Genomic DNA, 72,089 nt, shown 5'->3' on the forward strand with positions numbered 1-72,089 from the left:
GTAAGAGCACAGAAAACTGAGTTGTCACAAGAAGCTGCTGAAGTTACCAGGGGCCAGAACTGGGTGCAGGTATTTCTTGCTAAGGAACAGTGCCAGGAGTAGCAAGGCTGCTGCATCCTCCAGCCTGCCTGCAGAAATCAAGTCGAAATATCTTGAGAGCGGAAAATTAAGAAATCCGCCCTAACACGGATTGACCACCATGGGGACTGTCCACAACCTGCTGCCATCACCCAGCTCAGAGGAGCTGCATTTTTCCTGCTTGTGCGAGATTTTGGCACTTGCTTTCATCCCAAAGATCAGATCCCAAAGGTCTCTCTCTCGTCTTACTGCAAAGATGATATTTCCAGGCACAAGCAAGGCTTACATTCTTCTAAACAGATTATTAAAACCTTGGGTGTATCAGGAAATATTTTGAAGCAAATGAGTCCAGCTTAATGTAATGATCATAGTCTGTCTGACTGACACACTGGGAACAGAGGTACAAGGGCAATTCCAATCTATTTGCACATACGTGGAAAGACAGTAAAAGGTAAAATGGAGAAGTGAATAATTTCCTCTTCCAGTAAACCGGACAAGAGACAATACTGATCTCCACACCTTCATTGTTTTTCTCGGTCCCAGAAAGATCCATGATTCTCAAATTCCTCTCACACATTGTACTATGGAAGCTTGTACTCGCTCTAACAACCACTGCAAGCTGGCTTTTAATCTTCATTTCCTCCATGACAGTATTCATTTCACATATGCTGTATTTCACATCCTTGCTCCTTCAGATCTTATATGGTTAATGTGAATACTGAATTGATTATGAGACCTAAGTGCAGCAGCCTTTTTTCCCCCAAGACTCAGCCCTAAGTGCTGCAGTAAATTCCTATAAACTACCAAAGAAAATACAGACCATGTCACCATCCGGGTCACACTGTGTTTCAAAACCAAGTTTGCAATTTAACGGAAAACAAATGTTTTTGTTTTCTTGCTGCCATAGAATTCCACCCATTGTGGTAGGTCAAATGCAGCGCTTCACTACTCCTGCACTTAACAGAGCCAGTTTCCATCTTGTGGTTAAGTTTCTCAACACATTTAAACAATCAGTATCTTGGATCAACACACTGCTTATCTCCAAGTCCCAGTAGAGAAGTCCTATGACGGTTATTATGTCTGAGCATGGCTAACTACTAGAATACCCAGCTGTCCTCCCCTGCAAATTTTAGTTTGGCAGGGAACATCAGTCTTCATCTTCTGCATTTTCTAGCAGCAGCTTCACCAAAACTAAACCTCTGAAGTATTTCCTTTCTTACTTGAATATGGGTAAGTGTTGGAAAGAGGCAGACACAATCTTTGTCATGCAGAATCATTGAAGAAACACAACATCCTTCTGAAAAAGGCATCAACAACTACTTAGAGTAACTACTTTTATTACTTTATTTTTATAAATACTGAGTAAATTAAACACATGGAATCTTAAGTACTTCTACAGTTTATTTTTTTTCTGTCTGTTCTGCTGTTATCTGAATCAAGCTGCCCATGTGATTCAGACTTTTCCCTGCTGAAATTACTGGAATTATGCTTTTCCTGTCTGTGCTCAATGAGTTATTACAACAATAATACGCATTGAATAACACAGAGATAAACCGCAGAAGTTCCTCTGCAGAATCGTTCCTGCTTTCATTCCTCTCACTCTTCTGCAGAATAATGTATTGTAACTTTCCCTTCCCCTTCCAATACAGACACCTAAGACCATTCAGTTTTCTAATTTTCCCAAGGCTTTACAAACTCTCAGCATTTATTTTATTCTCACAAAAAATGTCTTTTCATTTGCTTTGTGTCTTCCTATACCATCTTTTCATAGACTGTAAAGATGAACTGATTTCCAAGTGGAAGTACACAGATCCTTTCCACCCAAATTGACAAATTGACTGCCATGGTTTATAGAGGGATAAAAGAGGAGGAATATTTTAAAGACTCAGTAAAGGAACAGTGAGCAATATTGCAATATCATGGTAGTGACTGTGAAAGCCAACTGATGCATTAATGTTACTAAACTACGGATGGCCTTTGGCGCTGGACACCATAACTGAAAATGTAACTGCACAAAGATTTCTCTGCATCCTCCTGCTGCAGCTTGGCCATGCTTGCCCACTGCCCTGCACACTGATCTGGCTTGCAAATCCTCACAGCTGGTGCTTTTTTACATTAGCCAGTGCTGTTTTTAGCCATGAGTCCACTGCAGCCTTCCAGGGAGCTGGAAGATGCAGAAAGCAGGCAGATGCAGAGGCAAAGAGGTGGTCAAGCCACTGAGCTGGCTGCTGCCCAAAAGAGAAAGGTGGCCAAAACAGAAACTCAAGTGTGTGCTAACAAAAGGGCTGCTTGATCATGGTAGTTGAAAGGTGGGAATGAGAGCTGCCGGCAGCCAGTTACACTACACAGGGAAAGGAGCCACCACAGTTGGCCAAGTGCCCATCACATCTGCTGGGCCCTCAGGTCTTCTTCTCACCCTCCCCAGCATGTTCACAGTCAGACCAGCATCACTGAGGGCTTCCACAAGCTGGAGAGAAAATGCAACTGCATTTTGGAGTTGGCAATGGGAGTCACTGAAGCACAAGTCACCAGGGAGGAAAGCAAGCCAGAAGAAATACAGGAGAGAAAAGAGGCCTGGAGAGGAACAGAAAAGGAGAAGGATTTCATAATGGAGAAGAAGAGACAAAGTAAACTCACTAATAAATGAAAAGGGAGATGAGAAGAATGTTTGTGCATCAGAAATCCCAAAGTGATTTAGTGGTTGTGTCCTTGCCTTCCCTGAGTAGAAAGGGAAAAAGGACTGTGGAAATAATCCTGGATAAGGTACATATAAAAGAAAGTATGAAAAACTGAACATCAACCACCCCAGCCTATAAAACAGCTCAATTAACAAGTATTCATAATCATTTGGAATTATTTTGAAATCATGTGAAAAAAATAGTGGAGAAAACTGTATGTGTTGACAGTCTCCAAGGGCAATCCGAGTCATTACTTAACTCTTGTTACTTAGTGCCCACAAGGCTATCTTCTATCCCACTGGCACATTAACATAAGCAATAAAATAAATCACTGTAAGCCAGAACCTTTCCTGCTGACTGTGAGCAATTACCAGTATTTATATGCTCAGAGATATCAATGGGGTAGCTTGTTGGAGTAGCATGGAGGTCCACAACACCATTTAAACATGGATTCTTAGAGTGGATAACTCACAAATAAGCCACAAAGGGATAATTAAGCTTTTTCAGACTTTACTAATTTCTAACTTTTAGACAAAAATACATAAACCTTTTCCTGTCCTGGTTTTCAAGGTGACAATGAGGAAACATGGAAAAAAAAGAAGCACCGGCTCCTGGCACAGCCAAGTGTTCCAGGGCAGCCAAGATGTGCTGGGCAGCAATGGCTGGTGCACCTCACAACAGTCTTGCAGGCAAACTGCAGGCAGAGCATTCCTACTTCTCCTAAGCAACCACAGAGAAAATTCACGGGTATGTGTGTGCCTCTCTCCAGAAAAAAGCTCTCTCTCGCTTTGTAAAAAGGTTTTATACTCATGAGTTTTGGTGTTACAGATATAAAACGTATTTTCCCTAGAGGAATAGTGAGCCTGATCCACATATTTGAGGGATCTTAAGATTATCACTCTGTGCCAAAACATACTAGTGATGCTGTAGGCTTTTCTGATCACACTCAACTAAACTATTTTAAGACACAAGGATCTCCTAAAAACTGCAAAGTCGTAAACAAGGTTCTGGCCTTGAGCTAGAAACTTCACTTCCTGAAAATATATATTTTTTTAATGGAGGTATGATGCAATTTTCCAGGAACCAGATAGGAAGGAAAAGAGAGCATTTTTTCTGGACAAAAGATTGATGGTGATACTCATATTTGAAGGGAGGAATTTGCCTTGACTCATAGGAAATTATCTTTGTTCTTGGGGATTTAAAAACAGCCTTTGTGGAACAAAATAGACAGCCTGAACTATGCCTCTGTTTTGAGGAAGGATCACTTTGCCCATTGAAAAGAATAACAAGGTGAAGAATGTTAATGGAATGTGAGGCCGTTTTCATTTTTCTTTATAGTTGGCTGCACCAAAAGCAGATGACAGGGGTGAATTATTTGAAAGATCATAACAACAGAGAAATTGCAAGAAGTTTAGTTTGAATAATTAATTTGGATGATGTTGCTGTTGTGAAATTGTTCACTTATCTGGAAGTCAGAAAAATGGATAAATTCTTTGCTTTGAAGAGATTGATAGCCTCAGCCACGGTGATCTCATGTGATATTGGTACTAGCTGTCACACATTTGCCTTCACGTTTTTTAAACCAACCACAAAGTTAACAAAGATTGAGGCACAAACAGAAAGAGAGCTGCAAATCTCCTCCAAAGTCCAGTGAAGGTCTTTACTTTTCATCTAACCAAATTTTCTACACAGAAGAATGTCTGGAAATTATTGAAACCATCTTCAAACCTGACAGTCAAACCTGATTATTATTAACATCCTAAGGTGCTTTTATTGTGGGAACATAAGCAGCTGTACTCCAAGCCAAATGATGCTACTGGAGGAGAGGAGCAACACTTGCCCCAGCCTCGCCTGAACTTAAAGGCAATTTGGTCTTCCCTGCACAGGGCTTGAGGCAGTGGGGACCCAAATTAAGTACCCAAATTAAGTTGGAATGGTCTCACTAACTAATCCTTATTTTAAAGTAGTTTTGGACTCAAGCCCAAAACGAGCTATTTTTTTTCTCAAGACCTCCTATAATTCCTATTAATTTGGAAATGGAAGAAAGAAACTAGAGCTCAAATTTTGCACTGAAACAAGCAAGTAACTGGGACGTGTGCTGAGAAAGGTGACAGGGAGAATCGCTGCAGCATGAGAAGAGTTACCCCAGCTCCCAGGCCTTCTGTGGATACCTAATCCTATTACAAACTCTGCTGAATCCTTACCAAAACTGTTCTCATTATATTTTCCAGGCTGAAATACCTGCGTGTGTTTCACAGCATCAGGCATGGCCCCCAGAAAAGCAGGCATTGCGTCAGCACGGCCAGGAAGGCCAAGCATGGCAAAAACAAACTACACCACTGGGATGCATTTTCCAGACATTTGCCCTTTGAACACACCGTTTTGTTCAGCCTAATGGGCTCTTACAAACATTCCCAAACATCCCTTCAGCTGCACCAGTCAAGGAATTTCTCACAGATGTCCCTTCACAGTTTCAAGGGACTTCTCAGCTAATGGACCTGAAGGTGTTTCAGGGAAGCCATGGCCACTTTTGGATGGAGACTTCTCAGCAGGAGAGTTAGGCAGACAAGGACAGCCGACTCAAGGCTGCTGCTGTGTGCATGCTGCATTGCTGCTCTATGCATGCCGTGCTGCTACCCTGCGCATGCTGCGTTGCTGCCCTGTGCATGCTGTGCTCAAGGGCGGGCTCCCCCCGGCCCCGTGTGCTCACAGGGCAGCTGTGCAGCCCGAGGGGGAAGCTGCGATGCTGCGGATGCCGGAGCCTCCCCTGGCCCCCCCAGCAAAGCCGCTGCCATCCGCTGGGTGAAGTCATAGGGCAGCACACAGAACAATGTCGCTGTTTCCTTCCCACTGACTAGTCAGTGACCGACACTTCGGAGAAAATCAGTAAAATTCCTGCCAGCTGCTGCTAAGTAGCAAAGTTATCAAAAAGCAACTATTTCCTTTAAATTCATTTCTCATTTCTCATTCTCTCCTTGTTACAATTTTTTTTTTTTTCATTCTGATGCAATACAGCAGCTTTTAACATTATTTTCCGTCTCTTAAGTTTCCTGCATAGGAAACATCATCCTGATGTATTGTATTCATCCTTAAAGAGGATCAAATGAAAAGAAAAAATTTAAAAAAAAATACTCTGATTTGGAGGTTATTAGGATCCTCTTGAGGATTTTTTTTTGTTTTCCTTTTCCTGACAATTCCATTGTCAGAATTTGATTTTGTGAATGAAGCTGACATATGCAAACTCTGATCACATTTTGCTATTAGTTTCATATTTAGATTTATGAGCTTGATTCAGTTTTAGCTTGGGATTATCAGAATTTCAGCTGTTAATTTCTTTAACACAGAAAACTGTTCTGCAAGGAAAGCATATCTGACGTAGCAACGTGATAGATCAATAAGAGCGTTATATGTCATAACATATTTCTATCAAAGATAAATCATTTCCCACCTGTCTGAAAGGTGCATACCTATCTCCTGGAACAGCAGGAGAGAGACAAATCTGTATACCCAAAACCAAATACAGGGGAAACAGAAATAAACTGAAGACTGTTCAATTTAGATGTCAATGAAGTAACATTGAAATCTTTCTGTACATTGTAAACAGGACTGTACAAAAACTGCAGTGTACCAGAGGAACATATATTCTCTGAGGAGTCCATTTTAAAATCACAGGAATCACAATTCAATTTTGTTGCTTCCCTTTATAAACTTTCTCACAAGAACGTATTGTCTCCTTTGTATGATGTAATATGAAAGATGAGAATATGCTGTCATATATATCAAAATAAGTTTTATTCAACACATATTTGTATCAAAAGATGTAGCATCATTATAGCCAAAAGGTATAAGAAGACAGGTTTTGTAAATAGGGATTGCATATTTTACTGAATGAATTGGTGTAATTTAAAAAAATTAGAAATATAAAAAGCTTGTATGAACACAAGCTCTTGTATAGATGTGAAATAGAAGCAGCAAACCAAAGTTTGCTATGAAATTAAGTTTCACTGCACATCGCTGACTGCTCCTTTCCCTTTCTCACGTCAGGCAGGTGACACATTACCCCTCCCTACACTTCAAGGGATAAACTTATCAAATCTCTCCACTTTGCTGAGCAAGTACCAGACACCTTTTCTGCTGGATGGCCAAACTTACACACACCCAATTTGGCTTAGAGCAGCTTCCCTCTACTTCTGCCAAGCTTTGAAATTTGCTTCTACGTCTTACCCAGAGATGGCCACGTGTGCTCAGAAGTTTGCCTTACTCAGTGTGCAAACCTCTTCTTGCCAGAGTGTGCTAGTGCACCCCTTCTCCATGAATTGTGTCCTGGTTTGTTGCCATCTCTCCTGATGTGCTAACACAGAATAATCCAGATGAGCAGAAAAACAAGGGCAAGTTTTACTGCAACAGCATGACAATGATAGAAACACTTCAAGCACTAGTGTCAATGTCGTAGGAGAAAATAAACACTTCCACAGCAAGAAATAAATTCTTAGAGAAAATTATAGACTCACAAATGAAATATGAGTGAATTCTGTATGACACAGTATTTTTAGACTGGATAAATGCAGGGGGATGGCAGTCACTTTTGTTAGTAGACGAATATTTTCCAAGAGTAGTTTAACAATAGATGTTATTTATAAATACTTATATATTACACATATATATATATTTGTTTATTTATTTATTAAAATTTCATTTCATTCTCCAGATGTGCAATGTAGACTCCAAAACTGTAAGAAAGCACACAAAAATTATCCATACTCAAACAGCCCCACAGAGACCACCTAGATTTTGCATATTATCACAAAAATGAGGGAAGACATAGGGTGCACTTACTGACCGTGTGACCATGGGGCATGCTGGGATGAGGGGGATCAGCATATGGGGCAATGCAGGTGAGCTGGCAGTGTGGTCTTTTAATTAGCAAAGAGATATGGATTGAAGGTACTGAAAAGGGAAAGTTTTGTCCCTTATTAATAACATTGGTGCTCCAACTTTCTCATTATGTAATGTGACATAATATTATTTATGGTGCAAGTTAGCCTAAATAAGGGGTAAGGAAAAGGGCAGGGGGAAAAACATAAATTTCAATCAAAAAATTTTCCAAGCATGAGATTAAAATGATGAGAAAAAAATCCCTCCATTTTTAGAAGTCCCAACACAGCACTGTTGTGTGCAAAAGGCCTGAAGAAGGTGGCCCTTGGTTGTGTTACCCTCATTTTCACATTACACAGGTCATCAACTCTGTTGTCACAACATTTTCAGGCAATTGATTACCTGGTTAAGAAGCACAACTTAATGAGTCATGAGAAGCAGAGTGTTTGTTGTGAGTGGCACGTGTTTGTTTAATCCACATGAGAAATTAAATGAAAAGCACAAGTAGCCATTTCAAACTAGATGAACGTCAGAGAAAAGCAAATAATTTTATATTTGTAACACTACACGTTGGCCCCAAACCCTTCTGCCAGAAAACCAAAAGGCAAACAAGGAACCAGTGAGTGCTGGTGCCCATAGAGCCCGCGTGTGTCGCCAGCAACAGCTAGCCGTGAAATTGAAAGCAAATATTTGCTCTGCTTAAAAAATGCTCAGACTGTAATAACTGCATAGTGCTGTAAGCTTCAAGAGCTTCTTGATCATTCATGGACACTGCCTCTCTGCTTGCAGAATATTTACTGAGCACAGGGTGAGGTTCTCAGCAATTGATAATCAGTCACTCCCTTGGTTAAACCCAAAACATTTTCAAACAGAATTATGCACGTGAATCAAGTTCTCATATACCACATTTTTGGTTTCCTGGTTCCCTGTAATACAGGCTGCTGCTTTTGTTTGTGGCAATGGGCATGCCTCAAAGTCCAATCCCTCTTTCATTCAAGGTCCTGGTTTGGGTTTCTTAAAATCATAATCAAAATCTTGGCACTTCCTATGCCAGGGATGCTCCAAGCTTTAGATGGCTTGGGAGAGAGTTGTGGGACTGGATTTTCCTGTCTCAACCAAGAAGAGAAGAGATGAGTTTGTGACTGAGCTTGGCAAACTTTTTCTGTCACAAATCTGCTACTTGGCATCCAGATTTTCCCAACTCTCAACTTTGCACTAAGCACGGACTTAAGTGCAAAAAACAAAAAGTGCAAAACCCAAGGAAAACTGCAGAACAGTGTCATTTACCTGGAATGCAGGAATAAACATAGGAGCTGTGCAGCTCCTGCAGGGCTGTGGTTGCTGCTGCAAGGAGCTGGAATGAGCTACCATGCTCCTTCTAGGTGAGCATATAGAGCATCCTGTCTGAGTCTTACCCAAGGTTAGCATCACCAGCCCAGTCCCCCGTGTTACGAGGCAGTCCTCACCAGGTCTGACAGCACTGACAGCACTGACCCTTGAGCACGCAGCCTGGAAAGGGGACATAAGGAGGTTGGATTAAAAATCTCTGGTCCAAACTCTTCAAGTGGGAAGTCAGGTCCCAGACAAGTTGTTGTAGACAGCTCTCATGAGTTAAAAATGCTAGCTCAGGCTTCAGGAAAGCAAAACTGCCTGTGTACCACCTGCCCATTTCTGCCTTTGCAATGGCCCTTCTGTGAGCAGATCTGAGCTCAAGGCTTGGGATGATGTTGCTCCCAACCAGGATGTGTGCCCCAGCCTGGCTGGGAGGAAATGAGATGGCTCTGCAACCACAGCCTAGTAGGGAGACATGCTCCTGCACGATCTGCTCCTTGTCCCTGGGCCCTTGTAACTTAGGAGAAGTTATTTACACCATTATGTCCTGGACTCCCCATAATGGACCAAATTTCAGAAAGTGCTTCAGCACAGCATTTACTTTATCTCCCTGATTTATCTCCCTGATTTCATTGTCTTCAGGAAGCTTCTGGCCAGCTCTAACACCGACTGAGATTGCCTAAGAGGCCACTTCTCACAGCCCTCTACACATGCATAGCGGGATGATGGACTCTGCAAAACTGGCACCACCACTCTTTCTGAAAACAGTTTTGGACTACAATCTTCTAGAAAAGTATGCATAACCTGAACTGGGTAGCATTTGTGGTGAACATAAATATTTCAGAACACATTTGCAAAATGCAATTACGCCTTCCTTTTACATCTGCATTAAGCCATGATGGTAATGTTACAAACACATTGGGCTTTGTACACTAGTCCATAACAATATTTCCAATGTGACTTCAGTACCTGAATGCACAAAATTTGCAGGATCAGGCTATGGCTTTCTGCCAAGGCAAGGCATTAGGAAGACAGCATTTTCAAATGACCATTTTGGACTAGGTATATTCAGCAAAATACAGCCAAGCTCCTGCATGAAATACAAGTTCTAAACCTATTCTCAGATTTTTTTTTAAATTTATTTATTGTAAAAGCTATAGCAGCATCAGCTAATATAGATTATACATTACATATATCTAAATTTTAGCTATAAAATAGTAATGTAAATTTATATAACCTACATATTGTAATATATCTTTTGTCTTCTGGTTACTCAGAGCTTTATACACCAGATCTACTAGCAAAGCATTGTTGCACTCTGATCTTCTAAGAATTTTTTCTACTATCAGTTTCCTCAGGATACATTTTTTAAAACAAACAGTTAGAATTTTACATGAGTCTTTGAAATTTAATCGTGCTGTACCTCTGACACAGTCTTGTTAAAATGCTACTATTACCTATTTTCTTCATCTTCTGACTAAGCACCATGAAACAGATGGTGAAACAGGAGGGACCTGTAGATGAGTGAAAGCAGTGGGAATCAAAACTACTGAATCCCTTTTCCAATGTGATGAGTACACTCTGCCAATGTTTGAGTTGTGTATGTTCCACTGATAATGATCACCTTGTTTCTGCAGGAGGGTACACAGTTAGTTGCATGCATTGCTAAGTGAACAGCATCTTCTGCCAGCACACATTTGTTGGAAGAGGCTGCAGGACAAGGCAGGGAGTCTTCACTCAGATGTTCAACTTCTGGTCACACCAACTGTCCCAGGTATGACACTAAGGGATGTAAGCCCAGACAGGAGAGGGATTTAAACCCACAGTGTTGAAGTACATTTTAGGTAGGCAAATATACAGCTGCTGCAAGACAATAAAACAGATGCTGGTAAGGAGCAGGTTTGGTTTTCCATCTCCAAAGATGTCAGGAGCTGGTATGAAGGCGGTCCTACCTCAGGAGAGGTAAATATCAGTAATTAAGGCAGACATGTGAAGTCTTCTCTCTTGTTACACTGTGCTTCTGTCATTAATATGACTATATAGAATTGTACAAAGAGTGGGGAACTGTTCTGGGAAATAAAAGTTGCAGTTGCTGTATCCAGCTGGAGACTGAGCAGTCTCATTTTGTACCCAAAATCTACAGCACCAGGACCTGCATGGAAGATCCTTTCATCTGAAAAAAATGCGACAAAAGGTGTCTTTCTTGTAGCATCCTCTCTTTTCTAAAGAAAAGAGTATCTAATCTTGAACTAGCTAGTCTTGCTGTAACATTTGATGGGAATTCTAAATAAATAATGTATTCTCCTCTTTTTCCCCAAGTTTTCAATTTGCAACGGGACTAATAATACTTGCCCATTGTAGCAAAATACTAAGAGATTCTGAGATGAAAAAACTCTGTAAGTTCAAAGTACTTAATGTAATCAATAATTCTGCAATATGATAGACTCCTCACTTCAATCAAGTGCACTTAAAAAAAAAAAATTATGTGCTCTAAAGATAATTTCCCAAACACTATCCTTGAAATCAGAGGATGCAGATATAGAGTACTTAACTAGATTGCAGGAACGCATGCCATTTCTAGTCCTGTAATTAGGCAACAGAGCAGATCTAATCACTTCATTACTGTAATGACAGCTGCTACACGAAGCCCAAACCCAGAGAGAGAAATAGGTTACTACACAGGTACCTCAGAATGTGTTTAAGCATGACTGCTAATAGAGCTGCATACTTTGACGTTTTTGCCTGCTATTTGCCTTTTCTCCTCATCTGCAGCTTGAGCTCAATAGCCTGTCTGTGAGGCACAACTGGTGTTGAGCAGCTCCCTGCCACACGGGAGGCTCAGGGGAAGCAGCCCACCAGCAGGGTTTGAAACTTCCCTCTCTTGAGCAGATCAGGAAGACTTGCTATATTTATAACCTGAAATTCCAGCTTTTTCTATGGAACTTTACTCCTCCATAAACATGTAATTAAAGACACACACCTTTAATAACCACTGAACGCCTATGCACATAGCACAGACTTGGCCTACAGCACTGTCACAATCTAGGGCTTGCATGGAAAATACCATACCCAAAGCCTTGTAAATGCTGGGATAAATTCTGCTTTCACTGATTTAATTTATGTCTAATGAATATTGAATATGTTTGTATTCTACAGAATGCAAAAGCTAATGTAAATACCAGAAGAAGTACGGGTTGAGTCTTGGGTACCACATGAGGCATCTGCCTGGTCTTACAGATGTGTTAACAATATCAGATTTTAAATAAAGTTACTATTTCTGCCAGATTTCAACCACACTTCCTGGAATACCCTCAGGCATGTCAACAGCTTTATTTTGGTTTATTCTTTTAAAAAATATTGGCCATCAAGATGTTCTTGATGGACTTCATTTTAACCTAGCCCTCTACTCACTCAGTCTGAATTTCTTGTGTGTAAATCTAAGCTGTATTTTTTGTTTGTTTACTGCAGTGATTTAAAGAATTCATAATTTTCCACCATCCTGAAAATCTTATATCATCTTATTTTATGGGAATTGTCAAAAAATTAATTCCTTTTTTCCAAATTCTCCCATGTTATGATGTTTCATGATACATTATGAGATCAGCAGATCACATTTTTGCAGGGTTACACTAAGATTAGTATGTACAACCTGGATACTTACAAGTCAGCTTCTAATTTCACACATAGTCAGTGAATGAGCACTCTGCTTTCTGAAGATACTGATTTCCCTCAGCACCCATGGATTTAAGCAGTAGTGACATATGCTCACCCACTTGAAAGGCTTTGAATTAATGTTATGCACGTAGATATATAATATTTGGCACCTAAATTCTGAATTAAGTTTTCTTTTTCTTTTCTTTCATATCTATCTATCTATCTGTCCATCTATCTATCTATATTTTTAATCTATCTTCTTGAACAGAGGATAATTCCATTACTGGGCTCTGCACTAGCAGACCAGTCCTAGATTAAATGAATTGTATTTAGTATAATTTAATACAATACATAACTAAGCATTTTTAGGATAATTTAATTCACAACAGTTAGCAATTATCTCATGCTTCTAGACACATCCCATTCTCAGTAGCTGTGCTGTATATGCTGGGACTAGGAGTTGCAATTTGCCAGGACAATTTCTGACAACATGGCATCACAGGTATTATCTCTCAAAATGCTAAGCAAGCCTTCAAAGTTACTCTATACGAACGGGATGGCAAAACCCATTCTTTTCTGGGGAAAATGAAAAGAGGATCTCATCTTTATGTTGTAACACAAGTCAGCATCCTGGTCACCACAAAGTCTGAATTTACTCCTTTCAGAAAGATCGAAGGTTTATGGTCTACTTAGACCGTATAAACTGGTCTATAGTGCTATAAACTGACGTCAAGAAGCAACACCTTAAAGGCAAGTAAATAAAAGAGCATTTTGTTACACCTACTTTTAAAATCTGTTTAAATAAAACTTTTACTATCACTGCAGGCATCTATCACATATGTAAATCTCTTTTATTTTAACCACTGCTATTTCCTTAGCCTCACACAAGAAGTTTGAAAACTTTGTATCCCAGCAAAGCACTTGTTCTGACCAAAGAAAAGAGTGAGAGCAGATGATCAGGAGTTAAGGAGAAAAAGCACAACTACCTGGTTCGTTGTGTGAATTCCTGAATCTAGAGAGGAAGTGCAGAGGACAACTCCTATTAAACGTGGATTACACATCACCCTAGAGTCGTATACCATACTTTGGCCAGGAAGTTAACGGGTGATAACATCTCATGGTCACAGCATTACAGACATGCATGCACGATTTCCCAGCCCTGGAAAACTGATTGTCTCAACATGCAGAGTTGGAGGCGGCTGAACACATGTTTAAACACAGTTGATGCTATCAGTGTTCACGAAATCTGTGACAAGTGTGGGCAGCTCTTCTCAGAGTATCACACAAGACCAGTCATGTACAGATCGTACATTATACATCGTAGTCAATGATGTTCTCCCTTGCTCACTTGGCTGCTGGGAAAATATCCTCCTCTGCTAATGTCACAGACTCAGTGTCAGGACCCTGTTAGCACCAGAAGGCTTTTAACATGGTGATAGATATCCCTGAAACCTTTACTTTTGTTTGCTAGCAAATCCTGGCATGGCAGACTAGAGAATCCGTAGATATTTGTTAAAACATTTACTTTATTTCTGAGAATAAATTTTTACTGTGCAGTCAGTAGCTTGCTGTTCCACCCAGAAAGAGTTCACCCACCTCAGCAAGCCCCATGGTGTGTTTGGGCTTGGACCACACCCAGCCCAAGTGGGTACCAGTATTTTGTTTGTCCTTGCAGCACATCTCCAAGACTTTTTGAGCCCACAGTCTCTGTGAAGCCTTGGCGGGAAAGGGATCTCCCTGTCTAATTACTTCCTTTGGGAGGACCAGTACTGCCCCCTTCTGTGAGCAGCCCCATGGCTAAGATACTGTGTTATCGAACCCGAGTTTGTTGGTTTTCTGCAACAAATGCACACGAATTCCTCTTTCCAAAAAAAAAAAAACCAAAAAACAAAACAACAAGAGTGAACAAAAGGAAAAAGTCACAAAATTCTATGTGCATTTTAGTTCAACTTGATTTAGATGTAGTACGTGTGCAAAAATAGCCATTGCTTATACCTTTTGCTTCATCACTTTTCCTGAACAGCAGGCAGAGGCTTCAAGGATGTTCAAGGTCACTTTCTGGCAGCAAACACCTTCTCTGAAAAACACTGGATTTTCTCCTTCAGCTGGCTTTACTCTTCTGATCTGTCCTCTTTTATTCTCCTCTCTTTCACACAAGCACTAACACATAAGTTCAAGCATGCCAATAACGGATGTACTAAAATAGAGGTGAAGAGAACTCTGTAAGCACCTCCTGCTCCACCTGTCAGGCTCATCACATCAGCCATGAATTCCTCTGCCCCAGGCACAGCCACCTCCAACTCCAGAAACTCCATTCCCCTGGGCTGTAGCCATATATTTGCCCCAGGGTAAAATAGTTGAAGGGATAATCATACAAAATTAATGATGCTCTGTCATCAGCTTTGTTTCAGGTGCAAGAATTGTGTCTGGAATGTCTGGTAGGCTTTGCTGCAATTTGGAAGCAAAAGACAACAAAGAAGCCAAACAAGCTCCACTTTCAACAAAATCCCCACCAAATCAAACAGCTTTCTAAAACTGCATGAAGAAAATTGCTAAATGTTCACACATGCAATAATTTAGTCAACCAAAGAAGTATTTGGTGTCTTTTGATTTAAGTTCACTTTTATTATGTAGATATATTTTTTGTTGCATACCAGCAGTTTCCATTAGTAAGTATAAGTTAGTCAGTAAGCATAAATTTTTGAAAGACAGTACAGAAGGGAATTTTCCAGACTCTGAAAGAACATTGCACTTCAGAGGGTAGTTCTGAAAATGAACATGGCTCTTGATTCATATTAGGCAGGCAAAATATAATCTAAAGGATATTTGGAAGTTGCAAGTCTGAACAAAAGCAGGATGAGAATGGTGATACCACAAACAGAGAAAGGCTCAGGGTTATTTCAGAGGAAAGAAAAGAGGATTCATTTTGACTAGATAAAAGCATATTGAAAGGCATCCAAGAAGAGATTTGAGATGGATGCCCATCTCGTACCAGTTTAAGATGGGCAACAGAAAAGAAAATTATTACAGTAAATTCCTGAATCATTGTGGTATATCTCTAAACCAGAAATAGGAATGAGATAATGAGTGAAAAGAACAAAGAAAAAGACACAGGAGGAGTAAATAGGGTCAATAAGGAGTGACTGTCACGAAAACTTGTTGGAAAAAAGCTTACAAGAAACGATGAAATTAGAACTAGAAGATTCTTGTCACAAGCATCGAAGTTCCACAACATATCAAGGCAAACAGAGCCAAGAGTGATAAAAAATCAGAGAGACATTGAGAAGGAAAGTGGAGAGATTTGAAATACTAAAGATGCAAAGTAAAATACTTTCCATTCTTGAGAAGTGCTATCATTTTTGTGGAGCTGTGTTAAGATATATTAAAAATATTTTTTCGAAAGTCTATGAAAAATAATTACCTCCATTCTAAGGATGCCCATGACAAGGTGAGAATCAAATAGCTTGCCTTTATAACTATAAAACGAAAGGAGGTAGCAGAACACATCAAATCAATGACCTGATAGCCTGATACATGTTTTGTTTTAAAGAAACAAAGTAGTTTCCTTATTCCTACAGTCACACCACCTGACCTCATCCACTGTACAATACACATTTTTATTCAATAATCTGGGGTGATTTTCAGTATGTAAGTCTTATTGAGTCAGAGTGAATTGCAAGTATTTGCTTCTTTGCTTTCAGGCATGGTACCTTGCACTGAGGGCTTTGCTGCATTGGATGGGGAATGAAGCCTCTGACCAGTCCCACATCTTTTGTAAATTTTAAATTTCTCTGGAACTGCATATGATTCTGATGTGAAAGGTTTGATCATATGAGTAAGGTTGAAAGATCTGCCCTTGCCTTAGTGCCCTGGTTCATCTAGCTCTTCCTCAGGTTTCACTCTCAATGCTGGGATGATATGGCTCCTGTCCTAGCAGGGTGCAATAGGTGCTAATTAAATCACTGTCTGCACAGCACTTCACATTCAGAGAGCTCTGGGGTCCCCAGCACAGGAGACACGTGGGGCTGTCAGAGCATAGGGCCATGATGATGATCATAGGTATGGAGCACCCCTCCTATGAGAAAAGGCTGAAAGAGCTGGTGTTGGTCAGCCTGGGAAAAAGAAGTCTCTAAGGAGACTTTATTGTGGCCTTTCAGTACCTAAAGGGGGCCTGTAAGAATGAGAGTGACAAACTTTTTAGCAGGACCTGTTGCAATAGACAAGGGGTGATGGCTCTAAAGTGAACCAGGGACGATTTAGACTAGATGTAAGGAAAAAGAGGGTGGTGAAACACTGGAAGAGGTTGTCCAGAGGGGTGGTGGATGCTCCATCCCTGAAAACATTTAAAGTCAGGTTGGGTGGGGTTCTGATAGTTGAGGATGTCCCTGTTCATTGCCAGGGGTTGGACTAGATGGCCTTTAAAGGTCTTTCCAACACAAACTGTTCTATGATTCTGTGAACTGCCCTACTGGAAAAAAAAAAAAAAAAAAAAAAAAAAAGAAAAAATGTGGTGAAAGCACCAAAACAGGAATCCAATTTGTATATGCAAAGTCAGTAATTTGAAAACCACAGTTCTCCATGTGTGTCATCTGCCTTTTTCGCCTGACATTTAGCAGTCCCTGTAGTGGAAATTCCAGACCAAGCATCTCAAGAAGCTTCTTTTAGAGTTGCCATGAAAGTTTCTCAAAAGCCATCACCCTCCATGGGTGGCCAGGCCCAAACCCACAGGGCTCCATCACCCTTTCATTCTTTGCCTTGTGATATCTCATGCGAGTCATGTGTTCTGCAGGGGGGAGGGGAGCCAAGGGCAGATGCAATACCATGTTGCTTCAGGTTAGTTCTTGAAAAGTTTTTTCCAAGCCAAAAAGCTTAAACAATGCTTTCTAGATATTAGTATGGAAATAACAAGCTACAGCAAATCATCTGCACATTGAATTCCCCATTCATTTTGAGGAAGGTGTCTTGCCCTAGCAGGAAATGCTCTGACCTCTCGTACAGGTGGCAGCACTTTCAGCATATACATTTTGCATGATAAAACAGGAAATAATAATGCCAAGACAATCATGCCAGATCTTCCGTAGGCATTTCAAGACACAAAAATCCAGCCTGACTGCCAGGAGGGCTTCTGCTGTGGCCAACCGTGGCATGAAAAAAAGAGAGAAAAAATGATTGTTGTAAAAAGAGTAAAAAAATTAGGGTGTGGGAGGTTTTTTTTGTTTTTTTCAGAGAGGTGTTGAAGGTCCACGCTGCCGGGGAGCTGGGCGTGTCGGGGGCCGCGGGTCCCCGGGCCGGACACGTGTGAGCGGTGGCTCCCGCAGCACCTGGCGGCGCGTTCCCGCTCCCCTGCTCCGAGCCCGCGCGGCAGCGCGCCCGCGCCCGCGCTCAAGGCAGCCCGCCCACATGCACACACTGGCGGCGGGAGGAGGAAGGGAGGAAAGGCATCTTTCTCGCCGTTTTCGTTTCGCCAGTTTAATTTCACCCCCCTCCTCGCCCATTTTTCTTCTTCTTCTTTTCTATTTTTCTTATTTTAATTTTTTTTTTTATTTTTTGGTAATTAAATTTTATTTTTATCCCTGCAATTATTTGTCGGGGTTCTGCAGCCGGATCCCGGCGGAAAAGGTGGATCGTCTCTGCGAGGGTCCCCGCGGCTCCAGGGGAAGGTAGGCAGCACAGCCACGGAGCCGGAGGCTCCCGCGTCCCCTTTGTCTCCGCGCCGCGGCCGCGCAGCGCGGGCCGGACCCCGAGCCCGTGCCGGAGCCCGCCCGCGCTTTGTCCCCGGCGGGCGCAGCCCTTCCCCATCCCCGCACAGCGCTGCTCGCCCCGCTCTGCCCGTGCAAACCCCAAAAACGCAGCGGCGGGCCGGGCGGGGCCGTGCGGACGGACGGGGCGGCCATGCGGCGATGCTCCCTCGCGGCTGCTGCGGCGGGCATGGAAAAAACCCACGGATGAACACGAGAATCCCGCAGAAATAAAAACCTGGCGGTGCGCGGCCGCTGGATTTCGCCGGCAGCGAAAGAAATAAAGAGTAATCATAAATGAGTTTGCCCCTGATGACGGTCGGGTCGCGGGCGCCGCAGCCCCCGTGCAGCCGTGCCCGGGGAACATTCCTGCCTTTCCCTTAAAGCCAGCGCTGCCGTGGGGTCAGCGCGAGTTTTACGGTATTCGGAAAATGCAGGCTGGGCCCACGGCGCGCACGCGTGTGCGTGGTGCCCGTAAATACATAGTAACAGCTGGGGTGGGCGCTTTCCGAGGGCTCGGCAGAACAAAAAGAGGCCCGAGCGGATGCCCTGGCTCACGTGTGTGTAGGGCAGCTCGCTTTTGTGGCAGGGGGCTCGTTCCATTGTTTTGCAGAGTTCATAGTGCAACCTGTAGCTAAGACGTGTCTGTTTCCTCATGAGGTGTGTAAAACGTGCTTTGTTTGTGACATTGGAAGGACTGAAATAAACCCTGGATCTGGCAGCTGGTTTTATGGGAGGCGAAGCTGTAGTTTCCCTGTTCCACCAGCTGAACTCACCTCATGTCCGTAGGCTGTTCGGAGTGCCAGACTGATGTGGGGCATTTCCACCAATTTCTTGTCCAAATTGTAAATATGTGCTGTGCTTCGTTCACCTTCAGGTTTGTTTGGCTTTTACTTGTGATTGAAAGGCAAAATAACATAGAACAGACATTGTTCTAAAAGTAAAGTGTGAGAAAAAGATACGTGTTAGTTGATAAAATATATTGCAGGAATAAAAAGCAAAACAAAGCAAAGCCAGAATTCCCTGCGTTCTGAGTCTAACCTTCATAGATCAGAAGTAAAAACAGCTACTGAGGGAGAAGGAAACAGCATCTTCCATCTAAATTTTGCTTCATCTGCTATCAAAGTACCAACTTTGTTTAAAAAACCTCGAAAAGGAAATTCCATCTGTTGCTGAAGGATATAGGTATCAATAAGTGCCCTTCCCAGGCTAGGAGCCCCTGCCGAAATGGCGCTGAAATCCGCTTTGCGAAACCTGCGTGAAATCTCCGAACTGCCATATTGCTGGTAAGCACAGGCCTTCTGCTGAGGCTCGGTGGAAATTCACTGACTAAAATGGGATCTGCTTCACTGTCATACCGAATGACTCCTATTTGACTTTGCCTTTTCGGAAGGTCGGGGTTTTTTTTTTCTTTTTAAGAGGCACCACAGAGAGAGCACTTCACTGAAGCACACTGCAGCATCCTCTGTCGTGTCACTTGAGACTATTTATGCTGTAGTTGGACCAACTGGGCTCTCCAGGCTGGGTGAGGATGGCAGACAGTTGCTGGCAGTGAGCGCCAAGCTGCACATACCCGTGTGAAGAGGATTATCCCTGAGTTTGAGGCTTTCTGCAGACTGCTGTAAAACGTGGAGGAACAATTGTCCTTCATGCCCAAATCCTGCTTTTTACAAGGGTTTCAAAGGATGGAGGGGCAGGCAATGCTCTCTCAGCCTTCCTGCTTGCAGGCTGCTCATCCTGGGTCTCTGTCCTACATTTTGTCTGTGTTTGCTGTTTTGGGAGCTTGTTCTTAGCTGTGTAAGAGTGGTGACCGAGCAGAAATGGCACTCTCTCCTGTGCTCTTCTCTCTCTTTTTAGCATCTCACTCATTTCTATTGGAATCTGCCTAGCAAGTAACATGATAATAGCCATCACTTGAAAGTTTGTATTGTGAAGGCAAGTGGGTGTTGTGGAAATGTTTAAATATTTTAAGCCTGCATTCAGTTTTCTTTCTGATGGATACTTACTGCTGTGACCTTAATCCAATCCAAGAAGTCTGAGCAGCTGCTCTTGGGAAAAATGGCAGCTTTTTCATCTTTTGCAGATAACTTTTACAATATTTGCCCAAGTTTATCAGGTAAATATTGCTTCTAGTCTGTTACATTCCAAGAAAACTGAGGCAAAGAAATTACTTGTAAACTGGGGTTGAGGAAAAGTGAGTGACAGATGAACTTTTACAAAGGATTCTTCCTTCTGTAGTAGAAAAGTTTATTTTAATAGGAATTTCAGAGCTGGTGTTTAACCCTTAGAAATACATGTGGATAGTGTATTTTGTTGCAGTAACCCATAAAGCCCCACTCACACAGCATTTCTACTTTCTGTGGAAGACAAGAGTGCATTTATTTGTGGCAGTGTGTTGTGGGATCTCTTCTGAAAACCAAGACTGTCGAGAGGATTTCACAAAGAAACATAATTAGGAAAAAATGTGACTATATTCCTCTGCCAAATGCCTTTCTTAAATTGACTGGGAAGGGCTCTAAACAAAAATGTACTTAAAACCATTTTCCTTTATGGCTCATCCTTAAGTGTTTTGCCTCAAGTAATGAATCACTTGGTGAATCAGGCTGGGATTTTATGGTTTCTTATTTGCCTGCCTTTGATCAGCTGACTAGCCTGTCGAGACTTAATTTGGGACTGTCTTCCCTTTCTTTTTGGCAGCATGGAAGGGCAGTGTGGAGAGTGATGGGGCAGAGCAGGAACACTTTCCTGTTGCAGCAAAAGGTCATGCACTACCAAGAGAAATGTTGACAATCCACATTTGTTCTCATCACTTGTGTTTTACAGTACCCTTTTTTGACCTTCCTTCCCAAGACTTCTGTCACTTGTTTTCCCACCCCCCATCTTATCTTTTAACTGTTTCCATCCTGCATGCTGTGGGGGCTGTGAGGGAGAGGAGCCTGGGGATGAGGGGTGGTGGTTTGCAGACACCAAGCGAATGGTTGCAGCAGCTGTGCAGATGGGCAGGACAGGCATGTGCCAGCACCTTGTTGGTTCTCTGTGGCACCTGGGGCCAGCTGGGACATCACAGGGGGCCAGGGTGAACCCGCTTCCTTCCACTGCTCCTGTGGCTGCTGCCTGCTGCAGAGGGGCAGAGCTCAGGAGCTGGAGGCAATGACATTTCAAACTCTGCAGATGTTTGCTCAGTGGATGTGAGTCAGTCTAATTTCCAAGCTCTTTGTTATCTCAGTGGCTCTCCATTTTGTCCTTTCTGTAGATGAGGAGCAAGTCTGGAGCTTTATGTTCCCCATGTCAGCTGTCACCAATGCAGAACAAAAAGGAGATAGTTGCTTCCCTGCCTCCCAGTGTGATACTGTTACGTATAAAACCTATTCTTGCTTTTTGTCATTTAAGTGAATAGTCCATATGCAGAGTTTCAGTCTCCATATTTCATTATTTATAATCCATGGTGTCTTACTGGTCATATTGCTCTTCTTTGAAAGAACTTTCAAAAGTGTGAGCAAAGAAAGACGTATCACATCTCAGGCTTTGCAGGAATCAAAACAGCTTGTGCGAAACTCAAGTGCAGGGTTCTGATGACTTGTAACCAACCAAGAGTTCTTGGCAAAACTACATTTGAGAAGAAAGTTGAGTCACATTTTGTCTTTTGAGCAAATTACCTTGAATTCCATAGTTAAAAGTGCTTAGTGTGTCTTGGGTGCTCACCAACCCTGACACCGTTTGACAGCGGGAAGCGCGCAGTGAATGAAGCGCCCAGTGAAAGGGCACATTGCAAAATGTACCCAGAGATGGACCAGATGTTGTCCAGCTTGACCACTTACCCAAATGCCTCTCACATACTGGGTCAGTTTTTCAGCAGCCACACGCCTTAAGATGACACTTTTGGAACTGTGTCATTTACAGGGATATGACCAAAAAATGGCATGTGAATTAAAGTGTCGTGATTACTACCAAAAGTGGTGATGTTCTTTCTAGAAACACAACTTCCTGTGAAGTGCTTTCTGAGATTATACCTCTTCCATGTGTGGCCTAGAAAGGATTCATACATAAACCAGAAGAAATAGATTGTCTGTATTATCTCTTTTTTTTCAAACGTAAAGTTCTTGATCTCATTACTGCTCTTGTGTAATTTTAACAGGAAGCTCCAGGAAACTGGAGGTTTTTTATTTTTTATGTTTCACAAGTCAATATAGAAAATGACCACAGTTCTTGGAATGTATTTTAATGACTTGTGAAGGTCTTAGTGTCTTAGAAAATAATAAACTCATTTTACCTTGTGTCATCTCATAGTCCTCCTGAAGTTGTGACCGCTTGTAATCTTTCCCATAGGAAAAGAGCGCACAACAAATAAATTATCTGTAATGGCTTTAACAAGACGTATCATGAGATGTTTAAAGAGAAGGATAAGCTGCTAGGCCAGAGCAGTGCTTTGTCTAAGAAACAGAGGAGCTGGATCAGCTAGCCAACACAGGTCCTTGAGGTTCATTTTGAAGAGTCATTAGCTTTTTGCTGGTTTTCTCGTGGGGTGATGTCTTCTTCAAGAAGTGCTTGCTCATCTGAGTAGAGCAAAAGAGCAAGTAGAGCAAGTAAGAGCAAAATTCTGATTTATCCTTTATGATTGACTAGGTGTGCGTCTGAAAAGAGAGGTTTGATGGCAGGTCTCTGGAAGTTTTCCTTTTGAGAGGTTTAAGGGTGGACAGAGTAGTAGGCACAGTGACTGAGGTGATTGGGATTTCTGCAGTCACTATTCACATGATTATGTACTGTCTTTCAATGTGAATTAGGAATAAAGCTCAGCCTAAGAACTCTTGCCAACATAACATTTTTATTTGCATTTCTTTTAAGACATTTCTTGAATGAAAAGGCCGTAAAAGTACAAATACTACCTTGCTGCTTCCAACACAGCTCAGCATCAACATATGGTGAATTTTTATTAGTTTAAACAGTTTTGGTTTTTTTTCTCACAGCACTAGTGGCATGTACACCTGAGGTGGTAACTTGCTTACTCAGCTATCTCAGTGTTGAATCTTCTTTTGGGAGCAAAGGTGGGTCAAGGCTGTTATCCTCCAGCAGCACCAGGCTCCCCTGTAGAGGCCAAGTGACAGGCCTGCAGTGGACACTTGACCTGTAGGGAATTAAGCTAGTCGATATGAACCCTAACCTTTGGGATTTTAGATTTTATTTAGACTGTGATTTGTCACATGGGTGAACTTGAAGTTTAGAGTAGGTGGTTTGGGGGAGAAATTCACGTTACCACCTACAACCCATTGACTGTGGGGAGTGCCCAGATTAATTAGCATTGACAAAGGTTTTTCTCTGTTTATTTCTAAGATAAAGTTATCATTGCAAAAATTTTGTGATTTGCATAGTATTTTATTCCAGGTATCACACTTGTATCACCCTTTGTCTCTGAATCTTCAAGCACTTCACAAACTGAGTGTTAGTGTCGCTATTATCATCTCAGTTTTGTAGGCAGAGATGCAGAGGACATGTTGGTTTTACTTCGCCAAAGATCTGTGATGAGTTCATGCCATGACAAGGAAAACCACAGTTCCCAGCCCCACCACTCTCTCCTCACCCGCCTCATGTTTTGACACTGAGATCAGGTTTTCTCATACTTGGAAGTGCTGTACATGATTTCATTCAAGATTTTTTGTTTGTTTGTTTCAGGGGTTTGTTTTGAGATTTTTTAGTAAATTACTTACCCTAGCAAGAACTTTATGTATATTCAGAGAAGTGTCCAGTGTCATGTTGCTTCAGAAGCAACTGGTCTGGCTGAAAGATGGAATCTGCTGAAATGACTGCTGATTAGCTTGCTCTAAGATTTTGTTCTGTCTTATAGAATCATAGAAGGGTTTAGGTGGGAAAAGACCTTCACGATTATCTTGTTCCAACCCCTCTGCCATGGGCAAGGACACCTTCCACCACAACCAGTTGCACAAAGCCCTGTCCAACCCGATCTCGAACAGTTCCAGAGATGGGGCATCCACAACTTCTCTGGACAACCTGTTCCAGTGCCTCACCACCCTCACAGTGAAGAATTTCTTCCCAACTTAAACCTGTCCTCTTTCCCTTTAAAGCCATTCTCCCTTGTCCTATCACTACATGCCCTTGCGCAAAGTCTCTATTCAATTAGTTTTTTGTAGAGGCAGGGTTTTGAAACAGGCAAAGCTTGTCACTTTTGTGCTGCAAAGATCCCTTGGGAATAAAGCAGGGAACTGTGTTCCTGCCAGCCTGGTCCTTAGTGTTTCAGTGGTAGAGGGGCAGAGGGTGAAGCCAGAGCCACACGTCAGTGAGCTGTGCAACCGGCTCTCCTGTGCGCTGCTTACCTCACACCGCTGCTAATTTCAGCACCTGCTTTTGAAACACTTAAGGGGGAATTTATTTAACACAGGCAATGTCAAGGCAGTTCTGAAAATCCTCCTGGGCATCATGATGCAAAACGGTGCCCAAAGGAAAAGCTTCTCTGCTTGAATTTCAGATGAACCTTTACACAGGCTTTAAAATGCCAGGAGACACAGATCCTGGTACAGAGGTTGCCAGGTCTCTTAAGAAATTGTTTATTTTAGGAACTCAGGGTCACAAGAAACAGCAGAATTCAGTGGGCTTGGTCCTTGCCACCTCAGCAGTCGCCATCTCCTGTGGCTTTATCCTTTTATAAAAAGATTGTACTTCTCTTCCAAAATAGGTAGATTATTTTATCCCTGCAGCCTCCGGGAAGACTGTTCCAGAATGCTAAAACCACCCTCTGCTTGCCAGTCTGCATTTATTTATCAGCAACCTGAATCAACTTTTTTTTTTTAATGTTTTATTGTGCCAACATTTTAATACCTGAGCAGCTTTCTCCTGGTATCTGTAGTGGAAATCTCTTTTGCAGAGGAGTTGAAAAGTACCCTGCTCACACGCCCCAAACTCTACCCGTGCACCAGGCAGTGTTTGCCACCATAATCACTTCCCTGGCTGCTCCTTCAGTTGAAGAGAAGGGATCCAGCCCTGCTCTGCTGATAGCCTCAAGGCTAGCCTTTAGACTTGAAGGTTGGACAGGGTGGGCTCTTGGGCAATTGTTAAGAGCACGTGTAAACTTAAATATGGCATTTCTGAGGAAGTATTTACAGGGAAAAATCTGCTTGCTTGCAAAGCTGTCTTCTACGTGGTGGGGATGTGGCATAAAACAGAAGTACTGGCTTCTGTAAACTTAATTTGAAACAGGCAGATGTCATAACTGAACAAGTGAACTATATCCTCCTGTCTCGCCCTGCAAGAGCCTGGGGATGCTCATGCCTCTTTGGTTGCATGCAAGCAGTTTGATGGCTTTGAGGTAGCCCTGAGAATTTAAAAATATTCCCAAATTAATCTGGTATCTGAGGGCTCACCACGTACCCCAGGCTGAATTGTTGTTTGGCAATACTGCAGGAAATTCATTCACAAAAGGGAAATGGAGAGAGCTATGGTGCAGGAGCTTGTTTGTGAGTAACATACTGTTGCCTCACTACCACGCTGGAGTTGTAACTCAGCCGAGAGTGGTTGGACTCCAGAAAATATTGGTCTTTCAGTTGATTTGCATTGCTGATGAGAAAGTATGTCACTGTAGCAGACTTCTCTGATCTGCCTTTGGTGTTATTCTCTGCTTTTATGGAACACGTCTATCAGAGGAGAGATCACCTGCTCTCTAGATAATAACTGCCTGACAAAGGGTATACATTGCTCTTTCTGTGATACATGAGCTTAGGGATTTGGGTTTTTTCTGTTTCTCTCCTTGTTCATAACAAGTTTGACCATCCAAAAACTTAAACAAAGCATCCAGTGCACCTCTGCTTAATCCTTAACAGGTTGGAATATATGTATTAGTAGAACACAGTACTGGTAAAACTCTGACCCTCTTTCTATCCCACTTAGCATCAGCATGGACATGTATTTTATATTTTTAAGTAGGAATGGAGAACACATGGAAGACAAACACCAGATATTGAATTAGGACTTGGACAAACAAATAATTTTAATTCCTTAATTTGTAGGAGGTTAATCTTTTTCATGAAACAAACAGGCTTGGTTTGCTCACAAGTTAAAAAAAATACTGTCTTCAGTAATTGATTGCAGGACAGAGTAATTTTATAAGGTTAGTGAGGTTGATCTCATTAGGACATACAAGGTATGATATAGATGTCCCTCCTGTGCAGGTTTTACTGGCTTCTCTTGGTGATATTGCCTGCTGTTGGTGGTATACATCTTGGATTTTTTTGTTTTATTTAGGTTGCTGACACTGTGGCTGCAGTTTACCCACGAGATACCAACCAAACACTAGTATTTGAAGAACCACTTGGATAGGCACAGTTCCTCACCCAGCATGCATTTCAAAGCTGGATTAGAACTGACTGAATTGCAGAATATGACTGTCCCTGAAGATGATAACATCAGCAATGATTCAAATGATTTCACAGAGGTGGAAAATGGCCAAATAAATAGGTGAGTATTTTTCCACTGACGTTGCCTCTGCTAAGAAACACTGTTTAAAAACAGCATTCTAATTTTCAGTATATGTCCTGAATTATTCATTACCAAGTCATGCTCCATTTGAAGATGTAATTTGAATTTCATACGTAACATCTGTTGGGCATAGGCTGCAATAGCAGATAAAGCAAATAGAGTAGCAATTTATTCATCATTCTGAATATTTCAAATTAGTCTAATAAAATTTACAAACATATAATGCAGCAAAAAGCCAAAATTTTTAGATGTCTGCTTGCACACAGCAAAGAAGTAATAACGATATGATGGTATAATTTTGGGGAAGTCTCTTCATTGACCTTTGATCTCTGATATGATGGTTTTAACTTGTCTGGCCACCTCCATGCATCCAAGCTTCTGGGGAGTTACAGCTGGTGTGGTTGGCAGGAACTGTAGTTCCAGTCTGTATCTGCAGTTTGACAAGATAAACTGGGAAGCAGTTTGCCCTTTTGAGGCAGAGGTGGCAAGAAGATGGTAAAAGAGTCTTACATCTAACTCAGATCAAGTTTAAAAAAATGCATCAATATTGGTGAAAATTATTAGTTACAATTATTACAGATGCAATTATTGTGCTGTTGGCTTTTTCTATAAGCTTACAGTCATTTCTGAAGAGCTGCCTTTTCCACCAGAGAGCAGTTCTCCAGCCCTCCCTGCCAGCCTCCAACTGGTGCTGAGCCATCCAGTTTACAGCAAAGACCTGCTGACAGACCCTGTTTGTATTTTGTGACCTGTAAAATAGGAAGCTCTGTTTTGATCAAGTTCCTGTTCAAATATTGCAAACCAAGGTGGAGCATAAGGCCAGTCAGTGCCTGCATAGGGATCCAGCCCTGCCAGGGAGCTTGTGCCGGCACATCATTCTGCTCCCTTCTGCGGGGCTGCCTCCACCTATTTTATGATCTTTGAAACCTTCTTCTCTTGCCTTTTCTTCCTGTTGGCAGCACCCTCTCCAGCTACATGAGAATCTCACTTTCCAGTGTTAAAACAAAATTCAGAGCTGTTTTTTCCCAGGTGAGGTTAGAATCAGTTTTGGGACCCACAGCTGTGTAGGTGGACAAAGATCTTGGAGACACTTGTGGGAATAAGCACGTAGCACTGCCCACCCCATTCAGGGAGCAAAACCAGGCAGCCATACCATGGGACAGAGCAGGGCACCGGGCTGGTGGCAGGGGGGGCAGGAGGTGCAGCCTCCAGCCCCAGGGAAGTCCTGGGGCCAACACCAGCAGGGCGGGTGGTGCTGTGACCGCAGTGCAGCTGCGCTGATGAAGATTAGAGCTGGTCAGGAATTTTCTGATGCAACTGCTTTGATGGAAAGTGCCAAAACGAAACACAAACCACTTCTGTTAAAAAAAAAAAAAAAAAAAAGGCAAGAGAAAGACAAAAAGCCCTCCAACTTTGCCAAAACAAAACAGTTCCAGTATGAACCTGCTTGCTTTCCTGCTGGTTCATGTTGTAAGGAGAGGAGCTTAGGGGCTGACAGTGGTAAATTCACTCCCTGGAGCCTGTTGAGGATTTATATCCTCGAGACAAGGAGTGGCTATACCGGGCTGGCTCTGCCTCCCCAGCACTTGGCTGATGCCATCAGTAACTGTTATGGGGAAAAACCCTGCTGGCACTTCATTGTCGGTGAATGTTTATGGAGGGTGGGGAAGGAGCGTGCTGTATGTGCCTGGTCCTCTATGGTCACAGTGTGCTTTGTGGAGTTAGGGCATAGTAAGCAAGGCAAGATCTGGGTTGGATCCAGACTGCCTGCAAAAGGAAGAAGAAAAGTGAAGTGAAGAAAGAGGGTCAGAAACTCAGGCAGAATTTCTGATTGCTGTTCTGGCTCTTAGGGCAGATTAACATATTCCATAATTTTCTGTTCCTTTCTGGAGATCTTGCTTCCTCTACAGAAGGAGGAGCTATCAGCAATAGGATATAGCTACTGTGGTTCTCTTAGCCCTCTGCCCAGGCACTCATGGGACAGCTATTGCATCCCATGCATGACTATTTTGCCCTGTATATCCCACTTTGTTCATGTTCCCCTCCATGTCCAAACCAAGAGTTTCAAGGCAGCTCGCTCTGACCACAGCTTCCACGTGTGCACCAGTGCAGCCCTGGAGCCTGTCCTGGGGCTGAGCTGTCGCTGAGCCACCCGCAGCCACTGCCCTGCGCAAGCACCTCCACGTGTCACGAGCAGGCCGGCATATCCTGCCGTGCTGAGCACATCCTGATAGGATGTGGTTAATGCCTTTCTGTAACTATTTTGGCAAACACCTTTTTTCCATGGTGTAAGAGTTTAACAGGAATAGGGAACAACACATTTTATGCTGCCTGGCATATGATGTGAGGCCTTGTAAAACGCCCAGGTCCATCAAAATCAGTGGGACTTTTTCTGTTGATTTCACTTGAGCATTAGATTAGATCTGTAATTTTCAACTAACTTACCTTTTTGTTGTTTCAACTTGTTTGATTTTGCACTCTGTATTTAATTTTAATTTTTTTTTCTCTCAGGACGTAGTTTTTCAAGCTCAATGTAGAGCAAATTTTTAAGGGTCTTTTGTAGATCATACTGACTCCAAATCTGGCTGTAAACTCCAAGTATTTCTTGATCTTGGGAAAGAAATCTGCATGTTCCTTAGGCTTTCCAGCCTTTTCTGGGCCTTTTCTAGGTATATGTATGGAGGAGATGTTGATTTGAAGAGGCTGTACTAAGAGGGGTTTTTCTTTGTATGCAGATGTTGAATGAGAACGTCTTCTGAAAATGTCGATTCAGAAATTTGCATGAAACCCAGACATGGATTTTGTGACTTTTAACTATGTCTCCTGGCTATAAAACTTTGTCATCTCTGCACATAACTGTAAATCGGTATTTAGATAACTTACTTCTTGACTGTAGCTATGACAATGCTCTTAGGAAGCTGATGTCTGAATGCCTGCCTTGGTTTATAGCTGCTAGTAAGTTATCAGCACCCCTTGTTCAGTTAGCAAGGCTGTTAGTAGGTATGCTAAGATCTGCTCCAAGTTTCACAGTGTAAGTCAGATCAAGCTTTCCTCTGCATTTCTTGTTCATGCCTGCCCTGGAAATCTTTGCCACTGCTCAAGTTAGCACGCAGTTTAGGAAGCTGCCTAAGGATAATGTTCTGCCACGTTGGCAAAACTAGCTTTCCCTAACAAATGTGTAACTCATTGTAAGATACCATTTAAATTTAATTATGTTTAAACGTATCTGAGATGGCTAAATGGTTTTTGGCTAACTGCTTAGCCAAAGTGGTTAGCTTAGGGGTGTCACCTTAATCAAACATTTCTCATTGAAGTTCTTAAATAAATTAAATTTGGAAACCATAGTTAAACATCATCCTTTTAAACCACTTTATCAATAAGTCTAAGTTTCTACTTTGCACTAAATCAAACCAGGAAAATAATTAGATTAAGGTATTCTTTCCAGGCCAGCTGTGAGGCTTCGTGCATCACAAAGATGAGCTCATTTTATCTCGACCAGGATATTTCATTAATGTATCTGAAAAGTTTTGTATAGTCTGTTCATACTCAGCTGTGATACAGGAAACAAAACAGGAAAGCAGAAACATATAAGAACAGGTTATGTCTTTCAGTGATGGGTAAAGCATTTGAAATGAAGACAACAAACAGTGCAAATGGATTTCATGCTTGTCAGGGAGTCTCAAGGCTTTGATGGCACAGACAGTTCTGCAGTGCATTGCCACAGCACCTCTCACAGTGGCCTCTGATCCTTGGGAGGGCTGGGAGAGGCCGGCATAAGCAGGCGTTTCACTTAGTTTGTGTCATATTCATAAAGGTCAAAAATACAACATTCTGTGACAATGAATGGCTTGTTTTCTAAGCACGTCTATTAAGCAGAGCAGATGCATGGCACAGTTTAACCAGAAATTCCAGTATTCCAACATATGTTTCCTTTCATATGCTCTATGGGGAAAAAACCACCCTGAAATTAAAAAAAATAATAATGTTGATAAAAAGCAGTATCTTGATAAAATTTGTTTTTGCTGAATTCATTGGATTACCTTTTACCCTACTTTTTAAAAATTTTATTTAATTTAAGGTCAGCAATTTTTTTCATGTATGGAAAACCTGTGTGTCATATAGTATGGCTGCACCAAGTATTTTCCCAAGGCAGACCTCTCCTCTGGATTTGCAGGTTAAGCTGCCTGCAACAGCAAATGCAGCACAGGCAGAGCCCACATGCCCCTGCACTCATCGCTGCTGAGCTGTCTGGGCAAGCTGTCCTGGGGCTGGGAGGCAGGGACTGGGAAGTCCCCCATAAGAAAGCTGGGCTCAGTGCTACGTACCTGATGGTTTGGAATCCCAGTACCCACATTCCCATGTCTGACTTTGTCCTCCTGTACACATCACACACCATAAATGGAGAAAAATGCGGTGTTACGTGGGAAACGCAGGGTGGATGAGGAGCCCAGCTGGGCAACAAGCCCACTCCATTTTTACTCTAGAACTAACTCAGAAGAAAGTACTTTGGATCGGTTTATCAAATCAGACTAGTTCTCTCAAAGTTCCATCCAAAAGGAAATAATATGTTTGTTGGCCATGGAAGATACCAGCTATGCAGGATTTGTTTATTCTGTCAGATGTATTCTAATGGAAAGTCCCGTGGTCACTTTTATATTCAAGCAATGTTACTCAAGTGTTGTCTTTATCGTCTATTAGTTTTTTAACAATAATTTCCATGGAACTTTAATACAGAAAGCAATAATAATAGTATCTACAGATTTGTTATTTTTGCAATTATTAAGGGGGAACTGGCTGCAGGGGATGAGCAGAACTGGGGGGAGCAGACTAGTGACTTCTATCATAACTCTTGACAAAATCTAAAATGACACATGGTCTCCATAAATGACAGAAGAAGGCAAAGCCCACAGATGTTCCCAGCAGCAGTTACAAATCCAAAAGAGACAAAACTTTTCTCTGTGCTCCTGCCTGTACAAATTGCCTGCAGGGTGTTTCCAGAGAGAGCTGGAATGTCTTTTTCAAACCGTTCACACTCTGCTGCCTGCATTCAAGAGATGGGCTTTAAACAGACATAAAAGAGAAAAAGCACATGCTCTGAATCAGGTTGAGATTTTATTCCAAGAGGATGAAATACCTACAAGGTGAGCTTTGGAAAGCTAATTCCAGATCAGTCTATCTTAGAAGTAGTTTCTTTTCACTTCATAAAACGGTGGGGGAGGTTCAGCCATCTATTCCAACTGTGTTAGGACTGGTAAATCTGATATCATGTCTGTATTTTGCAGCAAATTAGTTGCTGGAGTTAGTATTTTAAAAACACAGGAGAAGCCTATAGTTTTTTTTATTGATATAAAGGAAATCAAAGCAGACCAATGGACAGCAGTCAAAATTGTAAAAAAACCACCTAAAATACTACTTACATTTTGCCATCTATGCCCAGATTTAAGGCATAAACACAAAATGTTAAAGACACAAGGCCCAGTGTATCAGCTGTGGAAGCCAAGTCAGCAGCATTATAGCTGCATGATTTTGGTATGACCTTAGAAGCTGTGCTAGCATACATATCACTAGTAATTAGGCCACAGCTGGGGCAGTAGGGAAGTTTGCTCAATCTCTGTCTTTACAAGTTTGTGGATTTATTACCAGCCTCAATACTGCTGGATGTACTGAGATGATGCAAAGTCTTGAGTCACAGTTTGAACTATACATCCCTGGCCAGTAGGTATTTCCTACTGTGGGAAAGGACCAGCGGTGCTGCTGTTTGTGTTCAGTGTTGTTTGTCTGTTTCAATTTAAGAAGAGCCAGCTTAATGTAGCTACAGCTGAAGTGGGCTCTGATACTTGGTGACAGCCCCTGGTTAGGTATGTGACGTGTACGATGGCTGAGGCATTAGCCAGTGCAGACTAAGAACCATCTGCGGATTAGCAAAGATGCCAGGGACTTAATTGTGCATAAACCTTCAAAAGATGAAAAGCTGAAAGAATGCTTTATACAAACTAAAATGTTTGCTGAAGAGAAGATCTGTGAGAAAATAACAGTTCATCCAAATCAGAAGTGTCGTCAGTCTCAAGGATGCCAACACTGCCACAGGGGGACAGTAAGTTCCTAAATGTGGATACATCAAGGACACAGAACAAGTAAAGGGTAAAGAGAAAGAAAAACTGTTTATTCTATGTTTCCCTGCACAGAAGTGTTTAGTTTTGCAATATGATGAATTCAGCATTGAGTTTTGAAAGACACATAAAAAGCCAGTAGCCCAAAACCGTGTACCAACAGAGTGAGTTGTCTGGTTCAGGATCGTCCAGCACTGGCACATGTGTCACATCTTCCTCCTCTTAATTACAGCCATACAAACCCTGTGGGGCAACTTAAGGTTTTAGTGGCCATGTAGGGTTTTGAAAGTGCCACCTGACAGTGAAGGGATAGGTGAAAACTTTTAGGGATCCTTGGCAGAATGATGATGGCAGTAATTCATAGTTACAATTAAAGGTCTATTTTTTAGCAGGGTGTTATGAGTAGTGTAGCACTGAATTTATGATTAGAATGGCACAGGATTTAAACAAGCAGAATCAAAGCAGTACGATCTGCAAGTAGCATAATACAGAATTTATAGGACAATTTGATTTACAATTTCTAGTCACCTGGATCCTCAGCAGATGGAGTCAGAACTTAATCTAGGGTTTGTTTTATCAGTATACAGTCATAATCTCAACTCAAAAATAATGTAAAAGAATATAAGCTGCTCCCATAATCCTTGAAGGTTGAGGAGGCCAGGAGGTTGTCTCTGGCCAGGGCAGCTGCAGCCCCAAGTTCCCCACTTAGGACTTGAAATTGCTTGATTTTACAGTCAGTGCCCAGGATGCTGTTATGCTTTCCTCTTCTGTGGAGGGGTCATCACCACAGCCTGGTGGGCCATGTGCCTGGGACCTTCCCGCCTGGCAAGGGAGGAAGTAACTGAGCTGGTGCCCAGGAGTCTGGAGGTCGATAGGGAGGGGGAGAAGTCTATTTGGTTTCTTGTTGTACTTGCTTCACAGGAGCTTCAGAGCCTGATAATGAGGGAAAGGAATAAGTACAACCCACTCAGCTACAGAGAATGGCTGCTTGCCTTGTGGAGTGGTGTCAGTTATGCTCACCCCACATGCAGGGGCTGGGAACAGGGGGGGTCACATGTGCCTCTGCAGCACCCTGGAGAAGTATCTCCTCTTAGCTTCTCTGCAAACAAATTACTTTTCCATCCACAAAATTGATTCTGCTTCTTTCCTAAATAGCCTAAAAGACCATTTTGTATATACATATATTTTGTATATATACACATTTATTCTGATCTGGTACTGATGTTACCTTCATTGATGCCCAATGCACGCTGCCTCAGTGAGGCATAATCTGGCTCATTGAACGTTTATGAGTCTGACCTCTTTTCACATACAGTTTTTATGTATTGTGTATTTTGTAATTACACGCTGCTTATGGAATGAATGTGTTCATATTTTCTAAGTACTTGCTGGAAATAAATCCTCTGACTTCTTTCAGCAAGTTTATTTCGGATCGAGAAAGCAGAAGAAGTCTCACAAACAGCCACCTTGAGAAGAAGAAATGTGATGAATATGTAAGTCTCTCTCACTGTTCTGCTCCCTGTCAAGATGACCTGTATGTTGTGTATGTGAAAGACTTTTAGACATGATCTTCAGAAGTTCTGGGCACACACAACTATAACTGAATTCAATTTCCAGTAGGAACTGCCTGGGATCAGCACTTGAATGAAATCCCCAAACAAACCCCCCCAAGCATATTGGTTGTGTTGAGCAAGGGAATCCCTCTGGCCTACGTTGGGCAGGAAGTTGTGGTGGTTTCTTGTGGCTTTACCATATATAAATTACACATCCAGGATGTTTCTCAGGTGGAGTGGAAGATGGGTTTAAAACTGAAAGTGCAGTATGAGCTGTGTGTTGCCTGTACCATTTAGGTGAGTTTACAAAATGTGTCAAGCAGCATAGATGTGACAGAGTTCAGCAACTCCTCTTTCAAACACTTTTTATTAAGTTGTTTCCATAGCAGTAGCTATGTATCACTTATGTGTGATACATCAAAAAACACAGGGTTTGAAGCAGAACTGTATTTCCCTGCTCCATTCCAAGCCATTGCTGACACATCTGCCTTTATTTCTCCAGATCCCAGGAACTACTTCATTGGGAATGTCTGTCTTCAACCTTAGCAATGCTATTATGGGCAGTGGGATTTTGGGTCTTGCTTTTGCCTTGGCCAACACAGGAATTCTCCTTTTTCTGTAAGTATTCATGTGGTGAGTAGCTGATCTCCATGGAATTTCACTGTGTTTAAAGAATGCGTGCACTGCCAGCGAGTGGAGGGATTTATAGTCCATGTATAATCAAGTACAGCATTCAAGCCTGAAAATATTAGCTACAAGTTTCAGACATCTTTCTTCAGTCAATTTTTTTTGTGGAAAAAGCCATTATTTGCAGTGCTAGAGAAAATTAAGTCCATGTTATTTACTACAGACCTAGACAGGAATTTTTCCTGTGCTCTGCAAGCTATATAGACATCAAAAATATTCAGTAGTAATAGTTGCAGTGGGTTAGTACCTAGTTCTTACTCATGTCACAGGATCTCCAGAGCTTTGTTCAAAGCATGGTGCAATAAACACTCTTTTTAAAAGCAAGAATATTTATATTCCTTTATATATTACATACAATGTTTTCATCTCACTCCTACAGTTTCTTCAGTGAGAGTCCTTGAAAGCCAACATAAATACAGCCGAGATTTTAGTATAGAAAAGAACTGAGGTAGACTACTTAACTCCAGAAAAAAAGAGGCTTTTTATAAAGGAGAATTTAATAGTTTAAAAATGAAACAGTGCCATTGAATGACTAAGTGTTATTCTGGATCTCAGTACAAGATGTTTCATTTTGAAAAGTGATCGTTAAGAAATCATTTGGGAATTGTGTGCAGATTTCAATGATAAATGTTCATTGAGAGAAGAAATACAATATTTTACAATATTTGAGAACTACTCAACATAGTTATTGAGTTTACAGATTGCTTTAAAGAGATGCCATTTCTTGAATGTCAAATCTAAAAATATAGACTTTTTGTTATTTCTTAGGATTTTGGGAAATACATAATTTGAGCCCTGTATAAAGCAGAGTAGATGACCAAAGTGGTACATATAGCCATCTGCTCTGGGGCTTTGTGCCAGGATAGCTAGATTCATGCTGTTAGCTTGCAGTTTGCTGTAGTTGGTAAAATCTAGGAGTTATCAAAGGAGTTAATGCATTTACTTTAGCAGCATAGAATCTCATTATTGTGTTGCCACTAAGCTAGGCTGGGCTGTAATTTGCATCTTTCATTAGCAGAGTGACAGAGTTTATTTTATTTTTGCTACTTTTTTTTACCCAGTACTTTAACCTGTATGTAATATTGCTCCATCTCTGAGAGTACAAACTGATGGTTGCAATACCTGCTGTGGATGCCTTAAGCCTCTGTTTTTAGGTAGCCCTGAATAGGCATCACTGTAAGGGGAGAAAAAGAAGTTACTTCTTCTGTCATAATAGGCTGTCAGCAAAGGAGCTGCCTCAATTTCTCCTTACTGCTTCAGTTTTTTATAATCCCATACTCTTATCATTCTTTCAGCAGTTTTTATGAGAGTTAAGTGACATGTGTTTGTCCCAAAGGATTTAAAAATGCAGTTACAGTAAGTGACGTAGATCAGACCAGTGATGTGAATGCCAGAGGAACTTCTAGCAAGGTGTGTTGGTAACTGAGCTCAACCCGAGTGTAGATTTGTACCAACAAATTGTACAAAAACCTGCCAAACATGAATGTGGAGGTCTCATTCAGTGAATGACTGCATTGTTCTCTATAAAATTAACTGTGTGCATTTAAAAGTGGATAATAGTTTTTGTTAGCTTCATGATACCTTTAGATCTGTTGGCCTTGAGATAAAGCAGCCAGCTGAGAAGCAAGAAGTAAGGAAGTAAGTTAGGAGGACCTAACCAAACAGGCTAGTGGAGCTGCCCTCTTTGAAGCTCGGAGATGCAGGATCCTAATGTGGTGTCTGTAGTTAGGCTTGAAAGTTGAACTGCTTTAAATATTCTGCTCTCATGCCAAAATCTCAGCATTAAACCTAGTCCATTAGTGGTAGATTTTTTTTTTTTACAACCTAAATCTGTTTACTTTTCCCATAAATGTATAGTTCTGCTGGCACAGGTAGATAATTTCTGCTTTGCAGGTGATTAGAGTCCTAATAATACTTTCACTGCTTTCTGCACATGAGAAGTTCTTAAATTCACTGCTTTTGAGTAGCACAGTTCTGGAAAGGTTCTAGGTTACTTTATCCAGTATTGATGTGCACCATCCCTGAAAATTCTGCAGATGCAGAAAAATTAAGGGAGCATTTTCAGTACTAACAAAGCAGACCCAGCCTGATTTCTGCTCTCACAATTGTTGAGCTCCTGCATGTGAAGTGTGCACCGCCCTGAACATCTGAATCAATTCAGATCTGATATCCTGAGCATAAGATGTGCAAAATAAACATGACAATGACAGATCTTATTTGCTTAACAGTGCCATAATAAAGCATTATACTTTCTAGGCAAAAATACTGAAGGTAAGAACTCAGAGGAACTTAATTCCAGACCAAAAGAAAGCACCATTTCCAGTATGCAAAAGGAAGAGAAAACTTTTCTGTAGAAAGATAACACAAAAAGTTTGGGAAGTTAGAGATGAGCTGGACTACCTGGAGGTGGCAGGAGCAGTTGTTGCTGCTTGTGGTTTCATCCTGGAGAGCCAGAACCAAAAAGATGGATTGCACAGAAATATGGGTTGGCCAAGCACAAGCATTTAACACATTTAACACATACCTGCATATAACACAGCACTGCACATGATCTGAAAATCCTTGCTCAGGCAGAGGGGCTTGTTAGATCAGGAATAGTGTGAGACTACAGCTGAAGTTTCCCACTGCAGCCACGTCTGCTGGGTGTGTCTGGAAGGGGTCGGGAAGCAGCAGTGTAACTCCTGCAGTGTTTTAGGGCAGGCTGGCAGACCAGCCCACAGGGATGATGTATGAAAGCAAACCCTGTGCTCTACCATCCCCTGCACTTTTGAGGATTCAGAACTGTTCAGTGAAATAGTTCTTATGACTGCATAAGTCTCACAGGTCTTCTGGCCCCAAAGCCTGGGACTTCACAGAGAGGAGGGACAGCGCAGGTTTCAGTTTACCTGGTAAATGTGGCAAATGTGGGAGAAGACAAGAGTGGCACCACAGGAATGCTTTGTTCTTCCCAACACTCTATCAGTCGCCTGGCCTAAACTGTTTATTCTTTTGGGGTAAGGTAACTTTTGTATCTGCTGTTGGCTTCTGTAGCTACCAGCGCTTCTTTGAAAGCAGACAAAATAATAAGAAGGAGATTGTTTTTGGGACTGAAGCGCAAGCTCCCCTGCTTCTGTTTTGAATTTGTGCAGAGCGAGTGGCTTGGACATTTTCATTCCGTTCCAAGGGGTGATTCTGGCACGAATATTCCTGTCCATACCACAGTCCTAGCACAAACAAGTTTTTCATACAGTGCTAATGAAAATGCCAAGTGTCTGTAGGAACCCTATGGGGAGCTAAGGACAGCAGATCAGATAAATACCTGGCTGCTTGGGAGTGTTATTTTTACCACTGCAAAGGCTCCATGAGCTCAGTGCCTGAAAAACAGAAGCTTTTAATATTTAGACAGACTGGGTGCTGGCATGGAGAGTTGTAGCCATTTGGGGCTGGGAGTGAGTCAGCCCCAGCAGCTGAGCACTGGGGCTGAGCACTGTGTCTGTAGGCAGACAAGGATGGAACAGCTCGGCAGGGAACACGGGCAGGAGCAGGGCTTAGCAAATCCATAAAAAATGGACCAGAGTGACCTCAGCCAGTACTGTCTTCCTTCCCTTCTCTGCCTTCTCAAGGAGAAACACCCTTAGGGCTGTACAAAGAGTGTGTTGTTATTGTCAACCATCATTCTTTGCTGGCGAAAGGACAGTTCCTCCTATTACCTCTTTATGTTTCTCCCTGCTCATCTGGCCCCAAGAAACTAGTAGGTCATTATTTGGCACTAAAGTATTTCCAGTCTAAACTTATAAAAACGTGGGGGGAGGAGGCTTCTCATTCTATTCTTTCTATGTATTCCTATGAAAAAGATGTGTTGCTGCCTATCTATAGCAGCAGTTTGTTTTCTCTTGAATTTTAGCCTTGTTTTTCTTGGTGTCCGGAGGGTAGTTGTCATAATAAAGGGAGGAATTGCCAACAGATTGTCTGAATGCTCTTCGCACACATCATGAAAACATCATCAGGTCTTTGTGTGTCAGAGTGTTGGAGAGGAAGGCACACATGGTGCTTGGATTAAAGACATTGAGCAATGAGAAAATGTGCTTTTATGCACTTGGCCCCCAGCGTTGACTAATTATTATTTGTGCCTGCAAGTTCCCTACACAAACAGTTTGGTCATTACTTCCTGCAATTCTTCTGTGTGAAGTTAAATTATGGATCATGTCAGACCAGCACTGACATCAGTCGGGGAACAAGAATCCCTACCTGGGCAAAGTACAAGCCTTTGGTTACAGCCTTTATTCCCAAGGGAAGCCAGTCAAGCCTTAACTCCCCACATCTTCCTCCTCCTTGGGCACTGTGAGGCACATAAAATGCCATTTGGGCACCCCTTTGGTAGCATATGAAACATGTCCTGGGAAAGATGCTTTCATTTGGTATGGAAGTCCTTAAATATAGGACTCTCCTTTTTTTCACTCTGCTTCCAGAAGAAAAAAAAAGCCTTAGAATGGATTTTGAATGACACATCTGGCTTATCTGTGCTCTGATAAATCTTCTTTCCTATCTGATAAAACAACTTTATTCTTGTTTTTTTCAATATGGGGAGGTGTGACTAAGAGGCTGTGCTCTGCAGCTCTGCTAAGTTTTATTTCGTTGTATCCCTCTACTTCCAGAGTTTTCTACCTCCTTTGTGGAACTGCAAGCATGTGCAAGGATGTGAATCACATGTATTCTAGGGCTTTTTGCATTGTCAGAGAATAAAAAATTATCTCAGAATCAATAGGAGCTTGACCTGACATGAAATATTGTAATGTCAGACCTCATCTCATATCGTAAACTTTATTTTCCATTCTTTTTTAGGCTGCTTTTGGTTTCAGTCACACTGCTGTCTATTTATTCTATACATCTCCTGTTGGTGTGTTCAAAGGAAACAGGTAATTTAAGACCATTCACAAGAATGTAAAAATTGAAGAGGTGACAAGTGTTCAAATGAAGCCCGGTGCTTTGTGTAAGATGTGCAAGATGGAGTTTCTATAATTTTGCTGATGCGATAGGAAGGCCTGACACGCTTTGGGTCAGAAGCCTAGAATTAACAAGAATTTGAAGAATTTACAGCATGGCAATGGAGAACAGCATCACTGTAAAGAGAAAAACTTATGACAAAGAATGAATTCTGCTGCCCAGGAATGTTATCTTCAATGAGCTAGAAGGAGCAGCTCATATAGTTTCTTTGCATTACAAATCAAATTGCAAATGAAATATAATGAATCTTTGCCTGTAGTGAAGCTTACCTGGAAGTAGTTTGTCCTTAGTGGTTAGTGTAAAATTCCTGATAATCTTTGTGGTGAGTTTTCTTAGAATAAAATAGAATTTCCTTCATAGAGAGAAGTGCAACTTTAACACACTGTCTAAACATAGAAATTAGAAGTTGCCTACATTATGTCAAATGACAATGTGTTCTGAAGTCCAAGAGCCTCTCTCCTTGTTAACAATGTCTAAAGCCATATTTTTTTTTAATATCTGTGCACAAGAATACTGTAATATTTAAATATGCAATTTGATTGCATGATTACTTTTACAGCACATATGATGTCAGCAACTGCCTGTTTAAACTAGGCACAGGTTCCTCAATGCAGATACATTTGTGCCCCATTACTTCCCAAAATCTAAGTCCTGTTTTCTATGTTGCTGGTACATTTAAGCTCAAACTTACTTTTTAAATGAACTTCAAAGCAGAAATGTCAGCTGTAAGGTAATATAGAGAAGACCAGATAATGGGATACATTTTAAAAATCATCTGCCCAGTATAAAATCTGCAGTATTTTTATTTCTGTTCCTGTGTATCTCATCATATTCACAATGCCCAGTCTTTTTATTAGCCTACATCACCACCAAGTAAAAAAACCTATTTACCATAAACACAAACCAATTAATAAAGGAGTTTCACAAGCTTGAAGGATATTTGAAAAGAAATTTTAGTTACATTTTACACCTTTGCCTGCTGTACCAAAAACATACGACATTGAGAATTCAAAAGTGAAGGCTTTGTCATTAGAAGCCGTAAATGATCCTCTAAACCAGTGGCTGTCCTCATTTGATCATTCAGTTAGGGCAAGCAGAACTGCAGATTGGCAGTAGTGTGTGTCCAGGCTGCCAGGGCTGACTTGTGGATCCTGTGTGCTGGGTTTTTTCTGGAGAAGAGTCTTCCCACATTACTCTCATTCCAGGTGCAAAACTTAACATGCTGGGATGAGGATGAACTTAACGTGTCACTCGGGCTATAGACAGACTCATTAAAGGGGTGTAATACTCTCATTAAGAGCTTCCATCTCAGAAGTGACTGGTAGCCAACAATAACATTTATAGAAGTCAAGAAAACATTCCTACATAATTTTCAGCCCTAGAAATTACAAGAGCGCTCCCTATTTACTTGCAAAGGGCAGGTTTGGCTGTATAGATTGGTGCTTGGCTGAAAAGGAATTGTAAGTGCTTTGACTCAACAGCTTTCAGTGGTGTGTTTGTTACCTTTCTCTTCTTCTCTTGCAGGCTGCATGGTGTATGAAAAGCTTGGTGAGCAGGTCTTTGGTACCCCAGGGAAAATGATTGTCTTTGGAGCTACCTCTCTTCAGAATGTTGGAGGTAAAGGAAATAAGGAATATTGAAAAACAAAGCCCAGGAATATCTCAATAATTTTACAGCTACAAACAAGTCAGGTTCCTTCTCTCCATGGCATCCAGGGATCTTCATGCTCCTCAGTATTGTTGTGGTTATCATTTTGCATGCAGCCCTTTAAACATACAGCATTATTGAGTGATCAGTAATTTGCGGTCAGTCATACTTAGGGGCGGGTCTTCTATCATCAGACACTGAAATGGGAAAAGGTGAAGGATGCTTCTTGGTACTTGTTTCACAAACTATTTTACCCATTTTCTAATATTATCTTCATTTTCTTCTTCTTCCAGCAATGTTGAGCTATCTTTTCATAGTCAAAAATGAGCTACCTTCTGCCATAAAGTTTCTAATGGGAAAAGAAGAAACTTTTTTGTAAGTTGCATTAGTTCTGGTACTTAGACTGTAGAATTTAACACTGTATAGTAAAGTTTAAGCATATGTTTACAAAACCTCTGAAGTATTGGATACCCTTTAGGTTTATTGAAGTAGATTTTCACGGGAATATCTCAGGGGGTTGATAAAAGACAAGACAAATTTGGGAAGGAGAAAATGGATAGGAAATGAAAGCTTTAGTTGCACTTTTAGCACACCAGCTTTTCATGAAGAATTTTGTTATATACAAAACTCTTATCATAGAATCCAATATTTTACAGTGTTAGGGAACACTTGAAATATTAAAGATACTATGTGTTTTCCTGAGTTCTCAGCCTCTTACATGATTTTGTCCCTGAAACCATGTTCACAGAGTGAAATTCTTTGATACTAGCGTATAACAACTGCAGAGTACAACACTAAGATTTCTGCCCTTTATCACTCTTTGGCATTTAACACCTACTTTAGTTGAGGCGTGGCATTTTTTATACTAGAAAATACCCCTTGCACTGGATTATATGGTGTGCTGCAGTGTAGAAGATGATAGAGATTCCATTCTTCAGGCTTTCCTACTATACTGGACCAAGCAATAGGTCATACAGAACATCACCAACACTGCCCCTTCTGGTCTTTCTTTCTTTACAGTAGGATGCAAAGCACTTTGGTAGAGGAGGTGCAGACTTGGGCTAGCTAGTACACACCAGCCTGCTGGAGCCTGGTTTGCTGCTCCAGTCACATGCCTGGGTAGTTTGGCAAATGACTGATGGTGGTTCCCCAACCCCACTGGGACTCTACCCTTTGCATGATCTTTTGTCATCCTGGCAGGGTGGCTTGTGTCAGGTTACAGAGGTGGTGGTTCTGCCTCCCAGACCCATGCACTGATCTCCATGGTAAGGCAATACTTTGGTGACCCTGGAAATCTGCCCTACCTGAGTCAGAGCTGTGCCATGGATACTTAATGAGTCTACAAAGCCAGGATGTAGTCCCTTCTCTCCTTTTGTAGGAGCTTGTAGGGTAAGGAGACCAAAGATAGTTCCCTAAGTATAGCAAAGAGGATGACTGAGTAAGGAAAACCAGAAAATGTTTGAGATGTGCTCATGGTATGTTTTTTTTAATGTTTTATACAGGGAATGGTACGTCGATGGGCGGTTTCTTGTTGTCACAGTGACATTTTGTATAATCCTCCCTTTATGTCTTCTGAAGAACTTAGGTAAGATGAAAATGTTATCATGAGTATCAAAAAGTAACCTAGACATCATGCCACTCATGGCCAAACTGACAATTCAACTATAATAAGGAAAATATGCTCTCATTGTTTTCTAAGCAGCCTCCCTGATCCAGAAATAATCTGTGTTCTGAGCATTTTGAAACAAGTAAGCCTAAATTATCACAGTGATTGAGCTCAGTATAAACCGGCTTTATCCATACAATTGTGGAAATTGATTTTTAAAATTAGTTAAGAGGGTCTTCATTTCATAAGGTAATTTAGTTTTACATGCGGTCCATAAAAACAAGCTCACAAATTGTGAGATTACAAAAAATGTTACTTTTCTATCAGCATCAACATTTTTACTGGTGAGGTTAATTGGAAGTATTGGACTTTGAAGTAAGATATGTACAAAGAATTGCATTTTCAGATGTGTTTGAATCCACACCTACTGAGATGCCAGTAGGTACACAGTATATTTTTTTAAAACCATGCTGGTAACAACATTTGGCACCAAAGTCCATTTGGGATCTTCCTTTTGTGACAAAAACCGAAACCCAGCTGACTCGACTCAGGGAACCTGGGTCACATTCAGATTGTAAGTGCAGAGTTTCAGGTTTTTTTCAATTATTACAGCCTCTTTTAAAAGTAAAGGTAGTTAAACTGTGCTAAAGGTGACCCTGAGGAAGTCACAACGGGTCAGAGCAAAGCTCAGGCTTGCCCAAAAACTAGGAGACTTGAAAGATTTCGGGAGACTCCCACACCAGCAGGACATGTTTGTGTCTTGCCCAGACATATTAATACATATTAAATGTTTAATAAATTTGAACTTCTTGTGAAGAAGCAAAATGTGGTAAAAACCAAGAAAAGAGTAATACAATTATTCTTTATGAGACTTCCTCTTAATTTCTTTCAGGATACCTTGGGTATACCAGTGGATTTTCATTAAGCTGCATGGTATTTTTCCTGGTAGTGGTAAGTTCAGCTTACTTTCTTTGTTGGATGAGTCACTTGGAATCATAGAATTATTGAGGCTGGAAAATTCCTTTAAGACCATCAAGTCCAGCTATCAGTCCAACACCTTGTTCACCATTAACCTATGTCCTCAAGTGAAACATTCATTTGTGTGTTTTTTGAACACGTCTGTGGATAGTGACTGCACCAACTCCCTGGGCAGTCTTTCCAATGCTTGACAACCATTTCTATGAAAGAAAAATTCCTAATGTCCAGTTTGAACACCCCCTGGTGCAACTTAAGGTAATTTCCTCTTGTCCTGTCACTTGTTACCTGGAAGAAGAGGCTGAGTTCCGCCTGGCTACAGCCTCCTATCAAGCAGTTCTAGAGAGTGATAAGGTCTCTGCTCAGCCTCTTTATCTCCAGGCTAAGCATCTCCAGCTTCCTCAGCAGCTCCTCTTATGACTCACTCTAGGCCCTTTACCAGCTCTGCTGCCCTTCTCTGGATATGCTCCAGCACCCCAATGTCCTTCTTGTAATGAGGGGCCCAGAACTGGACACAGCACTTGAGGGAAAGCCTCACCAGTGCTGAGTACAGAGAAATGATAACTTCCCTAGTCCTGCTGGCCACCCTATTGCTGATAAAGGCCAGGACGCCCACAATTACACTGATATTTTAATTTTAATTTACTTTTTATTATTATTTTAGCAATTAGCTATCTTTTGCTCTTATTCTAGGTTATTTACAAGAAGTTTCAAATTCCCTGTGATGGACAAGGGCTAAATGCAACATTATCTATCCTATCAAATAGCTCAGAACATATGTGTAAGCCAAAGTATGTTATCTTTAATTCCAAGGTATGTTTATTTTTATAATACTTACTTTTAATTCACAAAATCTATGCACCTACACCCCATGTTCTTACTCTGATCGGCACCACAAAGGGCCTGATTCTCCGTGGTTCCACTTGTGATCCAGTGGCAAATGCACAGCGGGTCTCCTTGCCCAGAGATGCCATGGTGGATGTGCCTCCTTGCAGCCTTGTCCTGCCCTGGTAGTAGATATGCTAAGGCTATGAGCCCAAGCTACCACTGGACAATAACTGCTTTCTTTAGGAGGTTTTTCCTTTCCACTGCTGCTTCCTATCCATGCTGCACCTGTGCCTTTAGGCTGTTGCTCAGTAGAGGCTGAGTAGACCATGCCTGCATCCAAAGCCCATAATCTCTGTCCTTCTGCACACAAACCACTTCTTTCTAACAGGGCTCATGTTTCTGTAGCCATGCAGTGAATGGATAGCGAAAAGGTTGAAAGATAATCCAGCAGAAATTTGGTTGCCTTTCAGCTGGATGCTTCCCTCCATCACTACGCAGCTGCTGAAAAAGTTGGTCTAAGAGAATGTGAGAGGGCAGCTGTCTGTAACTGCAGGAGCAGGAGGATGGCTTCTGTCAGCTGTGCTGGGATGCAGTGAAACAGCACTTTATCCATTCGGCCATGGTCCTCAGGGCCTTAGTTGCATTCATAGGGAATGCACATTTATAGCACAGGTGTGCAAAAAGTGTATTTTCTTAAAATTTAACCCGCCAGCTTCAGTTGAAGAAACCAATGGAAAAACTTAACTTTGGTTGGAGGTACCATCACCCCAGATCCGGCATGATGGACCAGGAATTAGTTAACTTGTTGTGCCATGGCAGCTTAGGTGTAGGTATATTTCAGAAAGCATTGAAGGATAGTCTTCTTCTGCAGTGAGTGTCAGCATTTGCCTCAGAGCCAATGGAGGCCCCTTGGAAGGTTTGGTCCACCTGAATTAGGCACACTGAAGCTGAACTCCAGAGGTTTCCCTGCAGGGCCAACAATTGCCAGTCATTTTAGCAACTTCAGTGTGTGAGAGGAGAGACAGGACAGTTTCACAGAACAGGAGGATATTTGAGGTTGGCAGAGACCTGGAAATCACCTCGTCGAACCCCTGTGCTGAGGCAGGGCCACCCAGCACTGTGTCCAGGAAACTTCTGAATATCCCTACAGATGGAGACACCACAGCAGTACTGTGCTCTGAGTGAGGGACAGGTGGCAAAGGCCTGGGCAAGGAAGGACCTCCAGAGAGCAACAAGTGCATTTACTGAATCTGTCAGCTTGGGGTGCACCATAGGATGTCTTGTGTGGGAAGGGGATGACTGTGACCAGCACAAGCAGATCTCAGAGGGTAGGACAGAGCTGCATGTAGAATGGACTCATGCTGTCCTTAGAGGAGGACCTATAATTTCCTGTGACCTCTGCTCATCCCTGTTCCCTCAGGAGAATGGAAGTGCCTGAGCACTGATGCCATTTTTGAAGTTTGGCTGAGGACTGAAACTCACTCGAGTTCTTAGTGGAGAAGGAGCTGAGGTCCCACTTGGAGGCCTCCTGCATTTTCTGGTGACATAATGGTCTTTCTCTTTCCCCAAGAAAAAGCATGCTTCCTCCACAGCCCTCCTAGTCCTTTTGTTGGCCTGGGAAATTAAGGGATTCAGTTTGGTACCTTGAAATATCCATTTATTTGTAAGTTCTGCATTCCTGTTCTCTTTTCTTACAGTCTGGATACGGGCTTCCTCTTCAGGACTTCAGCCTTAGCACCATGGGTGCACACCCCTCTCCATGCCAAGGCAGGGTAGCGTAGCGGTGACGCACCATACGTCCCTTTTACCTGTGACACTGTGCTAGCAGTGCTGGCAGTAGCTGGGCAGGCAAACCCATCCCAGTGGGCAAAGCCAGCAGCAGTGTGGCATCCAGCTCTGTGCTCTGTGAGCACAGTGAGTGCTGCGCTCACACCACCAATGCAGACTTTGTCCTCCTGCTGAAAGCGCGTTGTTTTCCACATTTCATTAAATACATGCTAATTGACAGGTCTTCTGCCTTCTCAGAAAGGCTCTCAATGTTCAGTTGAAGAGTCCAGTGAGGTGGGAGCTGAGGTAGTTGAACATGGAACATTTCTTCACACCACCGGGAGAAATATTTCTTCTTAACTTATTTTCTGGAATTCTCTCTGAACAGACCGTGTATGCTTTGCCTACCATTGCTTTTGCGTTTGTGTGCCACCCATCAGTCCTCCCGATTTACAGCGAACTTAAAGAGTAAGCCTTTCTTTTTTCTTTTTTTTTTTAATAGTTTATTGTTTTGAACCATTTTACACGGAAAATGTTAGCACAGAGGTGCACTGAATCATTTGTACCACTCAGAGGTGTGCTTTAGTAACACTCAACAAGCGTCAGCTAGGAAATCTAGCCTCCCAGGCATGCTGTGCCCCTGGGGCAGGGCCAGGGAGGTGGAGAATAATGCAATACTTGGGAGTTTTCCCTAGAAGTACACAGCAGCCTGGAGGGAGCCAAGTTCTGGAGGTTGATATTTGGCATAGGAAAGGCGTGTGTTCTGCTAACAGCATTTGTTCCACAGAATTAGTGCACTAAAAATCTGTTGCACTACCAGGAAAATTTAAGTGCTTTCAGTCTTACTGATATTAAAAGACCTTTGTTGGAACTGCTGTCTCACTGACACCTCCATCTGGCATAGGCTGTGGGGAGCTGGACAAGCCAGCTCCCTGCTGTGACACTGCTGACAGCCCTGGGCAGCTACAGTGGGGTCCTGGGCCGTGGGGAAGCCCAGGGGAGAGGTCAGGGTCAGTCAGACCCATGACTGCCCTCAGCCCTCAGACACTTGCTGGGTGCTTTAAATTTAAAGTGACTTGAGCAGGTTCCCAGGTACCTATTAGGGCATCCTTGTGTGGATTTAAAAGTCTCAGTTTAGGTACTGGAGTGTGAATATTTCAGAATAAATATCTAAAGATTAAATGTTTACACTTAACCGATTTTACAGGTCAGCATAAATCCAGTATTTTCTATCTGTGGGGACACAAATATTTCTCTCCAGTTATTCTTGGAATTTTTTTCTCTTTGTATAATTTTATGCTTCCTTCATTTTGACCTTTTAATTTAATTACCAAAGTGTTTCAGGGTCATCCTCTCTCCACACGGTTTCATTGTTTAGGCAGGCGCAGACATGGAACAGACCCACAGGTCACAGCCACTATTTTTTCACTTCAGTCCCAAGTAGGGTCCTTTTCCCAAGTCCTTTTCTTCCTTGTGCAGCTGTCATTGAGTTTCTGTTTTAGATGAAAATGCATTCATGAGTCTCTCTAGAATTACTATGCTTATGCAAACACCTAATACATTTTGAAACAGCTATGGAAAAATCCAGCCCAACCATTCTTATGTGTTCTTTTCTTGTTCTTTCTCCAGCCGTTCACAGAAAAAAATGCAGTTGGTTTCAAATATCTCATTTTTTGCCATGTTTCTGATGTACTTTATGACTGCCATATTTGGCTATTTGACTTTCTACGGTAAGTATGCAGTTCTTTACTGATCAGAGAAGAAAGAGGATTCATGTAAAATCAATAGTATATCCTAGCTGGGAAGTCCCATCACTTATATTAAAATACTTCTCCAAATAATTTTCCTTAAAGTTCTCATATTGAAGGTATAAATCCTTTCCTTCTTTTCCCTTGTGGATGAAAAGCACAAGTGAAAGTATTATTTGCAAAAGGCATTTTCAAAATATGAAGGAGAGATTGTTTTACAGAATTGAGGATTAGCTGGGCCCCACTAAGATTTTGTTCCAAGGTCCTCACCTGAATGATGTGTGCATTGGTAATGGCTGAAGCATGCATATTTGCAAAAATTGAGACAGATTTGAGAGCAGGTCCTAGGAAATGAGTAACCAATCTGCCTTCACAGCTTTTTCACTTTCTTAGTAACGCTTTCATCATGTAGACAACAGCCCAAATGTTTTCCCTGTGTCCCAAGAGCTGACCTCTTTAGGTCTCGATTAAACAAACTGGCAGTGAAGGTGGGGAAGCTTTGAGCATTGTCCTGGCTCAGCCACCAAAGGATGGTTATCTCAGTGTGTGGGACTCCCACCATCTCTTTCCATACATATCAATTCAGTTGGCAAATAAATTATGTTGTATCGCTAAAGGATACAACATGTATGCCCTAAAGGTACAACTGTTAAGTAAAGTAGGATAAAATATGAATGTTGCCCAGGAACCCCGGGGAATGTTGCCCATGGAACTCTCATGTTCCAGTATCACGAGAATAGTGTCTTTTTCCGTGGACTGTTAAGGAGTTACAAGACAGGTGACAAAGCTGATGTTTGCCTTTTACCTCAGAGTCACCCATCAGTCTTCACCACTCTATTCCAAGTGGCATTTTTGTTACAACCTACTCATTCATTATACGGTCCCTTGTAAGCCACCAAATGTAAGAAAAAAAAACATAAGTAAATATGAAATGTGGCTTTTTTTTTTCCAAAGATGTACCTATCTCATATTTGCTTTCTCAGACTCTCATTCTGATTATGAGGCCTTGAGTATACATGTGTTGAAGTAACTTGAGGTCATCTGTTCTAATTTTCCCAATAAACCCACAAATAGGCTGCAAGTGACAACAGCATCAGCCGTTCTCATCCAGCTGCTCCCATCTAAAACATTTTCGTAGAGATGCATCAAATTAGCAGCCCCAGGGAGCAAGTGGGTGTAAATCAGCATGGACCCCTTCGCTTTGGCAGGGAGGAGATTCTGATGTGATTGCCCCAGGGATCTGAGGAGGCAGATCTGTGGCGCTCCTCTCTGGGAATCTCCCACATCCCTCAAGGACGAGGGTCTGGAGTCCATGGAGGAGGTAGGGGCTGCGTCCTTCTGGCCCTCCTGAGGGGGAATGGCGGAGGAATCCCTGGGGTGTCTTGTGTGCCTCTCCCCACATTAGGCATCCCTGCTCTCCAGCATTGAGAGCCCACAGGTGGAAGCTGTGAGAGCTCTGCTGGGGCTTCTGCAGTGTCAGTGCAGTACAGGCTGCAAAAAAGACACTGAGGGAATATAGAATCCCTCCATAAAATTCATTCCTTCTTCCCCTTGAGACTGAAAAGATTTTACCTTTCATATGTTCACTTACAGTGTTCTAACCCTCTTCTCTACCCTTACCTGGGTAAGAACAGTATTTTTATTGTGACCATTTCTTCTTTACACCAATAGTACTTGTCTTTTTGCTGTGTTCTCAAAAGTGTTGCAGTGATGACTATATTTACATTGCAGAATTACAGAAAAGAGGTGTTTTTCTTCCCCTAAAAGGTCACAGTGTGGTTGGGCTCTGTGGTGTATCTAGCTGAAAGGAAAACAGACCTTCAACTGTAAGCCTTGCCCTTCACTTCCTACCTGGCTGCAGCCCGTGAGCGGTACAGAAGTTGCAGTCTGTGCTTGCAGGAGCAGAGTAAGCTCTGTGTTGCAGAAGCTGTGCATGTGCCCGGCTTGAAAGCCCCACTCCTGATCTGCAGGGAGGTGGGAGAGCATTTTCTTTCTCCTGGTGGGGATTCAGGCACTGCCTAGGTGGTGTTGGCCTGCAGTCTCTACCCAGAAGGGCGCCCTGGAGGGAGTGTAGGCATTTTGCCACAGGACAGATCCCTCTGCCTCCAGGAATACATGAGGTTTTACCAAGTGCCAAAGATGGTAAATTAGACGTGGCCACTGAGTTCCCTTTAAGAGCTGTTACGTTTTACCAGCAGCTTTCTAAGATTAGCAGGCAGAAACGAAACATGGGTGTAAAAAGGAGCAGCAACTGAGTTTGGTGGCATGCTTAACAGCCACTCCTTTAGATTATTGCTCCTGGATATTTAAAAATTACAGAGCAAACATGCAGGTCCCTCAGCAACTTGGTTTTCCTGCTGGTTAGTACACGCAGACCTTCTCTGCACTATTTATCACTGCTTCAAGGAAACATTTTGGCAGGAGGTGGTATTAAAATATTGCCAGCACCTCCCCGTTAAGCACCCCATGTGATTTGTCTTGGCTGCTGGGGCTGCTGGCCAGCGTGGAGCTGAGCTGCAGGCTCTGCTGGCAGCCCTCAGAGGAGCTGCTGAAGGATTTGAGTGCAAATGTCAGAGCGTCCTGCTGAGAGTTGACCCAAGATAGGTTTTGTTCTCAGTTGAGAACAGGGGCACTGCTTTTTGCTGGAAGTTTATTTGCTGTTTAGACTAATTTAGCTCAAGACCTTGCAGTTTATATTAAGTTCAGCCATTGCAGTGCATGTGTTTATTTTTACATCATTTGAAATTTTTTTAAAAAGTCCACAGAACCAATTAAAAATAGTTGATTTCACTTCACCTATCTTTGTATATATGTATATATGTAAGCAAGCTTTCATGTATGTCTCACTGTTGTCTTTTCTACAGTGAAAATTACCTTAGTCTTAGGCATGCACTGTCATGAATTAAGATGCATTCCTAAATCAGACCTCCAAAGGATTAATCTGGAATAATGGGATCATTGGGATTTTGTTCAAAGCGCTGTTTTAACTCAAGGATATTTCATTCCATACTCTTTTGTTTACAGATAAATCACTTGTTGTTCAAGAAGGCTGTTGTTAAGCAATGATTTTTGTGAACTAATTGCCTTTTTGCCAGAACACTTACCTTAGTGTCTTTCCCATAGAGAATGTGCAGTCAGATCTGCTTCACAAATACCATAGCAAAGACGACATCCTCATCCTGACCGTGCGCTTGGCTGTGATCGTGGCGGTGATACTCACCGTGCCGGTGCTGTTTTTCACTGTAAGTAAAAAGGTCTGCATGGTTTGGAACTTGGTAACCGCTGTACACAGCAACTTCCTTCAAACCACAGTCCAGTGGTGGCTGAGACTACAAAAAGAGCTTGAGCTTGGATTAGTCTTTTCTCATGCCAGACTCGCACTGACTTCTGGAGAAGCTGTCTATGCAGTAAATAAATAAATAAATAAATAAACCACTTTTGGTCTTAAACCTATTTTAAATTGAATCTACAAGGGTCCTCTTTTACATCACATCACTTTACTGGAGCAGGCTCAGATGTGAAGTTCCTTTTTTAAGTGCAGAAAGACTCAAAATGGCATGTTAAAAAGAGAGAAATACCCTACTGCACATGCACATGTACCTACAGTTCTGAAATAATAAATTAATTTTACGGAGTATTTCAAAGGATATTATTTCAGACAACCCAAAATTTCTGACAGATCTATGCAGCACTTCTCACATGAAGAACCAGTTAAAATAAACATGGGAAGCTTTGAATTGGTTCATAGGCTGTTCTTTACAGAAAACTTCCTCTCTCTCTCTCTCTCTCTCTACAGGTGCGTTCATCATTATTCGAGATGGCCAGAAAAACAAAATTTGACCTATGCCGTCATGTTTTGGTTACTTTGGTTCTTTTGGTTATCATCAACCTGTTAGTAATTTTTATCCCATCCATGAAGGATATTTTTGGAGTTGTAGGTAGAGTATCCTGGTTTTGTACTACTAATAAACCAGTTGCTAATCAGCAACACAATAACTAGCTGTTGCTGACAATTAACAAAACTCATTCATTTGAATTTTGCAGGGGTCACTTCTGCCAATATGCTGATTTTCATTCTTCCTTCGTCGTTGTATTTAAAAATTACGCAGCAGGATGGATCAAAGTTGACTCAGAGGATTTGGGTATGCATTCCATTCCCACCAATGCAACACTTCCATCCCATAATTTTCTTTAATGTGTTAGGTGCAAAGCAGACCTAATCTGAATATATATGTGAGCTCCTTTACATTACATTCCCTCTGTGCTTCAGTCAGCTGGCAGCTGTGCTCGCCCTTCTCCTTTGCTTAGCCTGGGAGTCCCCTGGTGGAGGGGCCATGCCATGCATCTTGTGTTTTGAGGAGGCCCTTCCCTGTGGGATTAGGTACTTCCCTGGCTGGCAAGCAGCAGCAGCTGTCAGCAGGGTGCAGGAAGCCCTCCAGCCCACTTCAGCAAGCCTTTCAGCACAGCAAGCTCTCTCTGCTTCTGTGTGATGATCCAGAAAGCATGCAAAGTGCTCCATTTGCAGTATTCCTCATGGCTTTAATGGACCTGAGTCACACTTAGGGTGGTTCCACATGAAGCAGCCAGCTGAAGTGCTATGTTAGTTGTTTGGCATGCATGAGCAGATAGGAATGGACCTTGGAAAGATTTCCTGTGAGCCCCAGAGAGTGCTGCAGCTGAAAAGAAGCAGAACTCCTGTGCCTTCCCAGTCTAACAGGACATGCACTGGAAGCACTGTACAGTCAGACCTCTTCTGAGCAGACAGGTAGAAAACATGTTTCACTTTGGCTGCATCCTCATCCCATGACAAAAAGGCTGAACTCTGATGAACACATATCTGATGGCAAGAATACACTGATTTCTGTGAGGCTTTGGAAAGAGCAGAGCTGATCAGTCCTAAAAAGAGATTCACTTAATCCTCTTTAGGGATGATTAGTGCTTAAGAAGTGAATTGAAAGGAGGAAAAAAAATTAGTTTGGTGTTCAGCAAGTAATTATTAATGACACTAATCTGTTTAATTATCTGTGCTAGCTCACTTTAGCTGATAACTTTGACACATCACCTTGTACATCTCCTTATGAGAAGTTAACATACTTGAATTAATTGTCTTTTATTTTTATTTGTTAATCTTCTCTCCTTTTTTTTTTTTGTTACAGGCTTCTCTTTTCTTGTCACTGGGGGTCTTGTTTTCCCTAGTGAGCATTCCCTTGGTCATCTATGACTGGGTACAATCAGGAGGCAGTGGTGAAGGCCACTGAAGTTCACCTTCTTCTCAAAAGAAGATACCCCTGTTTGCTACACACCAAAATCGCAACCATCCGTTCTGTTGTCTATTCCACCTTTTGTGAGTTTACTCAAATCAAATCCAAATAACGATTATCCAGTACTGAGAATACTGTCATGGGAGTATTTTCTCACAGAAAACAGACCCTTTCTTCCAGCAGGCATATCACTCTCTGATCAGCAAAAAGTCTGTGTTAATTGTCCATGAGATTATATAGAGCATTGCTCATAGAAATTCATCACAATTAGTTTCCCCTCTTCCACCCATGAATTGCATTGTTCCATTATTATCCTTAGCCCTCCAGCCACAAGCTGTGCTCCTTTAGGGCAGCAGTGCCTGTTGCTATCAATTCCTATTGGAGTGTTGTCCATTCACATCCTTCCCCCCGCTTTTAGCCAAAACTCTGCTCTCTAATTGTATGCATCTGGTTTGTTGGTTTGTTTGTTTGTTCTGTTGCTGTTTCAGGCACCATTTGCCTCACTGGGTTAAGTGTAGCATTCTGGATACAGGCATGCAAAGCACCACGAGAGCATAGCTGAGCGCTGTATAAGTGTAGGTCCTAAATCTGGTGCTTCTCTGATGTTTTGGGGGGTAAACTAACCCCAGGGCTTGGCCCATTCATGGCTTTGGGGAACAGATTGTGTGTGTCTGTGTGTGTGTCTTTGTGATGTGGAGCAGGGAGCAGGAGAAAGAGCCACCAACGCCAGCCACTATTCCTCTGGCACACTTCAGCTGGAGGTTGACCAGAACTTGACCCCAAACCATGAATAGTTGAGTCTGAAGAGAAGCAGACATTTGGAGATTTCCATAAGAAGTCTGCATTTTCTTCAGCATTAAACTGTTTAGTAATGCCCCATTGCTCTCAGAAAAAAAAAAAAACAAGCTCCAGTTTTATCAAAACCTACGCATTTAATCATACCTCATGCCTTTTCCATACCTTGTAGGGACTGGTTCCTCTCTTGTGTCTTACCCTCCTCCCACTGAAGTCAGTGGGGTCTTTGACAACAGTGGGAGCAGGATTTGACTCACTCTGCCAAACTACTAGATTTTTTAATGGAAAATGAAATCTGCAACATTTCTTTAAATGAACAGAAATAATTTTATATTTGAAGATTTCATTTACATTTTTCATTAGCTCTCCATAACAATTAGAAGATATTGAATTACTACTAGCAGAAACATTGTAACTTGCAGCAGTTGTCCACAGAATAAGCATTTGCCTAATGCCTTATAGCTGGTGTAGAGAACCACTTGTAGAGAATCAAAAGCACCTAAGCAGGTGATGACTCACCATCCTGAGTAGACATCTTCTGTTAGTACACTGCCAGCAGCGTAAACGTGTTCACTTTGTGCCATTCACCACACGAGCTAAAAAGTGTCTCAGAATATGAACATGGCTCCCACAGAATGATGGCTAAAGGAACCCCCACTTCATGCCCAAGGGCTGTGATGCCCTTGGTATGCTGGAGCCATACCTGTCAGTATGCAGTGCCCCTCTTGTTCTCAGTAGCTGGTTCATTGAAAACTCCCTTTGCAACTGTGAAAGCAGACCGTCATCAGCTGCGAGGAACCTGTCATTGCAACTCGCTCTTCTTTAAGTTAGGGACAGAGTATTTGGGGTCTTGGGATTTCTGTGAGCTACTGAATTGCCTCAGTTGCCGTTGCCTTGTCCTACATGGCTTGAAGCCACTGAGAGTTGAGACCACAGAACACATCTCGGGACCCTAAAAGTTGGTTTCTAAAGATAACATCCAGAGAGGTTAGTTTGGGGCCCTCTTAGGAATATGGGTATTGAGATGCTGATTGTTCATGCTGCAGAAACTAAGCCCAGACTTCCAGATCTATACCTTAGCATAGGCAGTGAGGTGCTTGCTTCTGACGATACTTCAGTGTGACCCAGAAATAAGGCAGAGTGGATTCCACAGGCTGCCCAAGTACCTGCCGTAGCCCAGTAGCAAGAACAAAACTGGAAACCTTCTCCCAGCAAGGTCTCTGGCTCATCATCCTTCTCCCAAGCACCTCCTAGCCCAGCCTTTAACACACAACCACTGAGCTACCTGGGACCCCTGCACTAAGGTCCCTCGTAATTTCCTGTGGCTGGTCTCAGACCTTTGCCTGTGATGGTGCAGATCACAGTTCTCTCTGCGCTGTCCCCTTATGGAACTGATCCCTGCCCTTATTCACAGATAAGTCCATACCATAGCTTTCAAGACCAGGTGTTAGGCAAGTTCTGGGGAGTCCGTGCTTTGTTCTTATCTCTGTGCACCTCATTCCAGGCATCTTTTCAGCTTGGAATGTAAATCTGTGGTTTTCGTTTTGGTGGCCATTGCAGCAGAAGCCCAGCATCTCACTCCATTCTCTGACTCAGCTTGCTGAGGTTGCATTTCAAGTTTTGAGGTCCGTTCTAATCTCTCTGGATCATATCCTAAAAACCTAAGTCAGACCTGAGAATGCTGTACAGTGTTATCCTCAAGATGCTACTGGGCTCTCCTACTTTCCTCCCCCTTTATCTTTCTTCTACTACTGATTAATGAGCAGCACAGCTCTGTGCATTGGGGGGTTGTGAGAGATGAGATCCTGGGAATGATTTTCAAGTATCCAGGTATGAGCCAGAGGTCTGATCTGCTGCAGCAAGAGTTCCAGCCAGGTCACACATGTGACATCTCCCTCCTCCTTCCTTCTTCCCCCAAATAGTCTGTAGTCTGCTGTTTGAAATATGAACCATTGAGTTTTGGCACCCAACTTCCTTCGACTTGAAGGGCTGTTGGGTCACTGATTGTTCATCTTCCTAAATCTCCTCCATCACTATTACTCTCTCTCTCTCTCCTCTTTGTTATTCTGCCTTCTCCTTTTCCCCAGTTTATTTGGAGTTTTACTGAATAAATAGGGAGAATGAGCTGAGTGTGCATAGAAGTGAAATTACCCAAGGTACTGAACCACCAAAGCATGTCTTATATACTGAAAAATAGATACCCAAAATATTAAGTCTTTAAACAGACTCTGTTTCTGGGTCTCTTAAAAAAAATAAAAAAAAAAAATTAAAAAAGAGGGAATTTTGCTTAGACTGATTTACTGGCATCATATTTATAGATATTTATGGAAAGGAATCATGTGTTTATTGATGTCTGTGGTAATGAACGTGAAATAACGTGCTTTTTGTTTTCTCATCAGGTTTATACATTCTTAACAGAATGCAATAGACCCTGCTGTAACTGTCAACATCAGTGATGGATGACAATATTTGTATGAGGTTATCTGTAAAATGTACTGCTGTTATTCAGTTCATTTGGAATAGTGAAACTGTAGCCACGATTGTATGAGTCCCACATATTAGTTAGGATTTTAAGAGCACAGTGAAATGCTGTAGAAGTTTCTCTGTTGTAAAATTAATAGGATCCAGAATACCATATCTACTTAGTAGGTGATAGCATGCTTTCTTTTCATAGAGAGTTTATCACTATTGTGAGCACTGCAAGTGTCATCGACTGGACGCAAAATTGCTCCTAATAACTGCAACAAAAAACTTTAAAATTCTTATGTGTGTAGTAACAACAATCGAGTGGTGAGGGACAAGGAAGTACTAATTAGAAGCAGGGATTAATAATAAGATTGTAAGAGTTAATCCTACACTTAAAAGACAGCCTTGCTGCCTCTCCTAGTCCACAGCACATTGCAAAGAAAATAGTTGCAGGCTTAAAGCAGCCGTAATACAGCTGCCCTTCTCTGTCCAATGGAAAACATGTCTAGGTAGTAAAACACAGTAAATTGTTATTTGGGAACAGTATCTCGGGGCAGTGACCTCTCTGGGTGATGCTTGCTCCTGGTCAGAGGGCCAATGCCAAATCTGTGCACCAGCACAGACCTTTTGTAGTGCTGACACGGACCAAGCGGTGCCTGGCACATGTGCAAGCCTAGGGCACAACAGCTGGTGTCATCCTGCGAGGTCAGGGATGGGGATGTTCATCCACTCCGAGGGCTGCTCTTCTGAGCCACATATGAACCCAAAGCCTGTGCTCCACCTGTAATAGGTCACACATGCAAGTGTGGGTTGAATGATGTGTGGGTTTTGTCTGTACATCTGCCTTACAATGCATAAGCGCAACACAGCTCTCTGATATTGAGTATTAAACAGTAACAATTAATGGTATGTCTAGCTTATCTTTAAATTTATATATTTCTTTGCTCAAACCTTACATTAAGGCTAAAGAGCATCTTGGTCAAAACAAAACTTTTCGTGTGGTGGTGTCCCACCTCCAGTCCTAGTGCCCCACCCCAGTGCCTGTAGGAGAAAGGCACCACAGAATGTACTCAGCTCCATCAGCAGCTCCATGAGATGGCTTTATCAGCTGGCGCCACGGTGCTCTCATAAACAAATCCCCAGAGCCCTTGGCGTCAGAAAATCCTTATTTCCTATAACGTACAGCGAAGAATGTTTTATTTGTATCTAATGTAAGGATTTCTGTAACAAACTGTGAAAAAAAAAAGATAATGAATTAATAAAAGGTACAGGGCTGGAAAGTCTAGAATTCACAAATTGTACACATACCTAGGTTTCTGAAGACAAATCTATGCAGTTGTGTTGTATTGTAGGAAATTTCATTTTTATGTACATATATATTGTAAATAAATAGGATGCTGTATATTTTTGCAGTTGTTTATCCCCTATGAATAGAAGTGTCAAGATAGGCTCTGCATATTAAGAATAATTTTAATAGATATACAAATACTTTAGCTTCATAGCAAAATGTATATCCTTTTCTTTCTCCCAAGAGTTCACAAGTTAAATCCTAAACTTGAAATTATAATTACATCCCTAAAGTAAAAAATAAAAGGTACAGTTAAATTGCTAGGATTAATTGCAGTACATAACTCTGTGTTTTCTCAACAGCAAGTCTGCCAGTCTTCCTGTTGGGTAAAATACTTCCCTTGTTCCAGGGCCCCTTTGGTACCCAGATACTGCTTACCTCCTCAGCTGAGGTTAGTTGGTAGTAAAGTGCTGAAAAGGCTTTATAGAAGAAACCATGGCAAACTGCAGCCAGCAATTTGACCTAGCATTATGCCACGTTGTATCCAGGCATGTATTTACCCAACTAGTACAAACAGAAGTCAGGGCAGAGCTTCTGCTTTTCCATTTTCAGCCATCAGAAATGCAAGTTCATAAAAAAAAAAAGTATGACAAGCCAGGGGTCTGCAGCAACCAGAGCAATTGGTGCCATTTCCAGCCCCCTCCCTTTCTGCAGAGTTCTGTGGCTGCTCTGCCTCAGACCCTGCTGCTCTCATGCAACCAAAACACTGGCACCTGAGGCTGCCAAGAGCTTCCCTGGCCAGGGACTGCTTGCATACCCCACCCTGTGAACAGGCAGAGGTTGTTGGATAGCTGTGTGTCCCAGGGTGAGGGTAAGGGAGGGGAGGGCTGGGTATGTCCTGAGAGTGCATCCATCAGAGGCCTTGCATAGATTTTCTGACTAGTAAAGCATGGAAATGTTTTTTCAGGACTGCTGAAAAATGGAGGTTAAGAAATGCATCTTAAAAAAATTGTGAGTTTTTTCCCATGTTTACTTTATGGGCTTGGATGAAAATGAAACTTGAAATAACATTTGCTTTTATCATGAGCACAAATTTGAGGGGAGAAAAATCTATATACAGTCAGTTCTACAGAGCTTTTCAAATTAATACCAGTGTATGTTTTGTTTCCAATGTTATAGCCAACAAAATATAAACAGTAAAGGTATTTTTCCACTAGACTTGAACTTTACATTGTTTATAGAAACCTGTTTTTAGTGTCCCAACATATGCTAAGGCTCACACAGATCCAGTATAAATAATGTTGTTTGAATGATGTATGCTTGATACAAGCTCATCTCTAATAGATTGTTGAAGTGAGTCATCAGTAATATTTTGCTCCTGTTAACATCACCTGTTAACTTTGTGCTGCTCATATCTAAATAAACGACACAGTTTTTCAGTTTCTATGTGTAAATAAAATGTATCAAGTTCTATGATCTCTCTGTTACCTCTTAGTTTTTAAACATTAAAATTGTGATCTAATTTAATGCTGGGGCCATACTCATTCTTCCAAAGGGATGACGATGTATCATTTTAATGGCTTGAACAGCAAATGCTCTCTTGCTCTTTACCTGAGTATTTTCACTGAATTCAGGGCATGCAGCTCTTGCAAAGCCAACTACATTAGATTTGGTGCAGTATATAGAGCAAAGCATCAACAAACGGCTATGCAATATTAAGGTGAAGATTTCTGATACAGTTTTAGAGGGACCTGAAGGTGGGGCAGATGGTTATCACAGCCTGCAGTTGTTGAAGATGACAGCATTCCTTAAGGCCAGTACTTGAGTTTCTGCCTGTTCCTTGAAGACTGTTTTGAGTGCTTGCCAGTCTGTTTCAAGGTCAAATCAGGCAATTTAACTTAACTGCTGTTAAGTCGGGTTTGAGTTAAGATGCCAAACTGGTGTCTGAATTGACTAAACTCCTGCCAGACTTTTCTCAGCTATGGAAGCAGAAGCTATTAGCAAATGTATGAGGAGGATACCCAAAGACAGTAATGTCTTAGGCTGCTACTTCTGCCAAAGTACCTCTGTCAAAGTTTTAAAGGGTCTGGAAAGTGATCATTTTTTTACCTTTGACCACTAAATTTACTGGTGTTCAGTGACCACCTACAAAAAGGCCTCTTGGCTAGAGTCCAAACAACTGAAGAGCTTACTTGACGGTATGGGACGAGTACAGCTCCCCAGGAGCTGCAGCAGTGATGGGATGATTTTTGTATCAGAGAATCCTCGGAAGCCATTGTCTGGTCCCCAACCCAGGATGTATCTTAAAGCCATAAACCCAAGAGCACAGGGGTACAAGCCTCTGCACTGGACTGGTCTAATAGTCTCTTCTGTTTGGTATACATTTGCACACACTTCTCTACCCAGCCAAACTTTATCCTCTCCCAGCCATATCTTAAGACATAAGAATATAATTTATGGACCAAAGGAAAGAAGAGAAACTATAGTACTTTTTTTCCTTGCTTGAAGTGACTACCACAAATATCTGTTGCCTTCTGCAGTGCAGTCTGACAGTGTCACCTCAAGTTCACCTAAAACCACACAGCTAAAGTTAAAAAGACCAATCTCCTTTCCAGCCACTTTTGGTTTGTATTCCCAAAGTCAGGTAGCTCTCTTGACTACATCTGACCAATCCCTGTTATAGAGTGGGGGAAAAAAAAAAAAAGAATAATTACTATTTCCTATGGCAAGCAATGCTTTTATCTGAAGGAAAATACTCCCACCCTATGGTTCAGCTGGGCTCTTAGTTTGACTTAAATTCATATGAAATTGCATTTAGTCTTCAAGTTGAAGCCCAAATTCAAGCCACTGTTAAGATATCTCATTCTCTATTACACTAAAAGCTGGGAGTCAGAACTCACGACAACTTTAGGAAGTGTGGAGAAAGTGAAGATAGTAGGAACAGGCACAAGTAATACATCCATTTCTAAGACTTTCTAACCACAAACTGAACATGGGCTTTGTTTCCTGCGAGAAAGCTTCCTTCCTTGTTCTCAGCCCCATGCAGGAGTGCAGCAACCTTTTTTTTGCAGTCAGTTGTGTTAAGGATCTCTGGCTGAAATACTGACTTCCTAACACAGAACCTAGTGTGGTTACACAGAAGTTTTCAAGCAACCCAGTGTCTGTATTTTGCAAATATGAAGTTTACATTTATGGAAAATGGAGATTCTTAAAGTTGTCCGTGTTACTAAATATCATGGCACCGGCAAGGAACGGTGCTGCTGGTTTAGAGTGCCTCAACCTTGTCACGGCTCATTGCCTGAAAAATGTGAGGCTATTGGTATTCTTACAAAATAGTGTTGGTCAGCCAAGGCTTAGACAATATGGCTGGGAAAGTAAACTGTAATGGCTGAGGTGGTACTCGTCAGCCCTTCCTGAGAGTCAATCTGCAGATAATGCCACTTTGGGAGTTCCCTGGGCTATGGGCCCACTGAAGCTGCTGTCCTGGAAAAATGGAGGAAAGCGTATCATCAACATGAGTTAGAATGTACCCTGGAGACAAGAACCACATCCCCTCCTTAAAAATGCTACCTGGCTTAAAATGTCAGGTCCTTTCCCCAGAGGTAACCAGATCCCTCCCTCCTGTCAGCCACATTTTCTTGGTTTAAAACAATTTAAAGAAGCGGACATTCTAAAATGAGTCACCTCCCCTAAGTTCCAACCAATCCCTTTCCACCAATAAAGAACTAATACCAGTAAATTCAAGTGGAAAAAATGAGCTTACTAACAAGTGAAACAGCATCAGGCAAAAAATAGAAGTGAATAATCACTAAATGCAAAATTGCTAAATCTCACAAACTCGAAAGGAACAAAAAGACACCCAAATTGGCAGGGTACCGCCCCCTTCGAAGACAACAGTCCCCACTGCTGACTGCATATAGGAAGACAAAGGGAAAATGGTGTCAAACCTGAACCATTTAAAGGAACCGGCACCTCCTGACTGTCCCACACTTGCAGTCCTGGCTGTGCTGCTGGGCCGTAAACAAATTAATGATTTTTGGGACACAGATGGATATGGAAGACATTAGCATTTTGGGTTATCTAGGATACATGTACCCTCAGGAGAATGTCTGCCCATTCAGTAGCAAACCTTAAGCACTGTCCTCTTGCCAGTTATGAAAAGCTGGTGAAATTTACCTAGTTTTTGGTGGAGATCATCACTTCAGACTAAATTCTTTAAACATATTGACCATGTCCATGACATGCTCCCATGTGGTTTTCCTTCCTGGACACTTCTTGGGACCCATGCACAGGTAAGTTCCCAGAAATTATTCATTCCAAACCCCGCTGTTTTCCCAGCAGTGCTCACTTTAAGCTTTGCAACAGCTTGTTACTGCCTGCTATAGACCTTCTCCACAGCCCAGGCAAGCCTGCCAGCTCTCCTCACCTTGCTTAGGAGGGGTTTGCTTAATCATTCCCATGCATTGCACTGGATGGCAACAAACCTTGAACAGAGGTGTTAGACAGTGATTACAGAGCTGAAAACCAACCAGATGTGGGAGCATCTGCAGCTGCCATTTTTCCTCTTCAGGCTCATGTCATAAGCTCATCCAAGGTAAGTAGCTGATGAGGATGAGAGAGAAGGGTCTGTTGCCCAGATGTCTTCTCAGCTACCAGTTTCAGCCCATCAGAGCTGGATGTGCAGCCTGTCACAGAGATGGGGTGAGTGTGGTGCTCAGCAGCACCGCTGCAGGAGCCAAGTGCATTGAGAATAAAAAAACTGTTGTTCTACCCCAGGTAATTATAAGGGAACATAGCAGAGTTAGGCATCAAGGTACTGGAAAGTGTTATGATAACAAAGAAACTCATGAAGAGGGTGGAGAATATTTTACAATGTGGGATTAGATTAATGACCCGTACAATGGCTGCAGTAAAAACAGCAGCATACAGATGCTACATTTGTAGAACACATTTCTTCAAACCATAACCAAAGCCTGTAATTTACTAGGATGTTTAAAAAAAAAAAAAGAAAATTATATGTTCACTGACAAAGCCAGTTCTTGCAGTCTCTGAAGTCTTCTCGGGCTTAGTGCAGGCAGCAGTTCCCTGTAGCACTTCTTACATAATAGCTGGATTTCCTATTAATTTTCAGATACTGCTTGTAGATAATCAGACAAGTACCAGATGCTGGATTAACAACTTCCCTGACATAACAAGGAATTATATATCTCTTGCAATTAGATCATCACAAAATGAAAGGAAAGCAGGCATCAGTCTGCCATTCCTGCATCCAGTGGCACTTAAACAATGAGCACAGTTTCTGTTACTATTGCTGGCAGCCCTCCAGCAGCACTCTGAAAAGGCAGCGTGGCCTTCATGTAAACTGATAAAAAATCTTGTAAAGGAACAGGGACAGGAACATTCAAGTCTTTGTTGAAATTTTACTTGAGTAGAGAACTAATTGGCATCTTTCTGTGCAGAACAAGCAGGGTCAACTTCTCCATTTCCAGAGGCAGATTATTTTAACTAGAATCCACAGTCCCTGTAGTAAATGGAATAAACCCTATTAATACAGGTACTAGAAGGTGCAGAAATTGTTTTCTCAAAGAATTCTGGTTGTGAAACAATTAAACTCAGTTGACAAGAAAAAGACAAAATAAATGAGTCCTAGCTGTGTTGATGGCTTCAAAACGCATTCATCATCACTACAGAAGCAGACATGCCATCCTCACACGGGAAGCTGATGTCCTAAAGTAACATGTGATTACTGGCTGTACCATTCAGATCAGTCTCACCCAGAAAGGGGGTGATATTCTCACCCCTGCTCTGGGCCAAAGAATAAAGAATGGCCTGAAATCTTTTGTACAAAGCTGCTAGTGCCCACCAAGATGCAGAGTGCTGTCTAAGGAGTGAGAAATGTGCTCAGATAAATGCATGCCACCTAATTATCTTCCTTCATGTAGGGTTCTGGTATATCCCTGCCTGCTACAAATTACACCAGGGCAAATTCAGCTCTTGGTAGGACTCATGCTCTGGATAACTGAGAGGAGAAATTTTGTCCCTGTGGATGACCAGAGTATGAGTTTAGATATGCTATGATAAATAGGTGTACCAGAGCAGAAAATATACCCCATGCAGTCTGCAAATTCCACACAGCTAAAATACTGAGCAAGTGAGGTTCCACCTCAGCACATTAGGCAAGCACATCACTAACACCTTAACCTCTCTAGGGACAATTTCACTATCCTAAAAGAGAGAACAGTAATAAATCAGTTCATTCAAGCAAGAACATTTCTATATTTACATTATAACCCTCCATCAGGCACAAGAGACCACTAGTTCTGTTTACTGCAGAAATAAGCAATACTTCCTCTCAGGCAACTGAATACCACTCTGAGGGCTCAAAACAGTTGTCTAAAATTGGAAAGCATCTTTTTTGGGGGTATTTTTTATTTTACATCTGGACAAACAGTCCAGATACCAATAAACAAAACAGGTCAAAACTAATAGCTAAAAAAGAAGTCTTACAACACACTCTTTACCTACCCACTTACCCTTGAGGAAACAACGTGGTTAGCACAGTTGAGACAGGAAAACAACACCATAAAGAGCAGATTTATCAAAGCCAGCTCTAAGAGGTACTTTTCATAGTAGGACAGACAGGAAGAGGGCATTTACTCTCAAGAAGAACATGCAGTATTTTAAACCCCACACCTTTATAGGTGCTGCATCAGTGGGCCTCCAGCAAAGGCAGCATTGTCCCAACACACAGCTGGTAACACCCCTGCTGCCTTGCTGGGGAAGTACCAACTTTGGGATGTTCTATGGCTCAAAGTCACAAAAGAGAATTCATGTGCCCTTGCTATGGATCACATCAGCAAATTTTCAATCCCAGAGGCCTTCCAGGAAGATCTGGATGAGTTCAAGACAGAAAGCCGACAGTATAGTTACAAGGGACCAGATTAGCTATATAGCACTCATGTAAAAATGCTCTGCATTTTTTAAAGAATAAATTAATGTCTCACAAGAATTTCAAGTGCCAAGTTTTATGAGCAAAGAAACCTAGCCACAAACATCTTGAGTTGGTACAGAGCTTATTTCACAAAGGGTACTAGCAAGCACTACTAAATGGTAGGCACCAGACTAATTTTGTAATTAGATACACAGAACTATTTCCAGGCGCTATTTCCACAGACTTTCTAAGGTTCACACCCTGCTGTGAAATGGTCGAAGTCCACTGTGATCAGTGGAATTAGTGTTAATTTTTATAACCTGATAAAATGCCCCAGGCTTCTGAAGAACTGCCTTAATGTGTTTCTACTAAGTTGTATATGAATTGCTTTGAGAAGTTGGAGGGGATAAGAGAAATGCTAGATAAGCTTAAAGGCTTTGTATCTTTTAGTAGTGATAAAGGATTTATACTGTATTTGTTTCAACCTTGGTAAGAAATGAAAAAGTATCTAAACTGACTCTGTGAATGATTCAGAGGGTCAAGTCAACAAAAACCCAGGAAAACAGGAAGCACTACTAAGGAAAATATCTTTAGGAATAAAAATTCACTGGAGTTGTATGAGCTCCAGGTCTCTTAGGACAATATTACTTCAAATCTCCACTGAGAATAAAAAAAATTAAAGGCAAGTGCAATTGTGGTAATAGAGCTCAGTGAAACACCACCTAATGCACAAGGCCCAAGGTGTGAGGAGGTAGTCAACATGGCTAGTGATGACTACTGAGAAGTGCACAGCTAGGCACCAAGGTCTTCTCTGTTCTTGTGGCAAACATTATTTTGCATACACACTCATAAGTCTGTCCTTAGCTATTGCTGCTATTTTTCCTTGTCCTCACAGTCAGCAGAGCAAAACCATCACTGCCTATAGGATTTGTCATTGCAGGCTACACATGAAGACTAATTCATAACACAAATTTGTCATTCTTACCCAAGTCAGGAGGCAAATCAGTGCAGACATCACCAGTTTAGCATTTCACCACTTTGCAGCAATACTGCATGCTGTAGAAAATAAAAAGTCTGTTCTTAGCTCCAGGGAAACTGGGTCATCAAAAGTATTTCCTCCTTCACCATTGTTTTACATCTGAACAGACAGAAACTGAAGTGTTACTCCCATGTCCAGCTTCCGATGACCCATGAAACAAATCCACCTCACCCAACCAAGTTAATGAAGGGCAAATACAAGCCTCGCTGGGAATCACTTTTCAAACCATTAGGGCTGGGATAAGACAGTCACATGTTTTGATTCAACACCTGAAAAAAAAAATAGCCATACCACTGCACTAATACATGCATGTCATTTAGCAGTCCAGTTGATGTTGCTTGTGGCAGCCTGAATTTCTCTGCGAGACGCTGTATGCCTACTGCTTTTTCTGTTTCAAGTCAGAAGATAGTGCTTTTAGAAGGACCATCTTTTCTGTCCACTGATTTACAGCAAAAGAAGTTTGGTAAACTCTGTAAAGAGATGCTCCAGCACGCTGCACATCATGTGAGAAACATATAAGGAGAATAAGAAGAAAAGGTTGCACATACATAACTTTACTACTGGTTAAAATAAGGGAAGATTGACAGAGGGTCAGACAGCTTTGTGTGGAAATATATAGGTCTCTAGGTGAGCCATCCTCTCATTTTCAGTAATGTGCTGCTCTCTTATCTCAGCATTTTATGCTGGTGGCTCTCCTGACAGTCTCCAACTGCCCCCCAATACACAGTCAAGATAGTGTCTGTTCAGTGTACTCTGAAGAGAGGCACAAAACACACTGCAAAGGGAGAAAGTGCCCTCAAGAGACTCAACATCTCCTCAGAGTTGGCCAGGCAAGGAGATGTTGGCCCGAAGGCTTTTTTGACTGTGGTGCTGTGCTTGACAGCCTTGTGGAGGAGTGGGGAAGCAAATAAGGCAAATCAATTTATTTATAATTCTCTTCTTAATGCTTCTGTCTTTTTCTGTCTGATTCAGTCTCTGCCTCATAGCTGGAATTCCCAGGTCAAAACATGAGCCATTTTAATGAATTTTTGTAATATTGATCCTTATATTATTCATAATATTTTTACATTATTAGGATTACTATAATAATTCAGAAAATGCACAGTTTATATTCTTTAAATGTTCATTCTAAAGAAAATTATATTTTTATTGAGTTTTTTTAAAGATCCCAAGTATTTTCAAGTGTCTCCCCTCTCCCCCTTGCCCAGGCAGTGTAGCCACAGCTGGATTTTCTCAGTGGCAGTTCAGACCTGAGACTTCCTTTCCTCATGCAGAGGTGATCCTCACTCTCTGCCTGCCTGCTCTCAGAGGCTGGCCAGGAATGGCAGAGACAGCTTCTTGGCCCCTAGATGAGTTGACAAGCCATGGGAGAGCAAATGGAACACACTGCATGTGACAGACAGGCTCACTAAACTGTTCCCAAACTCACAGGGTCGGTGCTAGGACTGCTGTCCTGCCTGTCATTCTTTTCTTGCCGTAACAAACCCATAGTTTTCAGTCACTGCCCTTGTGCTTTTGAGGGAATGCCAGCAGCCTAGCTCCTGGCATTCCCTCAAACATGGGACGATGTGCTCTCACCCACAATCAACTATGCTGCTCTTTTACTGGTACTGAGCCACCCTCTGTGGAGCCAGTGACCCATTTAGGGTTCACATTTCTGCACCATAACCCAAGTGACATCAATGATGCTCCCATTTGGCACCTGTGCTTATGGTATCCCAACAGTATGACAGCAATAACATAAACCAGATCTCTGCAGCTTTCTCAGCTCCTTTCTAATAACTGAGAACTAACACAAACTTTACTCTGACATCACCCACGCAAAGTCATAGTAAGTTTTGGACCTGTATGGAAAATATTTTAATAAATGAGGTCTACATCAGTTTTCTTACTGTTTTACAGAAATAACCTTGTTCAAAACATTTTAATTTTAGCACAGTCAATTAGTGATACTAAGTGCTTCAAAGACCTAGCAAAAATCAAAGCAACTTAAATCAAATTGAGGTTCACTGGATAGGCATATGCAAGAGAAACCACAGAGGGTTGTTAGTCCCAGGAATGTAGAAGGTAGTCAATATGGTTTTCCTGGTATATTGCTGGAGCAAATGACAACACAAAATTGATACTAGGTAGAAGACCAGTAGATCTGCAAACATCAGGAAGGTGTTGGCTCTCTGCAGTCGTTGTAACTGCCTCCTGCAGTTTGTAATAACACCACTCGCACATGGAAGCAGATGGTTTGCTACATATCAATTTACTATGCCTCTCTTTCACTGATTTTTTTTCAGCTCTGTCTGTGCATTTTTATTCAAAAGGGGCCATATGGTCCCTCTGAGGTAGTTTATAAATAATTGTATATTTACAGTAGCAATTGAAACCAGAGTCACATGTTTGCCTTCAGGAAAGTAGTTGAAAGTAGCTGGGTACTATAGGATTTGGAATTATTTTCTCAGCACCGCACAGAAATATGCAATGAATAATTAAATAAAAATTGATTTCACATGGCCTTCCTGATTGCATTTGTTCTGCTATGGCTGCAGAACACAAGGTTCCTAATCAGAATTGGTTGAAGATAGATGGGGTCATGCGCACTAACAGTATTGCTTCCATCTATCTTTTGCAGGCTGGAGCAATGATCCCTTGTCCCTGCTTTGTCAAGGGCTGGATTTGGCTCTCAGTGAAGCGGGCTCAGGAAAGATGGTGCTGTGTCCCTAGGAGACCTGATTTTACTTCATCTTTGAGGCCTGCAGGAGCTGGTTTGAGCACCTAGTTCAGCCCTTCCCCAGCAGGGCAGTTTTCCAGGTGAAGATTGTTGAAGGATAGCCAGTATTTAGCTAGCACCACTTCCTCAGACACTCAAAGTTCCTATGAATGACTGTGACCTAGTGCTTCTTCTGCTCACCTTTTCCCTTCCTCCCTGTGGGCCTGTTTGGCCAAACTCTACTTCAATCCCAACAAAAAGCAAATTACTCCAAGAAAAAAGCCCATCTGAGGAAACAAAACCAAAGTTACTCATCTAACTTGATGACTGAAGTGACTGAATTAGAGGCCAGCCTTGCCTTCCTGTGCCCTCCTGCCCCATGAATTTTCAGCACTGTCCTTGTTTTTGCACAAAAGAATGAAAGACAAACCTGCACCTCCCCAGTACCAAGGGAGGGTGTATAAGGTCAGATGGCCCAGATACTCTGTCTTCCCACTGGGAATAAATTGCCAGAAGAGTTCATCTGCTGCTTAGATCAATAAATAAGAGCATATTTTTAAGTGCCTTACACTGATATTATTGGCCAAGATATGTGAGTGAGAGTGCTATTCTGGAAGGTTCAATATCTCTTTGTAAATCCTCCCTACTTACTTGAGGGCTTAACTGGGGACACTGGAACAAGCATGGCCCCTGACCCACTAATCCCACACCTTAAGCCCGAGATCTGGGCTCTGCTAAAATGGAAAATCCTGTACTCCAATTCCTACCTCATTTACCAACCCTCTGGCACAGTGCATTTGTGTTAATACTAGATAAAAATGAATATAAAACTGATTCCACCGAGGTGGCAACATTATAATTCTCTTTACTTTCTATTTTCTATGTCTTGCACTGCTGATGGGTAATGAGATTTGCTTTTCATCATGATCCTCTGGGTTGATGCCTAAGAAGAGCACTGTAAGCTGTGATTTATCAAGCTAGGAGGCAGGATTAGGTAGGTTATATAAGCAAGACAGCAAAATCAATCATGAATGAAATCTAGACTCATTCCAGCGTTGTGTTGAACCCTGCCCTCTTGCCTTCAGCTTGAGGAGAAAAATTGCAGAGATCCATAGAATGATTTGAGAAGTGGCTTTGAAGCACTGTCCCTTCTACTCCTTAGCATCTTGGCTGCACATACTGCCAGATGTTGCCAGCATCTTCTGCCTTGGTTATCCGGCATATTCATCAGTACTACCAGTACTCAGGTCTCTGTGGTGCTTCAGTTCTTTGCCTTAAGAAAGCCAGAAGATGCATTGCTTGGAATTGCTGCTTTTTTGTCCTTTTGTGGTTTTTTCACTGAGACGGTGAGGAGGGCTGCCCACCTGTATTCCTACTGCAGCTGCTGACTGTCCTGTCCCTCTCTGCACCTTGGCTAGGACACTCTACAAAAGCATCTGCAGCAGCATGAGCTGCTAAAGGAAAGCCACTCACCTGCTGTTATCTTCCATATTGCTGGATGGAAACTTTTAGCCCTCTTTCCTTATTTTAAGAGCAAAAAATAAGTTTTGGTTTTCACTGTTTTTCTTTCTAAGCTTGACAACCAGACTGTTCACAGTAACAGAGTAAGGTACACATTAATGTGTTTCCATTAGCAGGACCTCAGACTCCATAAAGTTCTTCAGGCTCCTGGATTTCCAAACTGAAAAGCCTCTGAAGATCTGAATCTAAGTGGCCACATCAGCAAACACATGAAACTAATTTTACTCAGAGAGCTATCAAATCCATAATTTGGATCCACTAATCAGATCAGCTTTTTGCTAATGGCTTTCATTAATAATTATGTTGCTGTTATTGATAATAATAGTTTAAACTCTTTTTTCCTGATAGGATCCCCTTAAAAGTCCCAATGCAATGCTTAATACAAATACAGTGCTTCTGCAAAAGCTTCAGATGGTAAAATTGACATAAAAATGAGAAATATATTTTTTCTCTCTAAACTAGTTCACTGTGATGAAAGAAGTAAACAAAATACCTAAGAAACCTGAATTTTTAATGTGTTATTGTTTCATACAGTCTACACTGCTATTGGTTTAGCAATCCTACCTTTAACGGTATAGACCCTAAATATACCAGACCAGATAATACACTGATGCAAATAATAATTTCACAGATTTAATCAAAGAGGATTTAACTTTTGTTAAGTGACAACCAGATCCAATAGTTCTGTATTCTATTTATAGCTTTACTCCAGCACTCCACATTGTCCCTGACATAATAAAATGACACCTTCCACAAAGGCAAGAAATCCATTGACTTCATATTCTAAACAAACCATTGTTAAATAAAGTCTCTTAACTCTTAACAATAGTGAGTCAGATGGATCTGACCTCTCTGGGTGGGACTTTAATTATGCTCACTATGTTTAAGAAAGTACAGTATTGTAATAATATTATTCACTGCATTCCAAGAGTTCCATCAAAGGTTTGACAATCCCAGGAAATGACGCACATTTACAGTACTTACTTACAGTACTCACTTACAGTACTGCTAAATTGCTAAATATATCCGGTCATATAAAAGCTGATCCTGTGAAGTTTTGGCATTGCCACTTAATATCTTTGGCTGTGCCTTTCCTTAAGCGAGACATTGTGCTCAATCACAGATTTTAGCCCTCTCTAAAAAAGGATAACCAGAATAAAACTCCAGCAAAACCCAGTGGTATCAGTGCTGTACAATGAAGTGCTTATGGTGGGTGGAAAGAAGAGCATGAATAAGTGGTTATCTGGTGGGGAGAGCCAGGGATGGGTAATGTATAGAGGCTGGGAGGGCTGCTGGAGGGAGGAAGATTGCAATGTGACATAAAAGTGGCGTCTCCACCATGTCTGT

The 72,089-nt window shown here is 41.9% G+C and overlaps 1 protein-coding gene across 2 annotated transcripts; it reads left to right on the forward strand.

Annotated features, from left to right (window-relative positions):
• Positions 1–17,994: 17,994 nt before the first annotated feature.
• SLC38A1 (solute carrier family 38 member 1) lies at positions 17,995–60,026 on the forward strand. 2 transcript variants are annotated; one of them, XR_004417641.2, is made up of 17 exons: positions 17,995–18,277; positions 26,603–26,815; positions 34,364–34,439; positions 35,002–35,117; positions 40,008–40,081; positions 41,694–41,786; positions 42,110–42,191; positions 43,319–43,401; positions 44,315–44,373; positions 45,091–45,210; positions 47,381–47,460; positions 48,622–48,722; positions 51,864–51,982; positions 52,537–52,678; positions 52,785–52,882; positions 53,897–54,084; positions 57,196–60,026. XR_004417641.2 is itself a non-coding variant. In XM_033057274.2 (16 exons), the coding sequence occupies exons 2-16, from the start codon at positions 26,697–26,699 to the stop codon at positions 53,996–53,998; spliced, it is 1,464 nt and encodes a 487-aa protein (XP_032913165.1). In that variant the 5' UTR covers positions 17,995–18,277; positions 26,603–26,696; the 3' UTR covers positions 53,999–60,026. The 2 variants fall into 2 exon arrangements, 1 of the variants encoding a protein (XP_032913165.1); XM_033057274.2 differs by having other exon boundaries at positions 53,897–60,026.
• The last annotated feature ends 12,063 nt before the right edge of the window (positions 60,027–72,089 follow it).

The sequence above is a fragment of the Catharus ustulatus genome, chromosome 4 (genome assembly GCF_009819885.2).
Source record: "Catharus ustulatus isolate bCatUst1 chromosome 4, bCatUst1.pri.v2, whole genome shotgun sequence".
Taxonomy (NCBI): domain Eukaryota; kingdom Metazoa; phylum Chordata; class Aves; order Passeriformes; family Turdidae; genus Catharus; species Catharus ustulatus.

Bases quoted from the DNA above. Each gene is read 5' to 3' on its own strand.
- SLC38A1 (XM_033057274.2), top strand. From the start codon at position 26,697: ATGCATTTCAAAGCTGGATTAGAACTGACTGAATTGCAGAATATGACT. The intron at 34,440-35,001 runs GTAAGTCTCTCT...TTATTTCTCCAG, and splicing joins AGAAGAAATGTGATGAATAT to ATCCCAGGAACTACTTCATT. The intron at 48,723-51,863 runs GTAAGTATGCAG...TCTTTCCCATAG, and splicing joins TGGCTATTTGACTTTCTACG to AGAATGTGCAGTCAGATCTG.